Consider the following 72,089-nt stretch of genomic DNA (forward strand, 5'->3'; position numbering starts at 1 on the left):
CCCATGCACAAAATAACCCAGGACAAAACTGGGTTTGCAAAGGAAATTCATTCTATTTGTTGAAGTAGCAAATAATACATGCCAAGCCCTGGAGTCCTAAAAATCCGCTGAGCAGAAGGAGATGGATAGTGGTGCTCAGCAGCAGGGGCAGGTAGGCAGTGCACTTTCAGGACATCCTCTGGATCAAAACGCTGTGCATCTCATCCTTCTCACCCTTCTAGCTCAGAACCAGGCCTTGTATCTCCTGCTTAGGAGTGGAATTTCCCAGTTACAGCACCGGCTCACACATGGCTGACATGTGAGATGAGGCAAAGAATCAAGGATTTAAAAGAACTGGAAGAGTTAAAATTTTAGTAAGATTTAGTTAGGGGGAAAGAGTATAGCAAGAAGAGTAGAAATAATAAGGAATAGTTAATTTTTAGCAGATAAGGTAGTGAAGGCTAGGGTAATATATCACTTGCCTGTCTTTACTAGGTTTAAAGAAGCGGGATGGGATGCAGATTTCTTTGTGACAAAGAAGAGGACCGTAGCCCGCACCTGGGCCCCGAAACTTCAGCTATAGCCAAGGGGTGCGAAAGCCTGCCAACAGGTCATAAGGAAAGAGGTCAAATTGAGGAAGACGTCTTGGCCTTCATCTGAAGGAGACCATTCCCCACTTTAAAACCCACCCACCCACGTGATGTGAAAAAATCTGCAAATGTGAAGGAACTTTGGACTCAATTATAACACATTTTAATACAGAGGGGGTAGGTGGGGTACCTAATGAATATGAATTACTCGTTTTGGGAATTATATGAATATGTAAGACTTTTTTAGATAAGTAGAGCAGCAGTGATTCTTCACACATGTCTTTAGGAGACAACTCCTCGTGTGCCTGGCGCTGTAATAAACATACCACCTTCTACATTTAACTGTGGTGAGTTCTATTCCACACCTCATTTGGTGACCGTGGCAGGAAGGCTTCTCTGCTCCAGCGAGAACAACCGGGCTCTGGACGTCTCTGGATGCTGCCAGGACATTCCTTTCCTGGAGGCACCTCCGCTCTCGGCTCTTCCTCATGGGGGGCAGTCAAGACTGCTGGGACTGTGGAGAAAGGGAATGTTTAACTCTGTATAAAGTAACCCGTAAGGCGTACGCAGGGGAAGGGCTGTTCATAAGTCCCACAGAGATGTCCTGTGCACAACGTACACCTGTACAGTTTGGGTCTGGGTCTGGCTGCTGGCAGAAAGGATTTGCTGTGTCAATAAGGACCTGCTAGCAATTCTGGGGGTGAATTGAGCAAATCCTGTTTTATTGCTGCTATTTTTCCTGTGTGTTGTATTTGTGGCTGTGTTTTCAGTGTGTGAATGTTTGAGGAAGATGATGTGGGTGGATGCTGATGTGGTGGATGGTGTGTGTTGTGTTGAGCAAAGCTAGCACTCTGTCCCCTCATAAAGAGATACTCCTTTCCTGGAGAGCCTGTGTGTGTGGACTTTCTAATTGCAGGGGTTGGTGTTCCCTGTGACATCTGGTTCTTGGGTATACAGGGGGGTTGAGTGGTTTTTCTCCCACATTGTGGTCATTTGGGACTGCACAGTTGTGTTTGGGGAGATTTTATGATTTTGCTTTCAGCAACTGCAGCAATTAGGCAGAAAACTAAAGTGTGGTGATGTATTATGTTGAACTATGGTAGTTTCTTTTTTACCACCCCTCCACCCTGAGGGTTTAAAATCTCCTGTCACAAGGTGGACGCTCTCTTTCTTCCCCTGGACATCCTCTGTCCTCTCCTGGACATTCCCATTCTCTCCTGGAGTTGTTCTCCATTAAAGCTGTGGGACTTTGGTCCCAGGAAGAGAGAGCACCTCTCATCTTTTGCTTTTGTCCTTGTCAGTGTCACTGGCCCAGAGCTCGCCAAACTGATCCCCCATGAGGTGAAAACTGACAAATGGCCCCACATACACAGCTCAAAAATTGGCCACATTTTTGATGGACTGGAGCGTTTGCCACACTTTTGGAATTCCCTATTCTCACAGGGAATTGTTGAAAGGACGCACCACACTCTAAAACCCATTCGAGATCAACAAAAGGGGGAGTGGCCCAAGCAACACCTCAGATGAGGTTGAGCAACGCTTTATATGTCTTTATGTTTTGAATAGCTCATTTGCAGAACCTAATCCTCCAATTTTTAGGCACTTTTCAAACAGCACACAGGCAAAATTGAAAGAAAATCCTTCCACTTTGATTAGAAACCTTGAGTTAGGACAAGTTGAAGGACTATTTGCACTAATCATTTGGGGCAAAGAGTATGCTTGCATTTGCACAGGTGCTAGAGCTAAGTGGGTCCCCGCGAAGGACGTGAAACCGTCTCATACACAAGAGCGCACCCACAATTCCACCAGCAGGGAAATGAGCACGCAGACATGAGCCGCACAGAGAAGCTACGATGCATGCCAGACATTCCCTGTTCAACCTGTGAAAGCTACAAATCTTGAGTTTGATGTTGATTTTTGGACTGTGAAAATGGTTTGGATCATAGAGCTCTTTCAGCAAAAGCGTGATGTCCATTGTCAGCAGTTTCACCCTTAGGGGGTACTGGGGTAGTACAATTGCACCACAAACTGGAGTATCTGTCCTCAGGATATGGGGAGTAACATTTAACTGAGGATCTCCCTGGTACTGAAACTCAGCACAAAATTCCATCGCCAATGAACCAAGAATTCCAATTCTTGAGGTTCAGAAGGTGCTTTAAGAAGATCAGGGGCCCAGTGATGCCAGCTGGTTATGGGATTGGTCTCGTTGGCAGCCTCACACCAATATTTGTCACGATTGGGTATTGGTTACTCCTTGGCTGGCACAGGCACACTGACCAAATGGGTTGCAAAGGGTTTGTCTGGGCTCAAATTGGTCAAACATATGGTGTCTGAGCCTATAGCCAAGTCTAAAGGCTAAAGCAAGGCAAACATTCATTACTGGTTGATCTACAGGCATATATGCATGCCAAAGCAAGCAAGCAAAACCAACAAGCGCCAGTATATCATTTGATCAAGCTCCATGTTCCTGTTCAGCTGCTTTTTGGCAAAAGCTTCCCCATCTATTTCAGTTCTCAAGCAAATCTTTTTAGCACTTGTTCAGGGCATTGAAACCATTATACCGATTGGGGTGTTGGCTGAAGAAAGAAGACAGTGCTACTTCCATTGCAATTAGTGACATGATGACTGATGTTAGTGCTGTCAGACATGCAACCTTACAGAACAGAGCAGCAATTGATTTTCCTTTACAGGCACATGGACATGGTTGTGAGCAATTTGAAGGACTGTGTTGCATGAACCTGTCTGATCACTCTGAATCCATCCACAAAAGCATACAAAAGCTGAAAGCTTTGACAGCTCAAATTAAAGAAAATAATGGGTCATGGTTAGATTATTTGTTCCAAGGATGGAGCTTTGCACCTTGGCTAAGAGAACTTTGTAGAATAGGTCTCTATGTATTGGGTGTTTTGGTAGTGATAGTAATAGTAATACCTTGCATACGTCGGTGTGTGCAACAAATAATGGACAAAACTATCAAAGAAGTTTTTATCACACAAGAGCGAGAGAGGTAGGAAATGGATTCACAGAGAGTTCTTGAAATCTCACAGAGATGGTTGATGAAGGTATAGACATGGAGGAATGTTTTGAATTAAGACCTTGGGACAGACAAGACTTTTGTGGAACAATGACTTGTGATTGCTATCAGACATGACTCATGCCCTTTGAACTGACTGGACTTCCACAGCATTAAAATTGCTGTGTTGGAATATAGCTAAGCTTAATGCGAGCAAAAAGGACGCTTTAAGCAAGTAATAAGCAGGTATAGTATAGTAAAGCTATGAAATGCAAAGTAGTTAATAAACAACATGGTTACAAAGGTTTCTTTTTAGTTGTACCGAGAGAGGGAATTGTGGGAATCCTTCAAATCAAAGGGTTTTGGGAAAGCTGCAAAAGGCAGGCCTCAGAGACAGCAGAACTGCAATTAGAGCTAAGCAGCAGCCATGAGATAGGTCAGCAGAAAAGTTACATAAGAAGTAGAAAAGTAAGGGCAAATAGAACAATGGTCTGTGTATTAATGCTTGGCTAGAATAACTCCCTAAGCTTCAACAAAGTATCTCTACCAAGATATTAGAACTTCTAAGCTTAATAATGGAGCTCTGTGCATTGCCTTTTAAGGCTTACAAGTAGGTATTGTATTCAAAATAAGCAAGCATTGTTTTAACCAAAGGTACGTGTGCTTATAGTAGTTGGATAGAACTACTATCAATATACTTCTGCTTTGTGTGATTGGTCAAAAACTTTTCAAGTAAGTTGTACCATTAAGTTCTTTGCCTGCTGCCAGAGATGTGAGCTGCTGGCATCTTCCCATAGTCATAACCATGTAATGAGACTGATGCTAGAAAACAAACAGCTCGAGGCAGTTCCTCAGCAGTCCCATCCTGTTTGTGATTTGTACATAGACCCCCTGCTGGCAATAGTATATAGATCTTAAATTGCATCTATGATAAATTAATATGTATTATTTCATTCATTTTGGTATCTTTTCATTTCATATAGATTTATATAGATTTGTTTTCTTCCTCCAGCTTGGGAGTATGAAGATTTACAACAGTGCAAAACCATCTGCTCACACAGCAGTCAGCTCCCGGGTGTGTGCATGCACCCACCCACTGTGCTTGCTTTTCTCAGCATCTCGGGGCTGCTGTTTGCACAGAATTGGGATGAATTTACCTCAACAGAGCCACGAGTGGGGTGTCCAGCTTGTCATGAACACTCATGTGGCAACGAACAACACAGAGCTCTCAAATCGCATTATCACAGATCATTTCATTCCTGCTGGGCACTGCAGAACCCTAAAAAAGACACAGAAGAGGAGTGGAAAACATTGGCATCATGCTACTGCTGGTATCCTCCTGGAGGAAAATCTGTTTTGTTTCTTAAGGTGGTAGCTTTACAAAACCTAGGAAAACAGCTCAGTAGTGGTAGCCCAATTGTGAATGGTTTCCTTGACTTGGCAAAGGCTGGCGTATTAACAATGGACTCCGTCCTTGGTTCAAATCACCTGCCCTCACCTGCAGACAAAAGCACCACCACCAGCAGCAGCTACATCAGTCAGTTTTCTCAAAAAGCTGTATTAAATTTGGGGGAAGAAAGAAAAACACATCAGACACTGTGGATTATTGACAAGACTCTGAGGAACAGTTCCAAAGCAAAGGGCAGCAGCTTCTCTCTGGGCCACTCCTTGTGCTCCAAGGCAGCTGGGCTGCCCTGGCTGCCCAGGACCCTGCACCCCGCAGGCTCTGCAGAGCTGCACAGTGGGGAGGCAGCTTTGGGCACCTCAGCCCCTGGGCAGGAGGGGCTGCTTGCTCTGCAGGGCTGCCTGTGGGCAAAAGCAGGGTGCTGGCCTTCTGCTCTTGGCCCCAGCCTGGCCTTGCAGGGATAATGCTGTTCCCTGTCTGAAATGTGCTAAAGACAGACTTGTTTGTTTCCAGCTCTGCACAGGTGTGATTTGCAGCACAAAATACTGAAGGACTAAGGCCTGAACAACAGACCCTGACTGAAGCCTCAACAACAGCACCTGAGCCAAAGCTGCCCTCTAGATCACCTTCCCAACCCAATGTTCTATGTACCTGCTCCTTAACCAAGTGTTATTATCAAAAGGATTGTTGCATCCATTCACTGGTGAAACACGTCTTCACCTTTCTGCATGAGGAAAATGGACCAGGCCACACCTGGCCTTGGTTCCTCCTTGAGCCCTGGCCAGGCTGGGGGAGAAAACCAAGAGGAGAATGACACCAGCTGTGCCCCCAGCAGAAGCTCCGGAACATTGCTCGTCCAGCACCATCAGACCCGGGCTACTCTCACAGCGCACTCAGAAGCCTCGTGGCCGCCAAAGGTGGAGGCACCGCAGGATTTCCCAGTTCCTGGCCGTGGCTCTGCAGGGCTGGGCTGGGACAGCTTCCCCCAGCTGATGTGCAGCTCTGGATGAAGGGGAAACCATTGGGCTACCTGGTGACGGATCTTCCTTAATCACCAGAGGCACCCTTTTGTGATAATGCTGAGGTGCATTGCTTAGCTTATCCTTTCCTGACTCTTTTTTGCACTTTTGCATTACAGTAAATGACACTATTCCTTCAGCTGGTTGTCTGTGTCTGCATCTCCGACTCTCCCCACCATCAAAACAAACACATAGCCAGTTTAGCACGAGACCTGCCTCTCTGCCAGCCCATCTCTTGGCAAACACTCCTGATGGCCATCTGCACAAATGAAATTCCCACTTTGTAACTTCCTTTTCTGCAGGCAGGTGAGAAAAGGAGCCACTCCCAGTTCTGGACACCTCCAGAAACCAGCTGCTTTCAGCAGTCACAACCCTGAAATATCAACCTCCTTCCTTAACCTGCCACGGGGAGCTCCCACCTTTTGTCCAAGGATACCCACAGAAGTGTTGGAGAAGGGAGCAGTTTGAAACACAACTGCTTCAGAGTTTAAACCTGCCTTTATCAAATGAGCACACACCAACCTGTCCCAAAGGGAAAGCAGGCAGGAATGGGAAGTTCCTCTCCCACAACAGCAAACTCTGTGCTTCCTTCTGGTCCAGCTGGAGAGTGGAGGCCATGGGCTGCACCTCACTTTGGGAAGGAGCCCTGGGAATGGGCCTGATCTGGGAGGGCAGCAAAAGGAATTCCCCAAAAAATAGGAAAAGATTCTCTGGAAGGAATAGATGATGACAACATTTCTGCAGAAAAGCAAAAAAGAATAATTGAAGCATTTCAAGAAGTGTCCGGACTGAAATTTGTTTGCCAATACACCAACCCCAAAGTCCCTCTGGTGTGTCAAGAAGCTCAGGAATGAACCTGCAAGGCTTGGATAAACATCACTGGTGGCCATCCCCCAGAGCACAAGCAGCTCCCCAACAAGATTTCAAGACTAAGGGACAAAGCTTCCCCCTTCAGCTCTCCACAGCAGCTCTAGGGAGTCTCTTCCCACTGCAAGAACTTCTTTGTCAGTCTACAGTGACAAGAGTTGGCTGCAGGAGGCATTTGCAATGGAGCTCTCCCCAGATGGGGGGAAGAAAAAGAAGAGGTGATTCCTGAGGACAGAAAAAGGCAATGCCCTTTGGGAAGACATCAGCATGAATTCACTACAACTCTAGGCCAGAAATCTCTTGAAGAAAGCAACATCCATCCATGGGGCAGCACTTTGGCTTTGATATCAATGCTGACAAAACTGCTGCCCCTTCCTGCTGCTGTAGCTGACTCCAATTCACGAGAAATGTGCCAACTCTGCCAAAGACAGGCAGACATGGTGAGATAAAAACAGCTAGTCTGCTGAAAAGGAGTCCAAATTAATGTTTTCTAACTCCCCCTTTTCATCCTTTCCGCAGCCAAGAGAGAGCAATGTCCTTCGTCTCTGTCCCTGATGGTGACCCATGCATGGGATGCAGCATGGGGACAGAGCCTGTCACTGCTCCCAGTGCCCTGACCTGCCCTTCCCTGCCTGCCTTGCCCTTCCCTGTCCTGGTGGATCCTGCTGTACTGTGCTGTGCTGTGCCGAGTCGAGCCAAGCCAGCGGTCACGCATTTTGGGAATGACCCTCCCCTGTGCCGCCCGCCAGCGTAATGAACATACCACTTTCTAACTTTGACTAGTTAGAGAGTCTTTGTTGGTGATTTTCAGTTTTAACAATTCAGGGAGCTTTTGTTTTCCCTGACAGAAGTACAGTTGCTGCCAAGGGAAACACACCCAAAGACCAGTAGTGACCCAGCCTTCCCTTTGCTTCCCTTTTCCTTCCCTCACTGCTACACAGCGCTCTCATACCAGGACTTCAGTGCTGCCTCACCTGAGGATTTAGAGCTGCCTCCAGGCCCTTCCAGGCTAAGTGAATGTGCTCAGGACTCCAAAGTTTTCCTAGGTTCTTGGGAGAAGGTGTTTGCATCATTTGGACTTCTTGGAGTTTCATCAGAGAAGCCAGGCACAGGCAAATTTCATCTCCACTGTGAGCTCTTCATTCTGCTTCTTCCCAGGAAGCTTAAATGCCAGCCTGAGCTCATCGTTCCTCTGGTTCCCGTAGATCATCACAACTCTTCCATGGCCTCTCCAGAGAAGAGCAGCTGCACATCTTCAGAGCAGCAGTTGCCAGCCCACAACCCATCAAGGAGGGAAAGTTTCTACCCTTGCTTTCCAAGCAGATTCTGGTTAATGACCCTTTAAAATGTTTTCCTGCAGTGCTCTATCATGGGTAGATCTCAAGTGAGAATCAGGTAGAAAGGGTCAAGTCGCCTAGGAAGGGGGACCTTGAAAACAGAAAGATTCTCTGCCTGCTTTTCCTGTCCTTGCTGCAGATTTGGATGGTGTTCTGGGCATTTTGCAGACAGCCTCTCTGTAGGGGTACATGGGCAAGGTCGAAGATATTGCCTAACAAGTGGTCAGTGTTAGGTGCACTGTCCTCTTTCTTTGAATGAAGCCAAACTAGGACTCTGATAGGATATTGCAGATGTTTAAGACTGTCTGCCCTGCAAATCAAGCTGTGCCATTTGACGCTGGCAGGGGGCTATGTAGAAATCACAAATGGGCCGGGTCTGCTGTGGAATACGCCTTGAGCTGTTTTATTTTCCAGCATCAGTCTCATTACATGGTTATGACAATGGGAAGATGCCAGCAGCTCACATCCCAGGCAGCAGACAAGGAACTTGATGTTACAACTTACTTTATAAGTTTCTTGACCAATCACACAACACAAAAGCATATTGACAGTAGTTCTATCCAATCACTACAAACACACGCATCTTTGGTTAAAACAATGCTTGCTTATTTTGAATACAATACCTACTTGTAAGCCTTAAAACACCATGCACAGAGCTCCATTATTAAGCTTCAAGCTTCCTAATATCTTCCTAGATAAACTTTTCTATACCTTAGAGAGTCATTCTAGACAAGCATTAATACACAGACCATTGTTCTATTTGTCCTTGTCTATTTTCTGCAGTTTAAATAATTTTTCTGCTGACCTATCTCATGGCTGCTGCTTAGCTTTAATCACAGTTCTACTGCCTCTGGGGCCTTCCTTTTGCAGCTTTCCCCAAAACCCTCTGTCCTGGTTTAGGGCAAATTTGTTAAAGAATCTGCAAAGGAGGGCCCCTCCAGAAAGCAAAACCATACGGCCCCTCCCCCCTCAACTGGTTCGGGAAGAATTCCTCGGAGAGAAGTGGAAAGAACCTGTTTATTTGACAGACACAGCACCCCTAGCACACAAAATGAACAATACCAGATGACACCGCTCTGAGAAAGATGAAAAAATCAGAAAGTCTCTTTCAGGGGTGGTTGCTCTGTTCTCAGTCCCTCCGGCACTGGGGCAGCTGCTGCAGCCAAACGGTGCAAACCCTCGGTGTCCCCAGGTCCCAGTCTGGAGCAGGTTCGAGATGGTCACAGAAACAGGAGAGGAGAAACAGTCCAGGAAGGAATTTGGATTGTTTAGCTAAACTAGCTAATAAGCAGAAGCAAAAGCGAGAGCAGAAGCAAGAGCAGAAAGAGAGCAAGCAAAGCAGCAAGCTGAAAGCAAGAAGCCAAAACAGCCCTATGTACTGCCCGTCCCTGTGTCCCTGATAAGAGAAACCCAAACAAAACTTCCATTCTTCAGAGCCGGTCTTAAAGGCACAGAACATATGAATGGGGATACAAGCATCATAACGTCACCCCAGGACTCCCTCTAATTTTGTAGATTCCCACAATTCCCCCTCTCTGTTCACCTAAAAAGAAACCTTCATAATCGTGTCATTTATTACTTGCGTTTCGTAGCCTTACTATAATATTTCTGCTTATTACCTATTTGAAGCATTTTCTCGCTTGCACTAAACATTGCTATATTACAACATAGCAATTTTAATGCTGTGGAAGTCCTATCAGTTGAAAGAGCATAAATTATGCCTGACAATATAGTTACAAGTCATTGTTCGAAAAAGTCTTGTCGATTCCAAGGTCTTAATTCTAAACCTTCCTCCATGTCTATACCTTCATCGACCATCTCTGTGAGATTTTGAGAACTCTCTGTGAATCTATTTCCTACCTCTCTCGCTCTTGTGTGATAAAAACTTCTTTGATAGTTTTGTCCATCATTTGTCGCACACACCGACATATGCAAGGTATTACTATTACTATCACTACCAAAACACCCAATACATAGAGACCTATTCTACAAAGTTCCCTTAGCCAAGGTGCAAAGCTCCATTCTTGGAACAGATCATGTAACCATGACCCTCCATCTTCTTTAATTGGAGCTGTCAAAGCTTTCAGCTTTTGTATGCTTTTGTGGATGGATTCAGAATGATCTGACAGGTTCATACAACACAATCCTTCAAATTGCTCACAACCATGTCCTTGGGCCAGTAAAAGAAAATCAATTGCTGCTCTATTTTGAATAGAGTAGCAGGTCTAATACTATTAGCATCAGTCAACATAGCACTGATTGCAGTGGATGTGGCATTAGTTTGTTTACTCAGCAACATCCAACCTGATCTTATTGTTTTAATGCCATTGCTGACGCCAATTGGGGTAAAAACAAACCTGCTGAAATTCTTTTTGCAGTCTTCCAAGGCATGAAATCTTTTCAGTTTTCATAATAATGATGAGCAAATCTTGTTCCCCTTTGTTTCTTCCTAATGACTGCCTCAGTAGTAGGTGCTATCACAGTGAGCATTCCAATGCTACATGGGCCACCTTCAAGGTGTTCTGGAATGCCCTGCCAAGCCCTATCTCCACAAATGAACCAATATCCCTTGGGCAATTGTCATGGATATTGGTCAGCCTCAGAAAGCACATCCTAACTGTTTGAATAATTACACCAAAAACTTAAGTTTCTGTATGCAAAATAATGGGGAGTAACATTGTATTTGGGGGATCCCCTTCTTGCTAATCATTAGCTGTAAATGTAAGGCAAAAATCCATTGCTAAAGAACCAAGGATTTACAATTCTTGGGGCTCAGATACTGCTTTGGGAAGTTCTTTGGCCCAAACGTTCCAATTCAGTGCAGGATTGTTCCCATTGTCAATTTCACCTGGCTCACCATTGGATTGCTTTTTGATCAAAGGCAAATCTTTTACTGGCACACCGACCAGACAGGTTGAGTAAGGCTTTTCTGGTTCCAAATTAGACAAACATATGGTATCCGAGCCGGCTGCCTTGGCAAAGGTCACCCAAACATTTGGTTTTGGTTGTTCAACAGGCAAATCTGCACGACAAGAAGCAATTAAAACCAACCAACACCAGCATATAATTTGATTTTGCTCCATCCTTTTCATGAGCTAAGTTTTAGTAAAATTTTCACATATATATCAATTTAAAAACTTGGCTTTTACCTTAAGATAAGATTTTGACTTAAAGATCCAATAGAGGGGATCTATAACTTAACAAAAACCATGCTTTTGCCCAAAATAAGCTCTATAAAACAAACAATTGATACACTTATAAATAACATAAAATCAGAGTTTGCAGGTTCCACCAATGCACAAGGAACGTCAGGCGTGACCCGGGATCCCTCTGCTTGGCTCACATCTGCGTACTTGCTTCCTCCGTTCTGGGCTCGTCAACACATTCTGGGGTGCGATATGGTTTGACATTTTTGGCTGGGACCCACTTAATTCCAGCACCTTTAGAAACAGAATCATACCCTTTGCCCCAGGTGATTAATCAGAAAGGACCTTCCATTTGTCCAGTGTCAGGCTATCTAATTAAAACAGGGGGATTTTCTTTCAGTTTTGCCTGTGTGTTATTTGAAAAATGCCCAAAACCGGTGGATCGGGTTCTGCAACTGAGCTGTTTAAAAAATTAAAAACATACAAAGCTTTGTTTAACCCTACTTCAACAGGGAGTACTGTGACCTCCACTCCCTCCCTTTGTTGGTCTAGAATGTGTTTTAATGTCTGATGTGCACTCTCAATAATTGCTTGACTTTTGGGAGAGTGTGGAATACTAAAGATGTGACGAACACCCTTTTTTTTAGAAATGTGGCTAATTTCTGAGATATATATACGGGACTATTGTCGGTTTTTACTTCTTGGGGCACACCCAATGAAGCAAAAGCTAGCAAAAAATGATGGCTGCTTGTATTTGGAGGCTGGGGAACTAAAAATGGTGAAAACTTTGGGAGAGGCTTGGGGGAGGAATTTACACGAAAAGAATTCTCAGAACTGCAAAGCAATTTGCTCGCTTGAGTGAGATCTGAGAGGGAGTCCTCTTGAGGAGGGGAAGCAGTGGCAGGAGTGATTTTCACAGCTTTTTTACTAGGCAGAGTAGATATAGAGCTAATTTCAGCAGTTTTTGCTTGCACAATTTCAGAACAAGCAGCTTTTGTATTGCAAAGCTTCTTTTAACTCTCATCTTTCAGACTTGTGTGACTCTCATCTTCTCTAGAACACAACTTCTGACTCTTCACATTCTTGGAATGCAACGAAAATCCCAAGCATTTTCTTGGGAATTGCAGGGGTGAATGGTTTTGTGGAGGAATGGGAGGACGGCCTGTCTCAGCATCAGTGATGCAGGGAATCCCGGAAGAAACAGAGAACACAACTGAAGCTGAAAGTGGATCTGATTTTTCTTTTTTGGGGATTGGGGTGCTGTCTACACTGCTTGGAGAAACTTTGGATACACTAGAAGGGAAGGAAACTTGAACAGAACTTGAGATTTCTTCAGAAGAGGACGACGGCTCAGCACTACCCGGAATTAAAGTCTCAGGACTAGAAGTTCTGTTTTGGCGTTTGAGAAAGTTTCTATTATGATTATTTTGTTTAAAGCTATTTATTAAAGCTTTGGAGACAGGCATTAGTTTGTTTACAGTCTTTTCTTTTTGGAGAGAGAATAGATTACAAATTTTCTAGTTTATCTGGTCTTAAAAATTAAAGGTAAAAGCAGACTGAAATCTATATTTTGAGTATTTGCTTTTACTCAGATTAATAAATCTTTCAGTTTATGTTTTGAGATGTTTGAACGTCTTTCATCTTGTAAAATTTTCTTAAGCTGGTAAAAAACATTCTCTTCTGTTTAGATAAATGATTTCCCATTGTGTAGCCCAGGAGCCCCTAGAATGCTACTTACTACATACAAGGACATCAGGTGTAGACGACGAAGGGGATGATTTATTCTTCTTTTTAACAGCTTGGGCTTCTGGCGACTGAACTGTTTCGGCTTTTTTTTTATTATTCTTTTAGTCTAACAAAGTTTTTCACAAATTGTAGATTCCCACACCTTGTTCCTGTGCTAAAAGTGCATAGGCACAATAAAAGTTATTTAACCCTTTTGATAATAAGCCCAAGGCATTGTGTGGGCAGGCAGAGGCAGGCAGGAGGCAGAGCTGTCAGCAAAGGAAGGGCCCAGCCAGGTGGGGCAGCTGGGGATGCCAACAGCCTGCAGGGACAGAGGCGCAGGGCAGGGACACTGTGGGACAGCCTGGGCTGCACAGGGCACAGGGATGGGCAGCAGCTGCAAGACAGCCCTGCCAGAGCCAACTTGGGCAGCACTTTGGCCATAGCTGCTGCCCCTGGGGCCAGGAGGGGACAAGTGACCCTTGCAGGCCTGGGGCCTCATGGCCTCCTTGTCCCTGCTCAGCAGCCTGGCAGATGCCGCCCCATGCTCCTGCCCCTGGCATTGCACATCCCCACATGCCAGTGCCCATCCTGGGAAGAGCCCTGAGCAAGGAGGGAGGGACAGGATCTGCCTGGCCAGGGGCTGGGGCTCAGGCCTTGGCCCTTTGCATTCCTCAAACACATCCAGGTTTGCTCAGCACCAGAGACACCTTTGCCTTACTTGTCCCCACCTGTCATCACTGCCTGCAGGGCTCAGCTGTAGCTGGAACCTGGGGACACTTTCTCACTTGTGTCCCTGACATGGGTCTCTTCAAAGTACAAGAAAATTCAGTGTTTCAACAGAACTGAGTTCTTGATGGTTCTGTGACATCACTCAGGGGCTGGTGGCATCTCAGAGCTGGCTGTAACATCACAGGGCTGGTTGTGACATCACAGAGTAGGGTGTAAGGGCATAGAGCAGAGTCTGCCATCATAGAGGGTGGCTCTGTGGCATCAGAGAGTGGGTTGTGACATCACCAGGTGACTGTGTAACATCATGGAGCAGGCTGTGACATCACAGAACAGATTGTGACCTCACAGGGTGACATTCTGACATCAGTCTTCTGTGACATCACAGCACTGCTGTATGACATCATAAGGGGACAGAGTTTGCTCTGTGACATCAAAGGGGCAGTGTGACATCACAGAGATGGCTGTGTGACATCAGAGGGACTGTGTGACATCACAGATGGCTGTGTGACATCACAGGGTCTGTGTGACATCACAGGGGCAGTATGAGGTCTCTGGGGAGGTCACTCTGCCCCGGTCCCCCTCACAGCTCCCCCCAGAGCAGTCCAACCCTGCTCGTGTGCAGCAGGGTCCCCTGTCCCCCCAGGTCCCCCCGCCCCTGGCCCCGCAGCCTTCCCCAGAGGATGTTCCATGAGATCGACCCCAGAGCCTGACACGGGGACGGGGGGCCGGGGCCCTGGGGGTGGGACAGGGGGACAGGGACCCCCGGCAGTGTCCCCATGTCCCCCAGGGCCAGAGCCTGGGCCAGGGCTCCTTCACCCTGCTATAGATAAATATCATAATATTGGCTTTTTGCAAATATTAAAATGAATTTAATATGTGTTATGTTACAATAGCTTTGTTGTAAAGATATAATTTTTATCTCTGTTTTTAATTAAGCTTAGACATAGTAGTGAAATATCTGATAGAAGTGTGCTTGTGTTAAACTGCCTGCTTGGATGGGATCACATCCAATGCACACAGGATGAGGACGCCTGTACAGATCTGCCAACTATCAGCACTCACTGTCTGAAGGCAGAGTGGACCAAGGCCCAGAAACTGGAGGTGATAAAGAGGAGCCAAAACCACAGCCAAGAAACACACATGCTCTGAAAAGGCAGACCCAAGGAGCGGTCATGTAAAATTGTTCCTGGAATATGTAAAGTAGTTTATGGATATGCATGAGGGTCTATGAATATGCAACAGGCTGATGTAAGGGGAAAGGTATTTCAGGGGGATCCCCGAAGGTAACAGGGTGCTCCTGGCTGAGAGCCGTAATAACCTTTGCTCCATGGCCCTGGTCTCCCATTGTCCTTTATTAAACTTTTTACATTTTCACAGGAGGGTGAACGTGCTTTTCACCAATGGAATCTCAAGGAAACAAGGGTCAGTTGTTAAGCCAAGGCTCTCCTGTGACCAAGTGGGGCCTCATGGGACACAGGTACAACTGGGACATTGCCAGGTCTGGTAGGAACAAGGCTCCATTATTGCACAGCAAGGCCTCAGGGCGCCCAGGAGAGTGGCGTGACAATGACATCTTGGGGAACCAAGTGTCACCTGCAAACACAACGGGGCCTCATGGAAGCCAGGTGCCATTTGGATATTGCCAGGACAGGTGGAACTCACTGTCCACTGTGACACAGCACAGCCTCATGGAACTCAGCAGAGCACTGGGACAGCCTGGAATCTCATGGAGCCAAGGCTCTGCTTTGGCAAAGTGGGGCCCACAGGACACAGGTGCCACCGGGACAATGCCAGCTCTTGTGGAACCCAGTGTCCACTGTGACACAGCAGAACCTCATGGAAACATGGGGACCACTGTGACACAATGGAATCTCATGGAAGCAAGTGTCAGTTGTGAACGCAGCATGGCCTCACAGAAACCAGGGGCAATGGGGACCGTGCTGTGGCTCATGGGAGCAAGGGGCCATTGTGACACAGCGGGGCCTCTTGGAACCCAGGAGAACATTGTGGGTCCATGGATCCTCATAGAAGCACAGCCCCATTGTGACAAAGGGCAGTGTCACAATGGTCTCCTGGGTTCCATGAGTCCTCGCTGTGTTTAGAATTGACACTTGCTTCCCCAAGATTCCATGGCATCCCTCTGCTCTCCTGTGATTTGAGGCTGTGCTGTGTCACAATGGACACTTGTTTACACTAAGGCTGGAGATGTCCCAGTGGCACTGGGCTTCCATGAGGCCATGCTTTGTCACAATGGGGCCTTGGTTCCATGAGATTCCAATGTCCCACAATGGTCTCCTGGGTTCCACGAGCCCTGCCTTTGTCACAGTGCAACCTTGCTTGCACGAGCCTTGGCAATGTCCCAGTGGCACAGGGGTTCCATGAGACCCTGCTGTGTCACAATGGGCTCTTGGTTCCATCAGGTTCCATTGTGTCACAGTGCTCTCCCAGGTCCCATGAGGCCTTGGTCTGACACAGTGGTGTCTTGTTCCTACTAGGCCTGACAATGTCCCTGTGGCACCTGTGTCCCATGAGGTCCCACTTGATCAAAGCAGAGCCTTGCTCCCATGAGATTCCACTGTGTCACAATGTTCTACTTGGTTTCATGAGAACCTGATGTGTTGACAATTGATCCTTGGATCCTAGAGATTCCACTGCATCATGGCAGTGTCCTTGATTCCATAAGGCCCAGCTTTGTCACAGCTGGACCTTGGTTCCATGAGATTCCATTGTATCACAGTGGCGTCCTTGGTTCCATGAGGCCCTGCAGGGTAACAGTGGAGCCTTTGTGCCATTTGTTTCCACAGTGCCACAATGGTCTCCAGAACTCCATGAGGCCATGCAGCAAAAGAGTGGACCCTTGAATCCATGAGTTTCCATTCCATCACAATGGTCTCTTGCATTCCATGAGTCCATGCCGCAAAAGAGTGGATCCTTGAATCCATGAGTTTCCATTCCATCACGATGATCTCTTGCATTCCATGAGGCCTTGCTGTGTCACTAAGGAGCCTTTGTTCCATGTGTTCCCATTGGGACACAATGGTCTCCAGCGCTCCATGAGGCTGAGCCGTGAAACTCTGGGCACTTGGTTCCATGAGATTCCACCATGGTGTCACCATGGTCTCCTGGGTCCTGTAACAGTTCACACTTGGTTCCATGAGATTCCACGGTGTCACCCACTCGATCTCCTTTATCCTTCAGTTCCATTTTAAAAGTCATAATTACGACACTTCATTAGCATACTCACATTTGCATAAAGCTGTGTCCTGGTTTTACAACCCTGTGTGGCCTCAGGGCCTGCATCAGTTCCTCCTGTGGTGCTTGTCAGTCTTCTGGTGGTCTTTTGATGAAGGCTTCTATTGTCCTTCTCACATTGGAACTTTTTACCTGAATCATCAGCCCATGCTTGGTGCTCCTTGTTCTGCAGTCTAACCTGGTTTGAGCTGATTTTGCCCTTTGCAAGTTCTGTTCAAACTTGCTCTCTTGCTCTTGGTGCGTTTGTTGTGTCGCTTGCTCTGCTCTCTCGCTTTCTCTGCTGTCTCGCTGGCTTTGCCTGCATGTGAAAAATGCATGTATTTTATGATTGGCTTTTCGCAAATATTCAAATGAATATTATATGTGTTGTGTTAGAAAGTAATGCTGTATTAATTCTCTTAAGTACTGTGTTAAATATAGTTTTAGGTTATAAAAACTGTTAAAATAGAAACTATGCTATGTAAGATACTTTTTTTAAAGAAAGGACTCACAGTGAGATAGCAGCCACAGGACACCTAAATCGTTCAGAGAAAAAGAATTTGTTGCTCTCTTATGAAAAGAAATGAACTTCTTCCCGCCTCGAAGGCGCTGTTAGGATTCAGAGGAAGAAGGTGGCACTGACCAGACAGAATCCTGTGTTTGAATGGAATTTATGCGTCATGGATGAGGTGTATGAATATGCAACAGGCTGTTGTTTTTAATGGTTAATCCTCTGCTACTGGGTGTCCTTTTTCGGGCTCTTACTACCCAGAGAAATGTACCCGGAGGTCCGTAACTCTTTGTCTCTATTCTCTCATATTGTCCTAATTCAAATTGTCAAAATTGTTATTACTCTAATTGTATTGCTATTTTTTATAGCCATTTTATTGCTATTAAACTTCTAAAATTTTAAAGACAAGTGATTGGTATTTTTCACACTTATTAACACCCCCTTCCATAAAAGAGGGACCTTCCTCCTCTGCCTGGGACCCTGAGCTCGGCTTTCCCTGCCCTGCAGCCACTGTTATAGATACATATTGTAATAGTGGCTTTTCACAAATGTAAAAATGGATTTTATATCTGTGGTGTTGAAATAACTTTGCTATATCTTTTCTATTTCTGTTGTTAATTAAGGTTAGACATAGTAGTGAAATCGCTGATATAATTATGCTTGTGCTAAAAGGCCTGCTTTGGTTGGGATAACATCCAATTGAGTGGAACAGCAGATTTGTCTTTACAAACCAGCTGTGGGCCTGCTGGTAGATAAAACTAGCTCTGGGAGATGAAAGAAACAATGGGAAAGATTCCACTAATTAATGGGAAAAGATATTTGCCTTTATATGTAAACTTCAGGATTGGTGATAAATGAAATTAGACATTGAAAGATGAAAGAAACAATGGGAAAACCACTAAATTCCATAAGAATTAAAAATTAATAGGGACGGTTATACATTAGAGGGAAATCTTTGGTATCAGGTGTTTCAGGAAGTCTGTGCTTCTCAAGTACCTCAGCCAATGGGGAAAGAGAGAAGGGAAATACAGCTGGGAAACTGGGATAAAAGGAGGCTGCATCCTCCAAAATTTTGAGAGACCCCAGGGGAATGCCCCATGGCCTCTCCCTTTATTTGAAGAAGTAAAAGGACTCCTCTGTCTCCTTTCTGGACATAAATCTCTGATGTTTGTGGATTAATTTTCCTAACACAATGAACACAGGATGAGGACACCTGTACAGATCTGCCAACTGTCAGCAACCACTGTCTGAGAGCAGTGTGGTCTGGACCCAAAACTGAAGATGATGATAAAAAATGGACTAAAACCATAAGCCAGGAATACTCATGCTCTAAAAAGGCAGATCCAAGGGCAAGATAGGCTTAGGAGTTCTCGGAACATGTAAACTGGTTAGGGGAAATGTTTACTATGCATGAGGGTCTATGAATATGCAAAAGGTTGGTGTAAGAGAAAAGGTATTTAAGGGGTATTCCCAGCTGAGTGCCAAGATGCACCTGGCTGTAATAACCTTTGCTCTATGTTCCTTGTTTCCTATTGTCCTTTTTTAAATTTTTTATATTTTCACAGGAGACTGAATGTATTTTTCACACCCCACACCCCCTGCCTGCTGACATATCTTGCCAGCCCAGCCTGGTGCTGCCCAAGCCCTGCTGGGGCACCTGGATCATCCAACCCACCCCTGTGGGTTTGTGCAGCAAAGCCTCTGTCAGTGCTGTAGTTGTTGTTTGTTTGCTTTATTATACACACCAGTAAATAACTGTTATTCCTATTCCCATCTCTTTGCCTGAGAGCCCCTTAATTTCATGATTCTAATAATTCAGAGGGACAGGGTTTACATTTTCCATTCCAAGGAGGGCTCCTGCCTTCCTTAGCAGACACCTGTCTTTCAAACCACGACAAGGTAAAAAATCAGCTCTTCCCAAGGGGTTTCCCATATGGAGCTGAGACCCAATGGATGTTCCTGCCCCAGCGTTGAGTCAGGTGCCTACTGGGATCCAGGATGACGTGGAGACCACCAGCCACGCCTTTTCCAACTTGGATTTTTGGGAATGTGGATCAGCAGGGCTTTTCCAACTTGGATAATTGGGAATGTGGGTCACCAGGGCTCTCTGCAATGAGGGTTCTCTGATGGGGGAGGAAGTTGGAGCAGTGCACGAAGCTCCTCCTGCAGCTGGGGCAATTGCAGGGCTTCCCTTAGCGGTGCCTCCGCTGGTGTTGATTCAAGACTGAGCTGAACCTCTTCCCACACTCCGGGCACTCATGGGGCCTCTCCCCGCTGTGGATGCGCCAGTGCCTGGTGAGGTAGAAACTGTGCTTTAAGCCCTTCTTGCAGTCGGGGCAGCAGAAGGACCTCTCCTCAGTGTGATTCCGCTGGTGGGTGAGGAGAAGGGAGCTGGTTGGAAATGATTTCCCCCACTCGGAACACTCGTAGGGCCTCTCCCCTGAGCGGATCTTCTGGTGGGAAGTCAGGTGGGAGCTCTGGAGGAAGTTCTGGCCAAATTCCCAACACTCGTAGGGCTGCTCCCCGGTGTGGATGCGATGTTGGATGGTGAGCTGGGGGCTGTCTCTGAAGCCCTTCCCCCACTCGGGACACTCGTAGGGCTTCTCCCCAGTGTGGATCATCTGGTGGCGGAGCAGGCAGGACCTCCAGCTGAATCCCTTCCCACACTCCAAGCACTTGTGGGGCTTCTCCCCATCATCGAGCTGCTCATGGAGCACAAGCCCTGAGCTCTGGCTGAAGCTCTGTCCACCTTCCTGGCTCAGGCTGGCTCTTTCCTCCTCAGAGCACCCTGGGCTGGGTTTGCAGCCCCTCCTCCTGGGAGATATGTGGGGATTTTCCTCCCCATCAGATTCCTGCACTGTGGAGTCACTCAAAACGGTCTCTGCCACCAGGTTCTGCCACGGGGATTTGTCCTCCCTGCTCTCCATGCTCAGCTCATGCTCTGGGGAAGGAAGGACAAGGAGAGGATGGGATTTGCCTCCATGCCAGAGGGAAGGACATCCTCCCAATGTGTCCCCGGCAGGACGACATCAGCAGCAGGATTGTCCTGCAGCCAGGGGCCGTGGTGGGCTAGGAGATGGAGCAGGAGAGAGTGGGAAAGGGGCACTGACTTCCTCCTCAGCTGCCTGGGGGTTCCGGGGCATCTTCATCTTCCTCACATCCCCCTCCATCCGGCCAAGATTTGGGAAAGGGAAATCCTGCTTAGCAAGGAAAAGAAGGGATGAGCATATTGGGTTTGAAGGTCCCCCTGCCCAAGTCCATGTCTAGATGTCAGCATCATGTGTCCATAAAAATCTGCTCTAAAAAAGCCTCCCAGGAGTTCCCCATCTCTGGTCTCTCAGTTTTGGGGTTCTGGGATTCCTCCCTGTCCAGGATGCTGGGTGTCCCAGCAATCCCAAAAGCTCCTCTCTATTCTGTCTCCCCATTAAGGCGTGCTGGGGGTTTTGGGGATCCCTTCTCCCCTCATTCTCTGCTCTGGCCTGCAGCGGCTCCAAGGAGTCCCCCCTGCCCCTCTCCAGGCTCTTGAGGCTCCCGCCAATGGTGGCACTCCCCCCGCTCTGGGCTCCCCACTTTGGGCTCCTGGGGGACACAGGGCTCTGCTGTCCCCACAAGAGGCCTTTTCTGCTCAGCTTCTTCATTCTCCAAACATCCCCCCAGAAAAATCCAGGGGACCCCCCAGGATATCTGCGCCAAGCTCCCCCTCCCCAGTCACGATCCCATGGGTGGGGGCTGCGAATTCAGGGAGGGTTGGGTGGTGCTGAGGCACCTGAACCGGCACTATATCCCAAAGGAGTGGGCAAGGGAGCAGCAGGGCTGGGGACAAGCCATGAGGAAGGACTACCACAGTCACATTCCTGGATTCACTCCTCCACCAAGGTGCTTCCAGCCTGGAGGAAATATCCCACAGGAGAGCAGCTCCATGACACACCCCCAACACCTGCCCTGCTCCAGGGCTGAATCCAGAGCCTCTTCTGCCTGGCTGAGAGCACAGAGGGAGCTGCAGGACCTCTCAGCTCTCCCTGGATCCTTGTCTTCTTCAGGTGAGCAACCTCAGCTCTCCCAGCCTGGCTCCAAATCAGAGGGGCACCAGCTCTTGGAGCATCTCTGGTGCCTCCTCTGGACTGGATCCAGCAGCTCCAGCTCCTTCCTGTGCTGGGCCCCAGGGCTGGGGCAGCTCTGCAGGTGGGGACTCACCTGAGTGGGGCAGAGGAGCAGAATCCCCCCCTTCTCTGCTGCCCACATGGGGGCTCAGTCCAGGCTCAGGGAGGCTTTCAGGGCTGGGGCTTCCTTCTGCTTTCCTCGATCTGCCTTAGTCCCTCCTCTTCCTCCCACTCCTCCTCTTCCATCCCTCCTTCTCCTCCTCCTCCTCCTCCTCCCTCAGCCCACCTCCTTCTCGTCTTTCATCCCTTCCTGCTCTCCCCCTTCATCCCCGCCCTTCCCTCCCTTCTTCTCCTCCCCCAGCAGCAGCCACACCCTCGGTGCCCCGTTCCCCGCAGCCCTTGCAGCCCGCGGCAGGAGCGGGGATGGAGCTGGGAGAGGTCAGGATTGGCACCCTCGGGCCTCATACTGGAGGCTCCTGGGGTCAGCTGAGGAGGAAGTCAGTGCCCATTTCCCACTCTCTCCTGCTCCATCTCCCAGCCCACCACGGCCCCTTGCTGCAGGACAATCCTGCTGCTGATGCCATCCTGCCAGGGACAAATTGGGAGGATGTCCTTCCCTCTGGCATGGAGGCAAATCCCATCCTCTCCTTGTCCTTCCTCCCCTAGACCAGGAGATGAGGATGGAGAGCAAGGAGGACAAATCCCCATGGCAGCAGAACCTTGTGGAAGACAAGTTAGGAAGACGCCTGGCTGGTGGTCTCCACGTCATCCTGGATCCCAGTAGGCACCTGACTCAACGCTGGGGCAGGAACATCCATTGGGTCTCAGCTCCATATTGGAAACCCCTTGGGAAGAGCTGATTTTTTACCTTGTCATGGTTTGAAAGACAGGTGTCTGCTAAGGAAGGCAGGAGCCCTCCTTGGAATGGAAAATGTAAACCCTGTCCCTCTGAATTATTAGAATCATGAAATTAAGGGGCTCTCAGGCAAAGAGATGGGAATAGGAATAACAGTTATTTACTGGTGTGTATAATAAAGCAAACAAACAACAACTACAGCACTGACAGAGGCTTTGCTGCACAAACCCACAGGGGTGGGTTGGATGATCCAGGTGCCCCAGCAGGGCTTGGGCAGCACCAGGCTGGGCTGGCAAGATATGTCAGCAGGCAGGGGGTGTGGGGTGTGAAAAATACATTCAATCTCCTGTGAAAATATAAAAAATTTTAAAAAGGACAATAGGAAACAAGGAACATAGAGCAAAGGTTATTACAGCCAGGTGCATCTTGGCACTCAGCTGGGAATACCCCTTAAATACCTTTTCTCTTACACCAACCTTTTGCATATTCATAGACCCTCATGCATAGTAAACATTTCCCCTAACCAGTTTACATGTTCTGAGAACTCCTAAGCCTATCTTGCCCTTGGATCTGCCTTTTTAGAGCATGAGTATTCCTGGCTTATGGTTTTAGTCCATTTTTTATCATCATCTTCAGTTTTGGGTCCAGACCACACTGCTCTCAGACAGTGGTTGCTGACAGTTGGCAGATCTGTACAGGTGTCCTCATCCTGTGTTCATTGTGTTAGGAAAATTAATCCACAAACATCAGAGATTTATGTCCAGAAAGGAGACAGAGGAGTCCTTTTACTTCTTCAAATAAAGGGAGAGGCCATGGGGCATTCCCCTGGGGTCTCTCAAAATTTTGGAGGATGCAGCCTCCTTTTTATCCCAGTTTCCCAGCTGTATTTCCCTTCTCTCTTTCCCCATTGGCTGAGGTACTTGAGAAGCACAGACTTCCTGAAACACCTGATACCAAAGATTTCCCTCTAATGTATAACCGTCCCTATTAATTTTTAATTCTTATGGAATTTAGTGGTTTTCCCATTGTTTCTTTCATCTTTCAATGTCTAATTTCATTTATCAGCAAACCTAATTTTTTTTGTTATTTATAAAGGCAAATATCTTTTCCCATTAATTAGTGGAATCTTTCCCATTGTTTCTTTCATCTCCCAGAGCTAGTTTTATCTACCAGCAGGCCCACAGCTGGTTTGTAAAGACAAATCTGCTGTTCCACTCAATTGGATGTTATCCCAACCAAAGCAGGCCTTTTAGCACAAGCATAATTATATCAGCGATTTCACTACTATGTCTAACCTTAATTAACAACAGAAATAGAAACGATATAGCAAAGTTATTTCAACACCACAGATATAAAATCCATTTTTACATTTGTGAAAAGCCACTATTATAATATGTATCTATAACAGTGGCTGCAGGGCAGGGAGAGCCGAGCTCAGGGTCCCAGGCAGAGGGGAAAGGGTGCCTCTCTCAGTGAGGTGGGTGTTAATAAGTGTGAAAAATGCCAATCACTTGCTTTTATATTTTTAAAAAATTAATAGTAATAAAATGGTTATAAAAATAGTAACACAATTAGAGAAATAACAATTTGGACAATTTGAATTAGGACAATATGAGAGAATAGAGACAAAGAGTTACGGATGTCCGGGTAAATTTTCTGGTAGCACAAACCCAAAAAAGACACCCGTTAACAAAGGATTAGCCATTAAAAACAACCGCCTCTTACATATTCATACACTTCATACATGATGCATAAATTCCATTCAAACACAGGATTCTGTCTGGTAATTGTCAGCTTCTTCCTCTGAATCCTAAAAGCATCTTCGAGGCAGGAAGAAGGTAGTTTTTTCTGATAAGCTGGCAATAAATCAATAAATTCTTTTTCTCTGAAAGATTTAGGTGTCCTTTGGCTGCTATCTCATTTCAAGTCCTTTCTTTAAAAAAGGAATCCTACATAGCATAGTTTCTATTTTAACATTTTTTATAACCTAAAACTATATTTAACAAGTACTTAAGAGAATTAATACAGCATTACTCTCTAACACAACACATATAATATTCATTTGAATATTTGCAAAAAGCCAATCATAAAATACATGCATTTTACACAAAAACATCCCAGTGCAGTCTCACAAGCAGAGGCTCACCCTGATTTGCAGAAAAAACCCACAATTTGTAGAGGCTGTAAAGCCAGTATGATTGATTTCAGTACTGCCCTAAGGACATGGGCACCCCCGAAAATTACCAAGGCTATTTTACCTCTTAACTTGTTGCATATGCATATGAGAGGAATGTGGGATTTGTCTTTACAAACCAGCTGTGGGTCTGCTGCTAGATAAAACCAGCACTGAGAGATAAAAGAAACAATGGGAAGGATTCCAATCATTGATGAATGGAAAAAGATATTTGCTTTTACAAATAAACTCTAGGTTTTCTGATAAATGAAATTGGACATTGAAAGATGAAAGAAACAATCGGGGAAACCCCTAAATTCCATAAGATTTAAAAATTAAAAGGGGGGGTGATACTTTAGAGGGAAATCTTTGGTATCAGGCATTTTGGGAAGTCTGTACCTCTCAAGTACCTCAGAAATGGTGAAAGAGAGAAGGGAAATTGGGATAAAAAGGAGGCTGCATCCTCCAAAATTTTGAGAGACCCCAGGGGAATGCCCCATGGCCTCTCCCTTTATTCAAATAAAGTCAAAGGACTCCTCTGTCTCCTTTCTGGACATAAACCTCTGATGTTTGTGGATTCATTTTCCTGGTACACATGTATTAAACTGTCTTATAAACTCTATGAGCCTGCCAGTTGTTTAGTCATGTAGTTGTAACCCAGATTCAGTTTTTCCATCTGCTTCAGCCCCAGGGTCGGTGCGGAGGCCCACTCTCCTTATCTCTCTTCAGCTTGGGTGTTTGCATTCCTTTCTAGGTAGCCTTGAATCTCCTTTGTTTCCTCTGCAGGCTTTTTTGGGAGCACACAAGTTAACAGACTACAGGAGATTAAACAGCAGACTTCAGCTAAATCTAAAATTGCTTTCTATCCCGACTTAAATTTCTAACCCACAGCTGGAGAAGCAGCTCTGGGCTGGGCTCAGGAGAAACTCCCAGATAAGAGAAGTGCAGCCAGATGCCCTCCTCCCTAAGCTTGATCACATCTTTTGTTTTCTTAAGTATCCAGTTGTTAGTGTTTCCTAGCAATTCTCTAAGTAAAAAGGAACAAAAGGAACCACCAACATACCTTTGCACCCTAAAAATTCTGCTCTGTCCAATCATTTCTTCTGGTGGCATCGAGGATAGCTGGATGATCCTTGCAGGTCTTTTCCAACTTAAATAATTTCCATCTTTATCCCATCAAAACACCCAGAACTCAGGTTAAAAAAAAAGAAATTAAACAAAGAGATCTAAAGCTGCACCACTTCACTGGGATTTGGAAGTGAATTGGGGGTTCAGAGGAATATCCAGGAGGATGTGGGTGTTGTAGGGCCATGGAGCCAGGCAGATGGGGCCACAATCTCGTAGCTGTGCTGGCAGAGTTTGTCCCCCTGAGCCCGTCTGCTCTCCAGGAATTCTGGTTTTGTCCCAGTCCCTGGCCTGGGTCTCCCCATTTGGGGTGTCCCCCCAAAGTGCCCAAATCTCTGCTGATGTGCCTGGGCTGCCCCTGGCTGGGGATGTTCCTGCCCACCAACCTCTCCTGGTCAGTGCCATGGGGGGGTGGGAGGGGGTTTGGGGGGTCCTGGGGGAATGGAGAGAGGCTTCTGTGGCTCTTGGGGTGTTTGTGGTACTGGGAGGGGGTTTGGGGGTCTTTTGGGGCACACTGTGAGGGGGGTTTGAGGTCCTGGCCGGGCTGTGTGGCTTGGAGAGAATTTGGGTGGATTTTGGGGGAGATGGGAAGGGGCTTTGCTGGCTCTTAGGGCCATTTACATTGCAGGGAGTGTCACGGACATATTTCCTAAAAAATCCTTTCACTAGGATTTTTCTCCTGAGGAGCTGAGAAGCCTCAGAAAAGAAATGTAAACAATAACTATCTGATGGCTGTGGAATGTGATCTGGAGATGGTTTACAAACAGGTGCATCTTTGATTGGTCTCACGTGGTTGTTTATAATTAATGACCAATCATAGGTCCAGCTGTGTCAGGACTCTGAGCAGTCACAAGATTTTATTACTTTCTTTGCTAGCCTTCTGATGTCTCCTTTCTCTTTCTTTAGTGTAGTTTTAATATATCATTTTCTTATCCTATATATCATAAAATAATAAATCAGCCTTCTGAAACATGGAGTCAAGATTCTCATATCTTCCCTCGTCCTGGGGACTCTCAAACACCACCACAGAGGGAGGGCTTTGAGGGAGTCCTGGCCAGGAGCTGTGGGGTGGTTTGAGGGGTCTGGGAGGGGTTTTAGGGTAGATGTGACCCCCCAAAGCAACCACCAGACCCCACCCCCCAAGATGCTGCCAGGGCTCTGTGGCTCCATGTTGGGGTTCATCCTCCTGGTGCTGCAGCAGAAGGTGAGGGGGGTCCCCAGGGGCTGTGTGTGTCCTCCCCATGCCGGTGTCACCCCTTTGTCCCTCCCCACAGGGCTCTTGCCCCAGCTCCTGCTCCCCAGAGGGAATTTGGGGAGGGGGCAGAGGGGGTGCACAGCCCCCATCAGGGGATGACCCCAGCCCAGCCCCTTTGTTCAGCACCAGGCTGGGCTCAGGGCTGATGGGAAGCAGATCCTGCAGCTGGGACAGTATCACTGTGATGTTTTCTGAAAAATCCCTTTGCCAGTGGGAAAAATGCCAATCAATTGTTCTTAAAATTTTACAAGTTGAATAGTAATAAAATGGTTATAAAAATAGTAATATAATTAGAGTGATAACAATTTTGACAATTTGAATTAGGACAGTATGAGACAATAGAGACAAAGAGTTACGGACCTCAGGGTACCTTTTTCTGGGCAGCATGAGCCTGAAAGAGGACCCATGTTAACAAAGGATTGACCCTTAAAAGCAATAGCCTGTTGCATATTCATACACCTCATCCATGACGCATAAATTCCATTCAAACACAGGATTCTGTCTGGTAATTGTCACCATCTTCCTCTGAATCCTAACAGAGCCTTCGAGGTGGGAAGAAGTTCATTTCTTTTCATAAGAGAGCAACAAATTCTTTTTCTCTGAACGATTTAGGTGTCCTGTGGCTGCTATCTCACTGTGAGTCCTTTCTTTAAAAAAAGTATCTTACATAGCATAGTTTCTATTTTAACAGTTTTTATAACCTAAAACTATATTTAACACAGTACTTAAGAGAATTAATACAGCATTACTTTCTAACACAACACATATAATATTCATTTGAATATTTGCGAAAAGCCAATCATAAAATACATGCATTTTTCACATGCAGGCAAAGCCAGCGAGACAGCAGAGAAAGCGAGAGAGCAGAGCAAGCGACACAACAAACGCACCAAGAGCAAGAGAACAAGTTTGAACAGAACTTGCAAAGGGCAAAATCAGCTCAAACCAGGTTAGACTGCAGAACAAGGAGCACCAGGCATGGGCTGATGATCCAGGTAAAAAGTTCCAATGTGAGAAGGACAATAGAAGCCTTCATCAAAAGACCACCAGAAGACTGACAAGCACCACAGGAGGAACTGATGCAGGCCCTGAGGCCACACAGGGTTGTAAAACCAGGACACAGCTTTATGCAAATGTGAGTATGCTAATGAAGTGTTGTAATTGTGACTTTTAAAATGGAACTGAAGGCTAAAGAAGATCAAGGAGGTAACACAGTGGAATCTCATGGAACCAAGTGTGAATTCGGACAGGACCCAGGAGACCATGGTGACACCATGGTGGAATCTCATGGAACCAAGTGTGAATTGTTGCAGGACCCAGGAGACCATGCTGACGCTGTGGTGGAATCTCATGGAACCAAGTGTGAATTGTTGCAGGACCCAGGAGACCATGCTGACGCTGTGGTGGAATCTCATGGAACCAAGTGTGAATTGTTGCAGGACCCAGGAGACCATGCTGACGCTGTGGTGGAATCTCATGGAACCAAGTGCCCAGAGTTTCATGGCTCAGCCTCATGGAGCGCTGGAGACCATTGTGTCCCAATGGGAACACATGGAACAAAGGCTCCTTAGTGACACAGCAAGGCCTCATGGAATGCAAGAGATCATCGTGATGGAATGGAAACTCATGGATTCAAGGGTCCACCATTTTACAGTATGGCCTCATGGAATGCAAGAGACCATTGTGATGGAATGGAAACTCATGGATTCAAGGGTCCACTCTTTTGCTGCATGGCCTCATGGAGCGCTGGAGACCATTGTTGCACCATGGAAACAAATGTCACAAAGGCTCTATTGTAACCCAGCAGGGCCTCATGGAACCAAGGACACCACATGATACAATGGAATCTCATGGAACCAAGGCTGCAGGATAACCCCACTGCCAATCCCGTCCTGCTGGGGAAGCACTGGGGACATCTCCTTCCCCTTCCCTCTGGCACAGAGGCAAACCTCATCCTCTCTTTGTCCTTCCTCCCCCAGACAAGAAGCTGAGGATGGAGACCAGGAAGGACAAATCTCCAGAGCAGAACCTGGTGGAAGAGGCCCCTTTGAGCAGCTCCACTGTGCATGAATCCAATGGGGAGGAGAAGTCCCAGAGGTCCCACAGGACAAGTGGCACCAAACCCAGCCCGGGTTGCTCTGAGGAGGAAAGACCCACCCTGGGCCAGGAAGGTGGACAGAGCTTCAGACAGGGCTCGGAGCTGGTGGTGCATGAGCAGCTTCACGATGGGGAGAAGCCCTACAAGTGCTTGGAGTGTGGGAAGAGCTTCAGGCAGAGCAGGACCCTGATCGCCACCAGATGATCCACACCGGGCAATGGCCCTACGAGTGTGGGGAATGTGGGAAGGGCTTAAGGTGCAGCTCTGAGCTTGTTACCCACCAACGCATCCACATCGGGGAACAGCCCTATGAGTGTTCCGAGTGTCAGAAGAGGTTTCGGATCAGCTCCCATCTCATCCTGCACCAGCGGATTCACACAGAGGAGAGGCCATTCTGCTGCCCTGACTGTGGGAAGGGCTTCAAGCAAAACTCCCACCTCATCATCCATCAACGCATCCACACCGGGGAGAGGCCCTATGAGTGTCCCCAATGTGGGAAGAGCTTCACCCGGAGCTGTGCCTTGACCAAACACCAACAGAGGCACCAGTAAGGGAAGCCCTGCAAATGCCCTAACTGCAGGAAGATCTTGGTGCACAGCTCCAGTTTCATCCCCCATTGGACAACCCACATTGGAAAGAATGCTGGTGCTCCACATTCCCTGTGATCCTTACCGGCAAGACTCCTTTCCCTTTTCCTGCCCCTGCCAACGACATGATGTGGGATCAAAGAACATAAGGGTCTGGCTAATGCCATGTCATTATTTTCACTCCTGCTTCAGGTCAATGCCAGAGGCAGGAAAGGGACTCTCTCCCCTTGAGAGAAGGGTGTCCTTTACAGGCAGGAGTGAATATGTGGCTGGAAAGAGACAGTCAGTGGTGTTGTAGTTTTCCCTCTAAATAGTTTTTCTGATCCCTTCTGTTACCAGTGTTGTTGCTGTTCCTGTTTGTTCCTTATCTGGTTGCTGTTCCAAATAAATTGTTCCTATCCCAGGGTGGGATTTTTGCCTTTTGTGCATTCCATGGGAGGCGGGAGGGCAGCGAGCAGCAGCACGGTTTTAGCAGGAGCAGAAAATTGGGGAATCCCATTTCTGAACCCCGGCCCCTGGAAAACAAGCATCCCAGCCGGTCCCAGCCCTGGTGGCCATGGCAACAGCCTTGGGAGCAGGTCCCTGGCTGGGGCTGTGGGAGCCTCTTCCCTCTGGTGCCCAGGGACAGGAGTGGAGGGAACAGGTGCAGCTGAGTCGGAGCAGGCTCAGGTTGGATGTCAGGAAAAGGTTTTTGCCCAGAGGCTGCTGGGGCCCTGCCCAGGCTCCCCAGGGAAGGGTCCCAGCTCCAGGGCTCTCTGAGCTCCAGCAGCGTTTGGACAGCGCTGCCAGGCCCAGGCTGGCATTGTTGGGGTGTCCTGTGCAGGGCCAGCAGTTGGACTGGAGGATCCTGATGGGTCCCTCCCAGCTCAGCCAATTCTGTGGTTCTGGGATCCCATGAGCCTGGGGATAGGACTGCCAATGGTTGCCATGGCAATGGGCTCTGGCTGTAGGCCTGAGCTGGTGTCCACGGAAACCACTCTTGGCATGGGGTCTCCATGGAGCTGCCAAGGGACTGAGCATAGCAACAGGGGGCTGGTGATGGTTGTCATGGAAACTGACCATAGCAACAGGGGGCTGGTGGTGGTTGCCATGGAAACTGTCCAGAGCAACAGGGGGCTGGTGATGGTTGCCATGGAAACTGACCATAGTAGCAATGACGTTGGTGATGGCTGCCATGGAAACTGACCGTAGCAACAGGGGGCTGGGAAGGGTTGCCATAGAAACTGTCTAGAGCAATGGATTCTGGTGATGGGTACCTGCTAAGGAACTGAGTTGCCACAGGCACTCAGAGGGATTCCATGGGAGGCGCCCTGATTTTTTAAGATTTTCTAAGATATTGACATTCTTGTAGGGAACTTTCTCACACACTTGCTGTAAATAACTCATTGTTTTGCATTCCTTTATGGAGGAGGAGAAAGTTGATGGGCTCTTGGTTTGTCCAGTGTCATTGGAGAGGTGGCAATCCACTGTCACTCTTGGGAAACTGTAAATGTTGGAGTCAGAAAATAAACTTCCTTTTTTTTTTCACCATGAGAAGAGCGGTGTGCACTTGTGTTCTTTCATGTCCTATAGCAACACATGGGGACATTCCAAGAGTCTCCAGGCCGTTCAAGAGCTGCAATGTCACACACAGAGACAGGGGCTCCATGGACACCTCCCAGGGTTTTCTGGGGGTGGTAAAGAGCCCTGTGGTCAGAGGCAGTAACAGCCATTCCATGGTGACATCCCAGGGCACCTTGGGCTGAAAAGGCACCGATCTGTCACAGGCACTCACGGGGGCTCCACGGTGACATCCCAGGAGTCCCCAGGCTGCCAAAGACCTAGGATGTCCCAGACACTCACAGGGGTTCCTGTCATGGGCAGAGTGGGAGCTTCAGGCAAAAGCTTTGTTTCTTCCTTGGAGAAACTCCTGCTGAGTCATGGGATGGAGAAATGGCACACAGCAGCCACCATAGAACCCATAAAACACTCCAGGACCCCTAGACTTCTTTACTTCCATCTCAGAGAGGAGAAGGGGCCCCAGACATTGACAAAGGTGCAAAAGATCGGACAGGGGGAATTGAACTTGTCCCACAGGATTAATGATGGTATACCAGACAGATTTCTAGAAATACAGCTCTGATTGATTCTGATCATGATTAGACAGAAAGATCTTGATCAGAGTTATTTCCTCCACAGCACAGGAGCTCTAACAAGTAGAATATTCTTCCCTGGGAAGAAATTTTGAAGTCAACAGGGCCTTGCTGGAGTTGTTGGAGCACACTGCAGGCAGAGCCTCCTGCTCCAGCAGGAACTGCCTTTCCTGTGCCATGAGCAGGGCAGGTCCCGCTGCAGGGAAAGCCCCAGGCCAGCCCCAGCACAGGGAAGGGCTCGGGCACAAGGGCAGAGTGCCATGCTGGGAGCTGTGCCAGGGAGAGCCTGAGGCACCAAAGGCACCTTGGCAGCAGCCGCTGCTTGCAGGCCATGGCCAGAAGCCTCCCTTGGCAGCCCAGCCTGGTGGCCACCACTGCAGAGCTGCTGCCTCAGGGCTCATTCCTGGCTGGGCTCTGAAAAGCCACTTCTGCTCCAGAAGCCTGACTGGGAAGCCATTGGCCCCAGCACCTCGGGGACAAGATATTAATGACAAAACTCTTCATGCCAGCAGAGCCAAGGCAGGGGCAGAGAAAAGGGGAGAGCCAGGCCCAGGGCACAGGGCTGCCATGGTGATGGCTGTGAGGCCACTGCCCCTGCAGCAGCCTGGCTGCCCTCAGCAGACATTCTGGCCAGAAGCATTGTGAGGGCACTCAGCACAGCAGAGAACACACACTATGGGAATTCTGTTCTTGGGGTGGGGAGGGTTTCACTGGGTCAGGCTGCACAAAGCTCCTGTTCTTGGACAATCCCTGGGATAGGGCATCCAATTCTCTAGAAAAACAGCTGCAGTTTCATGCCACTTTCATAATTGTAGAATATTTCTTCCTTCTAACAAATGTAAATCCACCTTCATTCAGTTTAAAGATATTGACCCTTTTTCTGTCATGGCAAGATTTGGGAGAAAATAACTTTGACCACAATTTTTCCATTTTCACAGACCTTTTTTTTTTTCCAAAAATCTCCCAGGATGGGGTTTTGGAGGCCTCATCACAAAACCAGCAGGGGGAGTCTGCAGGCTCTGGGCTCAGTGGTGTGGAGACTGAGGACAGAACAGGAGTAGCCTGGGAGGGATGGAAAGGTGGTTTCAGAGGGGCAGGAGCTTTTCTTCATAGTGGGAATGAGCCTGAAGAAGACATAATAGCACCAAGAGCAGCTGGGGAGGTGCAGAATGGACACCAGCAGAAAGGAATTTCCCTACCAGGGCAGGGCTGTGGTGCAACACGTCCCTGGTAGTAGCCTGGAGCAGCCCAAGGCTCTGTGTGGGCAGGCAGAGGCAGGCAGGAGGCAGAGCTGTCAGCAAAGGAAGGGCCCAGCCAGGGGGCAGCCAGGGGATGCCGACAGCCTGCAGGGACAGAGGTGCAGGGCAGGGACAGCCTGGGCTGCACAGGGATGGGCAGCAGCTGCAAGACAGCCCTGCCAGAGCCAACGTGGGCAGCACTTTGGCCATGGCTGCTGGCCCTGGGCCTGAGGCCATGTGAGAGTCTGTCCAAAATATCTTTCATTTTTGCCCCACGGTTGCCATGAAGAGAGACCACCGAAAAATTAAAAACTGCTGAACCAGTGGGGGGGAGGAGGGAAAATCATGTGCCTCTTAGCTCACTGTTTCCAGAGGTGTTGTTTGCTATATACGACACTGAACTCGAAGGAACACTCTGCCCTTTTTCCTGAACAATGGTCCTGAAATTTCTCCCCGCCTCCTGGCCTGGCTGGTTTGAGCTTTAGCGTGGTCCCTCCTCCAAGAGAAGACCCCTCTAGCCTGTTCTCAACCATCGTGATAGACAAGTAGAGATGTAGGCCTCTTCATCAAGGACCCAAGACATGAAACCCCTGTGTGAGAAGGCCTCCTCTCACCTTCTTCCAGGGACTGTGACTGAAACCCTCCCAACTCGGGGGAGGTGTGCAGAGGGCAGGGAGGAAAGCTGCCCAGAGCAAGCACAGGTGCAGGCACTGGGCCATGAAAACAATGGTTCTCGCTTGCTGCCTGGCTCGATTTTGTGTACCCCTGAACAAATACTATTCTTTCCCCCTTGTTGCCTTCTCAAGGCATGGCAACCTGGTTCTTAGTCCGGCACGGTGGCCCTAACCCCAGGGTCACTCGGTCCATATGCTCCTGACACCAACGTGGTGGACAGCAAATGGTGTTAATTGAGGGGTCACAAGGGTTTTTATAGCTTGGGCAGTCAGTGTCATTTCCTTCTGCTCACGTCCAGCTGGGTGCAGCCAGGTACGGAGCAAAGGTCTGACTGCAGGGTGGGGGGGATGTCCTGACTGACCGTACAGCCCGATTTCTTCCGCACGCATATCCCTAACTCTCCACGTTTCCCCCCTCCCTCACGATTAGTAAAAATCATTTAAAATTATAAAATGTAGAGGTTACAAAATTTCATGGGTTATTAAAATTAGTATAAAATTGTAAGTGTGTTAGTAACTGGCACGCCTTAGAGTAATTGTCGGCACTCGACAAACAATGCTAAGCGTTTCTAAACACTTTTCAACGAATAGCACCAGTTTGTGTAATATGCAAGGCCCGAAGATTAGGGTTAGTAAGATTATAGCGAGTGGGCCTATTAGGGTAGACATCAGGGTGGTGAGCCATGGGCACTGGTTGAACCATGACTCGAACCAGCCCTGTTGAGCTTCTCTGTCCATTTTTCTTAGGTTTAGTTGGTTCCTCAGTTTTGCCATGGAGTCTCTAACAACTCAGGTGTGGTCCGCATAAAAGCAGCATTCCTCTTTCAAGACGGCACACAGGCCTCCTTGCTGCATGAACAAAAGGTCCAGTCCTCGCCTGTTTTGGAGGACAACCTCTGAGAGCGAGGAAAGGGATTTTTCTAGGGAAGAAATGGATTTCTCAATCCTATGCAAGTCCTCGTCGACAGTCATCTGCAGTTGTGCCAGTCCTTGATGTTGTGTTGCAAGGGCCGAGATGTCTGTGGCAGCGCCGGTAGCTCCTAAACCAAGGAGCATTGCGATGGTGATGCCTGTTATCACTTCTCGTTTGTGGAGCCGGTCGGGTTCCTCGAACAAGCGGTACACCTCTTCTTCCTGGCAATACAGGACTCTGGGGACAATTAAAACTTGGACACAAAAGTCAGTAGAATGATCAAATTTGTCAAGGAGTAGACATGGGCTTACCCTGGATCGTTGACAGACCCACATTCCCGATGCAGCTGGGATCACCCACTGGAACTTCCCTCCCTTAAGTTTGACGAATTCCTGGCAGACGCCCATCTGCTTTGCCAAGGTTCCACTGCCAAAGCATTTGCCTTGGCCCATAACCTGACTTAGGGTAATGCCTCTCCGGGGGGTGTCCCATCTGCATTGGTGTGGATTGTCTGACTTTGAGAAGATGAATAGGAGATCGAGCGCAACACCTTCGGAAAAAGGGGGTTGTGCATCATAGCATAACCAGCATGACTCTGTGAGGTTCGGGTTGGATTGGTTTAACGATAAGAAGGTAGCATTTAACATGCTTAAGAATGGATTGGAGAGGGTTGGTTTGGCTAAGAGATCGGATGGGGAGGAGGTTAGTTTTAGCATCTGTGTTTTGTGGCTAGAACTGCTGTTAGCTGCGATCCCCTTCCTGGGTCTACTCATTGCTAGAATCGGATTGGGTCCGACTGATTGGGATATTGGAGGTGGGAATCTGATAATTTGTATGTTCGCCCAGATGCGGCGAGAGAGATAAATAAACGCTGTCCACACTTTGCCCGTGGCCCAGCCATCATGGGTCAGCTGCAGGATTGTCATTATAAAGCCTGTGCAGGTGTGCTGTTTTCTGCCTTGGGGCAAAATCACGTACCCATCCATATCAAATTTTGGTTCTAGACAGCCGTGGGGAGTATACTTAATTTGCAGGAACTTATCAGGCTGTTGTGGTTTCCATCTATTGCTTGTCACAATAGTTTCACACCCCTAATATCCACAATATCCATACCCTGGGTAATTACAGTAATTTTTTCCTGGGTTGGAAGCAGGGCACCAGTAGGTCTGAAATAATGTCGTCTCCTCAAATTTGGGGTGCCCTGTACGCGAGGGAAAAATGTCTTTTAGCCTGAACTCGAAAGATGGGGTGTTGGCTGTAACAATTTCTTTGATGACCCCCTCACCTGAGAGATGGCATAGAACCCACCTGAATGGCTGGTGAGGGTAATGTTTTGTGTCTGCCTGTCCTCCACCTGCTAACCCTAGAAACAAGATCACACAGAGATACCGTTGCTGCTTTGACTTTGATGGTGCGAGCTTCTCAGGTGATGTCGGGTTGCTCGGTGGTCTCTCTCTCTTTCCTGGTAGTGGGGCATATGGGTTGCGGGGGTGTCCTGACTGGGGGCAGTTTACTGCCACGTGGCCTGCCTGGCCACACTTAAAGCATGCCATCACACTGGTTATTGCAGTGTGAACTGCTGCTAGGAGGGGAGCTAGGTGTTCTTCCTTTGCAACATGTCTGATCATGGCAGCAACATTGGACCCAGGTGGCAGTGATCTTAAAATGTCCTTGGTAGCTGAGTTGCATTGCTGGCCTAGGCAGTCTGCTAGCACAGGACCCTTCGCCTCTGAGGGTAATGCAGAGAGATCTAATGCTGCCTGAAGGCGGTCCACGAAGTGAGTGAAGCTCTCACTCTCACTCTGCTTTAGTTGACCATGGGGATGGTTTGGCTCTTACTTTGGAAGCAACACGGATGGCTTCTCGGGCAGCACGGGTTGTTGTCATAACCTCATGGGCCCGCAGGCCCTCAGCCTTTGTCTGGGGGGTGATCATAGTGGGGTCTGTGCCCATTAGCCTCTGTATGCTGGAGCCGTGCAGTGGATGGTCTGCCCCTGTTACTAAGGCTAGCTGCTTTACACAACTGTCCTCCCATTCCTGTTTAAAAACGATCATCCCCGCCCCATTGAAAATCAGCCTGCAAGTCTGTTTGATATCAAAGGGAAGCATAACATCGCCTCCAAAAACGCTGCCAATGAGTGTGGAAACCATGGCAGAATTAATCCCCCTGTCTGCAACCGCTTTAACAATTGCCTGCACGTCTTTCGGGTTTACCGGGGAGTAGGTTCTTTGATTTCCGCCTGCCCCCCCACACGGACCGGGAGCACCAGTGTGGCAGACGGAGCCCACTACGCACAAGCCATTTTTATTTTCCACCAGTCTGTAAGTGGCGTTCGATCTTTCTCTGATATCCCCTTAACCCACGCAGGACCGCTGCAGCTAGTGATCTTGTATGCCGCTCCCTTTTTGTTAAAGCCCGAGTCGGTGTCGGAATCGTCCTCCGACCACCTTTCGAGCCCGTCCCAGTTCGAGTCAGAGTCCGAGCCGGAAGTCGACTGGCCGGACATTTCCGGGCTGCTCAGCCGTTTTCTCGGGCTCCGACCCCGCCCCTTCTTGCGAGGGTCAGGCCGTTCCCTCCCCCTGGGCTCCCCCCGCCTCCTGCTGGGGGAGGTTCTTGCCCTATAAGGACCTAATTTAAAATGAGTGCTTTGAATGGTCTTAGGCTCCTTCTCGGGGGCCGCCCCTCCTCCCCGCTTACCCACGCTTGTGCTGTTCAGCGAACCTTCTGCATTTTCACCCCCCATGTCATCATTCCAGCCCTGGTCACGTGCTCCAGCGCCATTTCAAACACATATGGCAGGGGTGCCTTTTTATCAACCGCGTCAGGGTCTGATATTATAGCAGCATTCCGCACTTCCTCTGCTAGCCCCTGCCAAAATGCACTCCCCCACCTCCGATGGTGAGTCCGGTCGCTGAGGGGGTTCCAGCGTTCGCGCCTCCGTGCACCTGAATGGGTCAACGTCCTCCGCGGTTTGCATCACTGCCCCTACCCCCAACTGCGGCATGGCTAGTAAACAAGTTCGCGCAGCTTTCCAGGTTTCTTGCTCTTGCCGAGCTTTTTGCAGAGCCTGAATAACTCTGCCCCACGATTTGAAGGTTTTCCCTGAGCCTGAGGACATGGTTTCCTCAGCCAGAGCCTTCGTGCAATTATCCCATATCTCCGGACGGAGAATTTCTACTGGGCTTTCTATAGCCCCTAGCTTTATCAGTCTCGGCACTGTGAGAATAAAATCCTTAAGCTTTAACTCGATACCCCACTGAGTGCGGATCTGACTTACGACCTTCGCAATAGCGTCCATGCTCCTCACTGGTCCGGGGGTGTCCCCCCCGCTGCACTAGGCCAGCTGTGCAGCCGCCGGTTCCTCGTCACGGCTGTTATGAACAAAAATTGTTGATTTTTTCTGTGAAAAAAAAAGTTACCACTACTGCTGGGCTGCTGCCTGTGTTATGGTAATTACGGGTCGTTGTCGTTAATGGTTGTTTTTGTATTAGTAAAAGCCCTGGCTAGGGCGAGGTAATGGCCCTTCTCTGACACAGTGGAGGGTGGGAACCTTCCCAAACCGTGAGGAGAAGACACCTGAGAAGGTGAGGGGGGGGCTATGCAAAGTGACTCCAAGGACCAGACTGCTTTGTGGGACCCCCGACTCCAAACCCACGGAGAAACCCCTAAAACAACAAGCCAAATAAGAGTTGAGAGACTGGAGTGATGTCTGGACGTGAGGAGCCGAGTGCTGAGCCTGCAGACATGCGGAACACCTTCGGACCCTCTCGCCCTGACCATTGGAGTCGACCCCGGCGGTGAGACCAGGCCGACTGAGTGGGAGGGGCACCATCTGACGGGGACATCACGCCCTAAACGCTCCCACGAGGACTGGATTCCCCCAGCTCTGCCCCTTGTGGACAGAGCTGCGCATATCCTCCTCCTCTGAGTCGCCTTGGGAGAGACGACGGATGCTGCAGACCCGTCGAGCCGCCCAATCCTGAGCTGATCACTTTTAATAAAGGCATTAAAAAGGAGAAGAAGTCTCCTGGCCCTGTTTATTTCAACGGCGATCCCCGAACCCCGGGTGGGGATCATGTCCCGGGTTTTCGGCACCAGATGTTGCCTTCTCAAGGCGTGGCCACCTGGTTCTTAGTCCGGCACGGTGGCCCTAACCCCAGGGTCACTCGGTCCATATGCTCCTGACACCAACGTGGTGGACAGCAAATGGCGTTTATTGAGGGGTCACAAGGGTTTTTATAGCTTGGGCAGTCAGTGTCATTTCCTTCTGCTCACGTCCGGCTGGGTGCGGCCAGGTACAGAGGAAAGGTCTGACTGCAGGGTGGGGGGGATGTCCCGACTGACCGTACAGCTCGATTTCTTCCGCACGCATATCCCTAACTCTCCACACACCCTGAAGACCTTTGTTTTGGTTGTGAAATTCATTCCCCCTTCCCCCAATAAAAAATAGTATAACTTGGGGTCCAGATGAATTATGCCTCCAGGATCTCCCCGGACGTGGCCTGGCAGACTCCATCGGCTGGATCCCGAAGGATAACGCAGCACCACGTTTGGTAACTATAACCCATCCCTCCTCTTCCTCCCTCTTTTCCTTATTTTCTCCTTTGTTCCCCCGGTTCCCCTCACCAATGCATTTCTCTTGTGGTTATTTCAAGAAAATTGCACTTGTTGATTGTTACTGCAAATCCCCTGTGCTGTGTTGGTTTTTTTTGCACCCTGCGATCACCCCTACGAACCATCACATCATCCATTCACTAGGACGGATCATGACAAATGGTCTCCATGATTCCATGGGGCCTTGAAATGTCACAATGATCTCCATGGATCCACGGTGCCCCTCAGGATCACAATGGCCCTTTGGCTCCACGAGGCCCTGAAATGCAACAACGGCCTCTTGGTTCCACAAAGCCCTGCTGCTTCACACTGGCCCCTTGGGACCATGCAGCCCAACAGAGCCGCAATGATGTCCTTGCTTCCACGAGGCCCCACAGTGTCACAATGGTCCCTTGGATCCATGGTACTCTGCAGTGTCACAATGGTCCCTGCATGTCACAAGGCTCAAAAAAGTCACAATGGTCTCCATGGTTCCTCAAGACCCCACAGTGTCACAATGGCCCCATGGATCCATGGTACTCACAGTGTCACAATGATCTCCTTGGTTCCACAAGTTCCTACAGTGTAACAGGCTCCACAAGGGCCTACAGTGTCACCATGGCCCATTGGCTCCACAACGCCCCGCAGTGTCACAATGGTCTCCATAGGAAGGAAACAAGTGAGCCCCAGTGGTGCAGGGGCAGATGAGAGGCAGTCACCAGAGGCCAAGGCTAGCCAGACTTGACTGTATTAGCAGATTTTATCTGGGAGCAACCCTTGGATATAGGGAATTTGAGAGGTGGAATCCTAATTTCAGCCATGGGAGGCTAGACAAGAAAGACAGTTCTTTTCCATAGGAATAAAAGCACAGAGCTCCAGTGCGTCGTGGTCAGATGGGAAGTGGCCCTTGGCATGGCTAATTCAGTGGGACCTGTCAGACAGCCCACAGGAGGCCAAACCAGGCAGACCTGTTCCATGTTCCCCTGATTTCATGGAGTCCCATACTGTCACAATGATCCCCTTGATTCCACGAGGTCTTGCAATGTCACAATGGTTTCTTGGTTTCACGAGGCCCACATGGCTCCATGCGGTCCTGCTGTGTCACAATGGCTCCTTGTTCCTATGGGCCCCACAGTTTGATCATTGACCCTTGCTTCTATAGGGCCTCTGAGTTGCACAATGGCCTCCTTGATTCCATGAGGTTCCATAGTGTCACTGTGGTGTCCTTGGACCCGCATTGTCACACCTGACCCATGGTTTCATGAGGTTCCGTAGTGTCACCGTGGTCGCTGTCAGAAGCTGGATGAGATTGACGTGCCGAGACACCTTGGGATGCTCGGAATGCCCGTGTGGGGCCAGGGCCGGGTCAGGCCTTGGTTTGTGGTGGGACAGAGCCCCGCCCCCAGCCCTGGCCTGGCAGAGCTGTCAATCACACAGCAGGGGGTGATGTTAACCCAGCTCTGATTAGCCCAGCTGTTAATCAATCAATCACACACTAGCAGCTGGTGTTACCCTGGCTCTCATTGGACAAGCAACTGGGAGTCCCACCCAGAGGCGGGCTCATGAAGGCCAGGGGGTTAAAAGTGGAGCACAAGGCCAGACCATGGTCTGGGTCTTGCCTTCTCCTGGGGTTCCTTTGTTAGCAATGCTGGAACCTGAGCAGTTAGTACCTATGTGTGTGTCTTTCTATGGATCTTCTGTCTTTCTGTTGTTTGCTATTTCTTCTCCTTCTAATCCTACTTAGCTGGAACATTTTTGGGTAACATAACATCTTAAGGGATAAAGGTTTTTCGATTAAATTTTTAGATTAAGTTATTGAATTTAATGCTATGATAAGGGTTTCATATTGAAGTGGATATTGTACTAAACCTTTTGCAAAAGTTCCTTGATTGTCTATATTTTGCCAGTAAAATTTTGGGTCCTTTTGACCTCTTAGCTCCATTGATCAGAGCATGGTGCTGGTATTAATGGGGCTGTGGGTTCAACCCTGTGTGGGCCATTCACTTAAGAGCTGGACTTGAGGATACTTCTGGGTCCCTTCCTACCAAGAATATTCTTTGCATCTGTCCATGTTGGGAATATCTGGTTGGTGTTTCTCCTGTGCACCAAACTCGAGTCAAGGAACCTTTGGTTACCCCCAGCATTTCAGTGTTCTGGGGTGTTGCAGCCCTGCAGGCTCACAATGGCCTCTTGTTTCCATGAGGCCCCACAGTGTCACACTGGCCCCTTGGTTCCATGGGCCCCAACAGTGCCACCATGATCCTCTTGGTTCCACAACTTCCCACAGTGTCCCACTGGCCCCTCAGTTCCCTGAGGATCTGGAGTGTCACACAGGTTTATGGCATTTGTCCTTGCTGCCCTTCACATGCCCCTGGCCCACAAACAGCCCTGAGCCAGCTGTGAGGGACAGGCCCTGCTGTTCCAGGCTGGGCTCAGGGCTTGGCCTCTCTGCTTCCTGCAGCCAAGCCAGGCCTTGCTCAGCACTGCAGTTCCCTGCTCAGAGCCTTGGGCTCCCTGCAATCCTGGCCTAAAGGATCTGCTCTCAGCAGTCCCTGGGCAGCCTTCGGCACTCCCTGCCCTCACTGGGGCCCAGCCATGCTCCAAGGCACTTGGAGTTTTGCTGCTGACTCCTTGAGCAGCTTCTTCATCCTTCTCTTCGTGCCTGAGGCTCCTGGACCCAGCTCCAAACCCACCATGGGGATCATGAAAATACAGAATGCCCTCATGGGCTCTTTGTCTCTCTTCCATTGTCTTTGAGTCTCCAGGGCTTGTGCAGTGATTAGAGTCAGTTTGGAGTTCTGTTCAGGAGGATAATTTCAAAGTGCACCTCATGATTTATAATTTTTTAATCACGAGTATTTTTTTTTATTTTTCAGTTCAGAGAAAAGGTAACTGAAGCTTTCCCCAAGTGATCTTGATGCTGAATGCCTCCTTAGGAGGTCTGGGCACAGAGAAGAATGACACCCTTGCAGGCTGACTCTGTTTGGTAAACCTGCTCCTCATCCCCAGCCTCACCATGTCTGACATCGTCCACCTGGGACTAACATCCCAAAATATAAAAAAAAAAGTAATTTATTCTTTATTTTTAATATTTTTCAATTAAATGTATTTATTGTATTTATTTCTTATTTGTAATAATAGTTGTTTCATTTTTATTACCTAATTTTATATTTATATCAAAAATCTATCTGTGTTTAACAACCAATAAAATTAATGGTAAGTGGTTCTAAGTATCACAATTCCCTTCATTCACTAATTCACCTCTATTGGTTATTAATTTTTCCTCTATGCTAATTCGCCCTATGTTTAGTCCTTTTGTAATCTTTTTAATCATGTTTTTCTCACACATGGTTCAAGGGGGCACTTGGGCTTACATGGAAATAATTTTGGGGCACATTTGGGGCAGTTTTGGGACTCGGGGAGGAATTCAGAGAGAACTTGAGCATGGGGAGAACACTTGGGGGAGCCGGGTGGGAAATGGGGGGTGGGGGGAAGCATTCAGGGATTCTGAGGGACAATTCGGGGTCCAGGGGGCCCTTGGAGATCAGGGAGGGGAATTTGGGGCCCTTCGGGGTCCGGGCGGGCCCTTGGGGAGCTCTAACGGGGCTTTCTGGGTGCGGGGGTGAAGGCGGAGTGCTAATGGCGCCCTGCAGAGCGCGGGGGTGACGGGAAATGAAGTCCCGGCTGCATTCAAACGCCACGAGCGCCGCGGAGCATGATGGGAGCTGTAGTCCCGGAAGTGGCTCCACTGCAGCACTTGGGGGTCCGGGGAGCCAGTTGTGGGTGCGGGCGGCCACTTCGGGTCCTCAGGGGGCACCTGCGGGGAACTTATGGTGCCGGGAAGCCCTTGGGGGACACCTGGAGAGTCGTTCCCTTTGGGGCACGGAACATGACGGGACTTGTACGGCCGGAACGGGTTATGTCGGGGCTCTGGGGTCGCGGGGCATATTGAAGATGGTGGTCCGGCTGCAAAGATGCTCTACGGTGCGCAGAGCATCACGGGAGATGAAGTCTCGGCTGCACTGGCGCTCAGTTGATTCCGCGGTGCATGATGGGAGCTGTAGTCCCGAAAGGACCCATTGCTCGCTGTCATCCTCACCAGCCCATTCCATTATTCCAGAGGCTGGTCCATCACAGGGGATGTCCTGAATCCACTCGGTGCCTGCTTCTTCCCCAGGTTTCTGTAAGATTGCTTTGGCAATGAGTACCATACTCTGATTAAATTCTTTCACGGGGCACCTGTGCCCATAGCACCCATTTCCAAGCTCCAAGCTCAGGACAGTGTCCCAGGCAGTGACATGGGACACAGGGTCTGTCTGCAGTCATCCAGGGGTTGTTCTCGCCACCACAGGCACACAGCACTTGCCGTCGTGGGTTTGGGGTATAGTCAGTCTGCCAGGACTCCCCACACTTATATTCCAGCCCTCAGGAGCAAAACCCTCCCCAAAAAGGTTTTTTATTTGGGAGGTCAAAAACTCTTTATTTGATATTTCTGAGCCCAAATCCTCCCTAAATGAGTGTTTCTTAGCTCCCCAAACTGGTATTTCAGACACCAAAATATCCTTAAATTGATGTTTCTCAGCCCAAAATCTCTCTAAATTGCTGCTTCGGAGCTAAAAATAGCCCTAAATTGCTTTCGTTGAGACTCAGAGCTCCCTAAATATTTTTTTTCCCCCGAGCCAAAAACCTCCCAAAATCAGTGTTCTGAAGCCCCAAAGCCCCCAGAATTGCTCATTTTCAGCCCCAAAGCTCCTGAGCTCACCGTTCTGGCTCTGAAGCTGCTGACACAGGGGTTTCTAAGCCATGAAGTTCCCAGATCAGTGTTCCAGAGCCTTGATGCCCCTCACTCACGCCCTGTGCCCGGCGTGCCATCAGCCCGTGGGGTTCATCCTGGGGGGCTCCAGGAGCGATGGGTGGGGAGCGCTGGCTGTGCCCATTTCCCACCCCCAGCCAAGGAACCGCTCCCTGACCAGAGCGGGGAAACATCATTTAGGGGAAATTGGTGTAAAACCGGGAAAGGAGCTGCGGGGAGAGAGGGAGGAGCCCGTGGGGGCGGGAACGGGTCAGGCACAGTGAGCAAGTGAGCTGTATCTATCCCAGTTTTTAAGCAGTGCTTGCGCCCCAGCGCAGAGCGGCTTCTTCCCAGACCTGCCCCAGGTAAGCGCCTGCCCCTTGCTCCCGGGTTTCCTCAGGGCTTGCTCCTTCTGCTCCCGAAATTGATGTTTCTCAGCCCAAAAGTTCCCTACATCGCTGTTTTGGAGCTCCAAAGCTCCCTAAATAGGGACTACAGAGCCCAAAATCGGCTTAAATTGGGTTTTTGGAGCCCAAAAGCTCTCTTAATTGTTCTTTTTGCTCTGAAAATATCCCCAAATCACTCTCCCTGATTCCCAAAGCTCCCAACATGATTTTTTCTCAGCCTTGAACTCCCCAAATCAGGGTTTCATAGGCCTGTGTGTCTCTAAATTGGCGTTTAAGAGCCCCAGTGCTCCCTAAATCAGTATTTCTGAACCCAAATGCTGTTTCAGGTCCCAAAAACGTCCCCAGGTGGGTGAGCCCCAATGCTCCTGAGACTCCTATATTCTCAGCTGTGAACGTCCCCAAATACCAATTTTTGAGGCCAAAAGTGCCCTGAAATGGTATTACTGAGCCCCAAAGTATCCTCAATTGCTGCTTTTGAGCCCCAAGTGTCTGGAGACTGAATTTCTGAGCCCTGAAGTTCATTAAATTGGTGTTCCTGAGCCCTGAAGCTCCCCAAGTTGCTTTTCCTAACCCGCAGAGCTTCCTGAGTTCCCTTCACCTGAGCTCCAGGTGAAAAGGCAGCGCTTGGGAGGTGGAGCACACGGGCCAGCAGCCAAGCAAGGCAGCAGCACCCGCGGCTGTGTGAGCAGGAGCCCCGCCAGGGGAAGGGCTGATCCCTGCCCAGCACATTGACACCACACCTGCCCAGCCACAGGGGGCTGTGGCACTCAGGAACCACTGCCCTGGAGGTCCCTGGGGTGGCAATCCTCCTCCAGCTGTCCTTCAGTCCTGGTGGGATTTCCTAAAGAATATCAGTGTCCGCAACAACAGAAGCGTGACCCTGCCCAAACAGAACTGTCTGCAGCAGAGCAATCTGCACAGTCTGCAGCCTCCCCTGTGGGCAAGGCCAGTGCAATCACTGTTGGCCATGCACAGCAGTGATACTCCCTCCTCACAAGGCCTCTCGGGCAGTGACCGTCCCTGGGCTGGGCACTGCTGAGGGCCCTCAAGTGCTGAGATCAGTTCTGCCAGAGGGGATTGAGTGGGAAAAGCTCCCTGGACCATCCTGCGGCCTTCACTGGGTTTTGCTGAGGCCTGAGGGAGCCCTGCTGCCCTCCAGGGCCCCGGGCTTTTAGTGTCTTTGCCTCATCAAGGCCTAGCAGTGCAGCAGAGGGTGGGGGATCAGTCAGGAAGGGTTGGAGGGAGACCACAAAGTAAATATTTCATGGAATTCCCATTCAAAGTCTGTTGTCCCTTCCTGCCCAGAGTCTACAGAGACTAATGCAGTTCCTAATTTATTCCTACAGAGAAAAAAATTGTCAATTCAGGCCTTATTTATTTATTTAACGTTATTTTTGATCAATAGCAAAAATTGTTGCCATGACTCTTGCTACACATTAAATGGGAGAGAAGTAAAAAGTAAGTACCATGTTGATTCGGCCCAGCCTGGATGCCATGAATACATTATGGCCAAATGTTTGTTTCTTTGATCTTGGGTGATCAGGAAAAATTTTTAGTCTGAATATGTAATAAATAATTATTTCATGGAGTGAGTAGAACTTAAAAATAGAAAATATAAATATTAAAACAATAGCTCACCTTAGCACCCCAGACAAAGCATAATGAGATTTCACCACCACTCATACAATGCTCCTGGATTTAACTCACATGCTGGTATTAATGTTGTATTAGACTCAATGCATAACTCAAAATGTCTAATGTATTTGGCCTCTGCTGGCGGACCAGACTCTGTTGGTCTCTGGACAAGAGACATCACTGACAATGCAGAAGAGAGAGTTTTTTGTGATTTTTTTTTTGTTTTCTTTTGGCTTGGTTTTTTTGTTGTTGTTGTTGGTTCTGTTTGTTTACCTTTCTCCTCTCTCCCTGCAGCACCTCATTTTCTTTTCCTTTCTCCTCTCCTCTTCTGTCTTTCCTCCTTCATTTTCTTTTTCCACCTCAAAGCTTCCACTTTGGCTCAGGATTGCAGCTCTGGCCCTGCCAAAAATAATTCTCCTGTCTAAAGCAGTTGTCAGGGCTCCTTCAAAATAGGAGAGACAGAGAGGACAATGTGTCTCTGACTGTGAGAAGTGGGGTGACCCATCCCTGGAAGCACAACCATCTTTCCATGAGCAGTGATCTGAGCTAATGTCTGTGCTCATCAGTGATCAATGGCAGAGGCACATCCAGGACAGCTCCACGTGCACATCATCTACTCATTGTTACTGTTTGAGAAGTCATCACGCTATTCCTCTGCTTTCAGGAGAAAACCCCTCAAACTCTGAGCATTTTTTGCCATTTATATGCTTTCCCTCCTTTCAGACCAGAGCAAAACAGCAAAATGTAGTGGGAGGAGATGGAGCAGGGTTCATTCCTGGGAAATCACCCCTGGCATTTCCTGTCTGATGCCTTCAGTTAGACCTGTGGGACAGCCATGGGCCCTGGGGCTGTGACTTCTCTTGGGTCCCTGCCAGCATTTCTCTATTTCTAATCCTCCCCTCTTTTCCTCACCTGGGTCTATCCTCTCCTTGAGCACCAGGAAAGCTTTCTTACATGCAGCAGATTTTGGCAAGGGGTCCCTTAATTCAGTCCAGGTCCTCCTCCTTCTCTGGAACGTGGCCAAAGAAAACAGAAGGTCCCAAGGAGCAGAAAGCCCAAGGAAATGGAGTGCAAGAAAGAGGGAGAGCAGAGCACAGCAGTGAGCTGTGCCCTGAGCAGACCTTTCCTCACTCCTGAGCAGTCCCTGTTTCTGCCTTCACCTTGTCCCTGCTGCTCTGATGGATGTGCTCAGAAGGGACAGGTGGCTTTGTTGGAAGGGTCAGCAGGGCCCTGCTTTCTGCAGCCAGCTGTGCAGAAGAGGATATTTGGGAAACTTCCCAGTCTGACCCTTCCCAAGGCTCTCTGGCCATCACACTCCAGCCACCAGAGGTGTTCAGTGTTGGGAGGAGCCCCTCCACAGCAGTGGCTGCAGTGCCCCAATGGGCCCTGCTGGACTCCCCACACCCAGTCCCTGTGTCCTCCCTAGTTCCAGCCCAGGTTTCCCAGAGCAGTCTCAGCTGTCTGATTCCATAAAGCCATTTATTCCCAGTGCAGTGACACAGGAACAGCCTGAGCTGTTCCCCCAGCAAGAGAGCCCCTCAGTTTTATCCCCTCAGTCTGCATGCCCGAGGCTTGAGTCTGGCTCTTCCTCCCGGGCCCTCAGCTCCTGCTGGGTCTCTCGGTGCCCCTTCCCCAGCGGTGCCACCACTCTTGGTGCCCTTTGTTGGGCTCTGTTGGCCATTCATGAGCTCTTGTCTCGGGCTCCCACCTGGAGCTCAGCTTGCATCAGGCACTGCAGCTGCCCCAGCCACCTGCACCAGGTATGTTCACAGCCAGGAGAGGGAAGAGTGGGAGTGAGGTGATTTCAGTTTTGTCTTTGTTACCCAGCTTGCTGCTCTATTGGGAATTGCTGAAAAAGCAAAGCAATTGTCCCCAAGTGGAGTCTGGTTTGCCCATGGTGGCAGCTGGAGAGGGATGTCCCAGGCTTTATGTGAGCTCTTCAGTTGTATTTTTTCCTCCTGTCCAGTTGAGGAGGGGGAGTGAGAGAAGTTTGATGGGCATTTGGCAGCCAGCCTGTAAATATTCTCAGTTCAGTCAAAGAATGAACAGAGACAATTTCTCACAAACTGAACCTAACAATCCTATAAAAAAAATTCAAACCATTATTATCGCTCTTTCTATAACCATTGTTTATAAAAATGGTTTGCTAGAGTGTACTATTCATAGTGCATCAATAGTGTGAGAGGTTTTCACCTTAAGACCAATCAGGTCTTACGTCCACTACTGTTCCTATAGGAACTGTATATTTCTTAATACTATACACGAGTAATAAAGTGTCTTTCATGCCTTCTGCATCATGGAATGAGTGGTAATTACTCTCTGGTCGGGACACCTCCTGCGTCGACTCCAGCCAAGGTCACTTGTCCTTTCACCATAGATTTCTTCATAGCTGGCCAAGATAACCTCCAGGATTTGAGTCTGAAGGAATGGAAAATGGTCCCTTGCCTCTGAGGAAAATATGACTGGGGTTGAACACCAGGTTCTGCACTCTGCAAAAGCAGGTCTTAATTTTTACCAAGGAAGATGAAGTGTGTGTCTGTGAGAATTCTCAGAGCTCCAGGGCAGACAAGATGGGTTAGGGACCAGCTGGGAGTGCAACAGAACATCTTATCAACTGCCTTATCTTCTCTAGTGCTGAGATGTTGCTCACCACAGAGATTTTGCCCCTCTTTTCCCTTGCATTGCAGAGTGAACCTAGAGAAAATGATACGGGAGACCAGAAGAAAAGACTGAATATCTTGGAAAGAGCTGTATTCTGTTTGGACAGTGATGGAAAGGAAAATCAGTAAATTAAAAAACCCTGACTAGATCAGAGGTTTGAGTAGTATATTTTGAGGGATCTATGTGTCACAAAAAAGCTCTTAAATGCATTTTTTAAAACCTAAGGGGAAATATCATAGTGAAGCTTCCTCTTGTTCATTTTTCTTTTTCTTTTCAGGTGAACCTAATGGCCCCAAAAGAGGGAGTTCATGGCAGCATGACCAAGGAGGTCAATTTGAGTCCATAAGTAAGTGTGGACTCATGGCTCCCATTGCTCTTGCCTGTGCCCATCCTTGGGAACCTTGGATGGGATGTGTTATCCCTGAGAGAAGTGAGGCCAGTGGAGATCTCTCCCCTGAGCACATTGCCTCCAGAACCCCTTCCAGAGCACAGCAGAAGGCCTGGCCTTTGGGCTGGGATCAGTTTGGTCAGAGGGGTGACCTCCTTTGACCAGGGACATGTTCTACTCTAGCAGGGGTGTTCCTCACAGTTGGTAATGGTTTCAAAGACAGAGCACATCCCTTCTGGGATTTCCTTTCCTTTCTTTGAGCACTAAAAGAGGAATCTCACCCTGGGTTTAGCTACAGGGACAAAAGGCAGAAGCCTTTCCATGCAGGTGAGTGCCAGTCCTTGCCCACACTCCCTGGAAATGGAACCCTGCCAAGCAGGAAGGAGATCCAGAGGTAAGGGCGTGGTGCAGTCAGATTGAGCAGTCCCACCTGTCCATAAATTCCCATTTCCAAAGGCCTCCAGACAGTCCTTTGTTATGTTGCCCATCCCCATGCAGATGCCCAGGACCCTGGGATCACAGGGTGCACAGATGTCCCTGCACTGGGCTTTTCCCAGCACAGGCCAGGACAGCCTGGAGGAGAGGAAACAAAAAACCAACCTGTAGAAGACCCAAGAAGAGACCCTCAAAAAGAGACTTTAAAACAGAGGAGTTCATCATCCTCAGGCAGGATGGGTGGGCTCCCCTTCAAACAAGCAATGTCAGTTTCCCACTGACACCAATCCTTTTCTACAGGATGGACAAATAGGGAGTAAATAAAAACCCACGGAATGTGACATAGATGAAGACTTCCAGGAGCCCAGTTGTGGGGTGTGGAGGTTCAGGGACATCACACCACGACCAGTATGATCCAGTGAAGCCAAATTTATTATCCCTAAAAAGACTAGATTTATAATAATTTTCTACTGCCCACGCATCTCTAGCTAATACATGATTGGTTAATCCTAGCTGTTTACACATCTAAATTAAAATGCTGATTAGATCATCTAATTTTTTGTGCATCTTGCTGTGGTTGTCTGGCCCACCCATTGCTTTCTCTTTTTTCTCACTTTCCCAAGCTTGCTGACAAATTTGCTGATTCCTGATGACTCTTCTTCTTGTATCTTTCTCAAGGATATACTGACCCCATTTCTTAATATGTCCATTATCCATTGTTTGTGAACGTGTTCATTGTCCACTAGTACAAGCAGGCTGGATTGTGCATCGGCTGAATATGGCCATTGTCTAGCAAGAGCTCCTCAACCTGCAAAAAATCCTCAACACCCCAGAGCCTGACCATGCCCCACAGCCCACCTCAGAAATGAACCACGCAGATTGGGTGGGGGGTCTGGTGAAGGAGATGTGTGAGATGGGCCAGATGCTGAAGGAATACACTTCCCCAGCTGGTGAGAAAACCTCCTCCTGCCTCAGAGAGGGAGAGTCTAATAGTGCAGTAGTGGAACCCACAGATGTTACAACTGTCCTGGTTCCAGCTGAACTGCAAAGGCAGTCACAGCCAGAAGCAGTTGCCCTTGTGGAAATGAGGAGGTCTAAGATGAAATCAGAGCACCCAGACAAGGATAAGAATGGAGGACCCTCACAACTCACAGGGGAGCCAATGGTTGAGATCATCACTGAGTCCCTGATATACAAAAGTCTCTGTAATCTGCACACAGACATTGTACGACAGGGATGTGAGGCTTATACAACCTGGTTACTCTGGGTCTGGGATCTTATGGGTACAGGTGTCCAGCTGGATGGTGGTGAGGCAAGGAATTTGGGAGGCTTGACCCAGCACTCAGGTATCAATCAGATTTTTGTAAGGGAGCCAGGGTCCTTTTCCCTCTGGGGGCGGCTTTTAGTAAGTGTCAGAGAGAGGTTTGTTCACAGGGAGAGAATGCAGGAGCAGCACCATAGAATGCACTGGAAGACTCTTAAGGATGGGATCCAACAGCTGAGAGAAGTGGCAGTATTGGAGGTACTCTTTGGGAGGGATGGACAGCATGATAATGACCCCAACAAGGTCAGGTGCACAGAGCAAATGTTGTGGAGCCTGGCAAATCTGGGGCCATACCAATGCATCACCTTTATTGCAACAATTGATGCCGATACCGGCTGAGAGACAGTGGGTCATGGGGAGCTGTTCAAAGGGGAGACAGTGACAAGTCAGGGCAGACTTTGCTGAGCTCTGTCCAAGCCCTTTCCCCCAGCCCTGCCCCTGTTGCTCTGTGCCCCCCAGTTTTCCTTTTCTCAGAGCTCTTCCTTCAGCCCCGTGCCTGGAGTTTTGCTGGGATCTGGCCCCATTGCTGTGATGAGCAGGGGCTCTGCCCATGGACACCAAGGGGTAAGCTCTGCTCTGCAGCAGTGGGGTCATGGAATAGGGACAGGGGCAAGTCCTGGGGTAGGATTCCATCAACCCAAACAGCTCCTGAGGCTGAGGAGCTCAGCAGCATCTCCTGTCCCAGGACTAAGGGAGGATGATGGCCAAAGGCATTTTGAGAGGGTTTCCTGCTGTGCCCAGGGAAAGCAGAGAGAGCTGTGCAAGGCAAGAACAGTGGCTGAAACTCAGTGAAGGGCTAGGGGAGCTGCTCTGTCACTCTATCTGTCCCCAGCTGCCCTTTTCTGTGATCCAGAGCAGTCCCTGTGTTCCCCTGGAAATCAGCCTGACACAACTGAGAGCAGAAGGACCCACAGCAGAGCAAACTGGTTTAGCCTTTCTCAGAGTCCCAGCCCCACTCTGGCCAAGGACACTCCTGTCCCCCAGTGTCCCCTGGAGGCAGCTGAAAGCTTGGATGGCATCCTGAGGACACACCAAGGGTCCTGTCCATGGCACTGCTTGAGGAGAGTGGGCTCATTGCCAGGGTCCCAGGCTGCCCTGCCCAGAGCTCCCCGGGCACAGGGAGCTGGGACACCCCATTGCTGTGCTCAGCCTGCACAGGAGGAGCCCAAGGGCTGGGCCTGGCCCTGCAGCTGGAACTGCCACTGCAGAGAGCCCCTCAGCAATGCCAGCAGCACCTGGGCAAGGCAAGGAAAGAGAAAGAGCTGGGCCTGAGGAAAAGCCTTTCGCTGGCCAGCCCTGCCCAGCCCCTACCAGGCAGCAGCAGGGCAGGACAGTGGCCCTCAGGCCCTGGTCAACAGGGAATGGGCACATGGCCACAGAGATGCCCTTCATCTCTGGGGCTCCTCTGCCAGCCCAGGAGGGACTGAGGGCCCTGAGCCCCTGGGCTGAGGGCTGTGCTGGCTGCGAGGGGACACAAGAGCTGTGCTGCTCAGGGCAGTGTCTGGCCTGCAGGGCAGGCCCAGCAGGTGCCACATCTGCCCTGCAGCAGCGCTGCCCTCAGAACTGCCTCACTCCCTCCCTGCCCACAGCTCTGCTGCTGGAGCTGCCCCAGCCCCAGCTGCTCCTGTGGCCCCGGGCTCCTTCCCTGCCAGAGCTGCCAGAGCCCAGCCCAGCCCTTGGGCCAGCCCTGCCCTGCAGCTGCTCGGCCCTGCAGGGATTAAAGAACAGCTCCCCCAGCCTGGGCACCAGGGAAGGGGATGCTGCATGGATCTGGAGGCTGGGCAGGTGTGGGCTCTTGCTGAGGTTCCCAGGAAAACTCAGTGTGATGGCTGAAGAGCCTCAGCCCCTGCTCTGCCCTGCACAGCTGAGTTTCCATTGCCACCAAGCTGAGCCAGGGAAAAGTGGGAGCACAGATTCAGGAAAGCAGAGACCCAAGCAGGAAACCCCTGCCCTGAATGACCCAATGAAAAGTCCCCTCAGGAATGAGCTGGGCATGAGCTGGAGCTCTGAGCAGCCCTGGCCCGCACAGCACCCTTTCCACAGCAGCAGGACCTGCCATGGCAGGAGTCACTCCGTGCACCCACAGCTCACCTGCAGCATCCATGGGGAGCTGCCAGGCAGGCTGAGAGCTGCCCCTGGCAGGTGGCACATGCCCTGGGCTGGCCAAGAGCCCTGAGGGCTGCAGGAGCTGCTCTGCAGGACAGCCCTGGGCAGCCCTGGCTGCAGCCCCAGCTTCACCCCCTGCAGCCGTCCCTGGCAGCAGGAGCCGTCCTGCCCTGTTCCTCTGACGGTGCCCAGGGCAACCCCGCTCTGCAGCACATCCTCCCCCAAAGCAGAAAGGGCAGCAGAGCCATCCTTGCAGTCACATCAGTCCTGCCATCTCCAGCTTTAGGAGATCCCTGCAGCCAGAAACTGACTGTGTCAAAAACTGGGAAGATTTCTCCATGAATGAGCTCAAAATTGTCCTTCCAGTTCCTTTAAGTCTCAGTCTGCTTCACTGCTCTCAGGTACCTGCAAGCAGTGCCCTCAGCCCTGCTGGACTGAGAGAAAAGCTGCTCATCAGGAGAAATGACTTTTTGTGTTCTTCTTGGTTTCCAAGAGCTCCTGTGGCAGAAGCCCAGCCCAGCTCAGCAGCACAGACACAGCACAAGGACTTTAATGACCCTCTCAGGGCTTTGCTGCTGTTTACATAAGACTCAGTCCCAGAGAGTGTTCAAAGAACTTCTCAGGAACTAAAAATTAAATTTAAACTCCAAAGTTTCTACAAGTTTTAATGGGTCCCACTGAGGGACAAAACTGAGAAAGTTCTCCAGGCAGAGCAGAACACTGGAGGCAGTGATATCTGGTGGGAACAAGCAAGGGAAAGGTGTCTCTGGTGCTGAGAAAACCTGGATGTGTTTGAGGAATGCAAAGGGCCAAGGCCTGAGCCCCAGCCCCTGGCCAGGCAGATCCTGTCCCTCCCTCCTTGCTCAGGGCTCTTCCCGAGATGGGCACTGGCATGTCGGGATGTTCAATGCCTGGGGCAGGAGCATGGGGCGGCCCCTGCCAGGCTGCTGAGCAGGGACAAGGAGGCCATGAGGCCCCAGGCCTGCAAGGGTCACTTGTCCCCTCCTGGCCCCAGGACCAGCAGCCATGGCCAAAGTGCTGCCCAAGGTGGCTCTGGCAGGGCTGTCTTGCAGCTGCTGCCCATCCCTGTGCCCTGTGCAGCCCAGGCTGTCCCACGGAGTCCCTGCCCTGTGCCTCTGTCCCTGCAGGCTGTCGGCATCCCCTGGCTGCCCCACCTGCCTGGGCCCTTCCTTTGCTGACAGCTCTGCCTCCTGCCTCCCTCTGCCTGCCCACACAAAGCCTTTGGCTCACTATCAAAAGGGTTAATTAATTTTTGCTGTGCCTGTGAGCTTTTAGCACAGGAACAAGGCATGCAGGGGCTGCCTTCCCAGCAGGAATGGTTGGAAGACAAGAAGACATCTGGCTCAAGAATGCAGTGATAGAAAAAAGGACTAAATCTGGGAACGTGGGGTGGGTTTTACGGTAATGGATAAATTGTAATACACATTTGGTGACATTGGTAGAATTACATGTTCACATAATGTTAGGAGTTATCCCTTGCTAGACCTCAGGCCTGAATAAATGATGCCCTCTTAAACTGCAAATGTGGGAGATTAGGGACCGATCGGAAGATCTCGCGATGTTATGGGTAGACAGAACCCCTCCCCTTTACTGTTAAATTTTCCTAGACCCCCGTTTTGTTTGCTGTTAACCCCCGTTATATATAACCCCGTGTAACTGTTAATAAATGCCATATGCTGTCCACCACATTGGTGTCTGCGAGTACGTGGCCCGAGCGGCAGGGGGATTGTCGCTGTGCCATTCCCGAATCAGGTCACACCTCAAGCAGAGGCAACAAAGTGGTGCCAAAACCTGGAACACTGCCCGGGGGACGAGGATCACCTGGTTGGGTGAACGGCGGCTGCAGCAGCTGGCCCAGCGCAGCGGGGAGGATACTCCCGGACCAGCGAGAGGAAGGGAGGCCCTCGCGAAGGTCATTTTTCAGGTTCACAGGCAGTGGGGTATTGACTGCAAGCCAGGGGATTTTGCCCTCGTAGTATTGAGGCTGCTGCAGATTGAGGTTATTGGGCAGCCGGTGGATATTCTCCACACAGAAATGTGGTATAGGTGTACCAAGGCCCTAGCCGAGGAGGCCATATCCTCAGGCTCAGGGCGGAATCTCAAATTATGGGGGAGAGTTGTGTGGGCTCTACGGAAAACATGGCAGGAGCAAGAAACATGGAAAGTCGCGCAGGACTGTTGGCTGGTGGTGCCCTGGCTGGGTGCTGGGGCGGCTACGCAGACTGTGGGTGATTGCAATTTTGCTGAGTGCAGGGATTCACAGCCGCGGGGACGCTCTTCGCAGCTCCCAAGCCCAGGCGCGCCGGCTGATGGAAAAGAGCAGGCGCAGTCATTTTGGGAAGGGCTGTTAGAGGAAGCGCGAGGCACCACCGTTAACTCGGAGGCGCGAGGCACCGCCATTAACTCGGAGCCTGAGGGAGCCTGGGCAGAGCCTCCGCCTTCCGCGCCACAGGGTGGCGAACTCCAGGGTGGAGGGATGTGGACGTGGTCAGCGGAAACAGAGAAGATTTGCAGGACACCGCAGACACACGCAGGCAGGAAAGAGGGGAGGGTTTTTCCCCAGTTCTCAGACGCAGCATGGACACCGCCAAGCGCGGACAGAGCCAGATCGGGATTGGGACAGCACCGGTGTCGGTCACAGGCAGAGAGGACGTTCCCGAGACCGCGCCTGCGCCGAGACGAGTGCAGGGGAGGCGTGGTCAGGGCGGAAGCGCCTGCACTCCCGTGACGGCACAGGCAGAGACGGGGCATGGTCGAGGTGCAGAGGGTGCCCGAGGTACCGGCCCTGCTCCGGTCCCGCGGCAGCGGGCACGCAGCCAACCCCAACAGCCAGCTTTCATGTGTTTCACTATCTCTTTGTGTGATCATCTACAACACATGTGTCTCCTCAGAATCTTGTCTTTTTGTTTCTTAACTACTCATGTTTTTTAGGTTTCTTTAAATCCAGATTGCCAGTTTCATGGTTTTCTTCAGTTATTATTTCTTCCGTTATTATACAGTACCTCAGCCGAGAATTCAAGAGGTTTGCTGTGTTTGAAGAATTTCTCTCCTGACAGAAGTTTTGGAGAGATTCAATTCTTTAATAGTTTGATTGATCTTTAATTGTTAGGTTTCCTATTCATAACTGCTGTTTTTAAGAGTCTTGTTTTAAAATATATTAAGTAATGTCCATCAATTAGAGTTTGAACTCTGGCCAAGTTCTAGCTCTACTTGAATAGAATGATTGACAATCAGTCCAGATGTTTTCTGCATCAAAAAGTATTCAAGTTCTTTTGGCTTGGCAATTTGACCATATATGATAGCTGAGCCTGATTTCAAAGGGAGTTTGGAGAAACATGAATCTAGACATGAGTTCTCCAGTTCTCTTTTGTTTTAAGGTTCATCAGCTGTTGCAGACTCTGGGATGACAGTTCAGTGTTGTAGTGACTGATAATTGTATGATTTCAGATGTGTTATTAGTTATGTGTATTATCGGATTGATTTCTAATTGTTGTTATCTTACATTTCCCTATGCAATATTGCATAGAGACTGAAACAGAACAGACCAATGTTTTATTTTCACATCAGGACCCATTCTTTACCTCCAAGATTTTGAGATAATCCTCCAGTCCCTGTGGGGACGTGGATTTGTTTGTTTTTTAGAAGGTACAAAAGTCCAGGTAGACCTCAGTAAATAATGTGAAACTTGATCAAGCGCATGAGAATGCTGACAAGAAGCATGGGCAAGAAAATGCTGATCATTCATTCCACAAGCAGATAAAAAAAAAAAAATAAGCACAGATGTGGACTGCACAGAGATTCCAACCCTTGTGCTTCACCCACAGAAGATTGTAGACTTTACATTGCTTCATAGATGACAGCCACGCAGTGATACTTACTAATGTCGCTAGAACTTCGCCCAAGAGACAAGACTTTTTAATAATTAGTAAAGACAGAAGCAACATCCTTAGACTTATCATTTGTCCTTCGATTGTTTCAGCAAATCAGAATGAAGAGCTGACAGACTTAGCCAAAGCTCTTCAACCACTACTGACTGTTCCAGAGAACACCCCAGTAGCCAAAGCTATCGCTTTGCCACCACATGCAGCAGAACAAGTCATGCTAGTGTTTGATCAGCAAGACTTTCCCTCTAGAGACCACGTCCATAGAATTCTCCAGTGTTCGTCATTCAGGAGAAAACTTCAGGCTCATAGAGACTGCTGCACAACCTCAAGAAGATCAATGAAGTCATTGAGGACATAGAACTGCTTCAGCAAAGACTTCCTTCACTCTCAATGATTAGCCACTTGTGATCATTGATCTCAAAAACTGTTTCTTCAGCTTCCTCCTCCATCCAGATGATGCTCCTCCAGTTGCATTCTACATCCCAAACATCAACAAAGAAAAGCCTCTACAAAAGTACCAACACAACAAGAGCTGCAAAAACTTGTGACCGTCCTGCAGAAGAGACAAGAATTGAACCTCCTGTTCATGCAACAAAGAAGCCTGTGTGCTGCCTTGAAAGAACAATGTTGTTTATAAGCAGACCATACTGAAGTCGCAAGAGACTCCATAGGCAAATTGAAAGAAAGGCTAGCACAGAGAAAGACTGAGAGAAAAGCCCAGCAAAGATAGTTTGAGTCATAGTTTGACTAGTCCCCATAGCTGACCACCCTTGTTTCCTCCTTATTAGGCCCAGTTGCTACGATACTCCTCACATTGATTTTTAGACCTTGCATTTTAAACAAGTTAGTATTGTTTGTTAAAAACCAGTTAGAAAAAGTTAGCATTTTATTTGTTGACCACCAACAGTTGCTTTGAAGCACATTAGTTGCAGACATGTTGTATTTTATTTTACCAGTTGTCACTTTTGCCATGTATCAGTTTGATAGCCTTTGCATTTTTATAACCTTTACACTTTCTGTGGTTTTAATTAATCATAAAGGGGGGGAGGCAAATCTGGGAGATTAGGGACCGATGGGAAGATCTCGCGAAGTTATGGGTAGACAGAACCCCTCCCCTTTACTGTTAAAGTTACGTAGCCCCCCGTTTTGTTGACCGTTAACCGCCGTTATATAACCCCGTGTCACTGTTAATAAACGCCATTTGCCATCTACCACTGTCCTGGGTTGACTATACCATGCTTTTATCCCCAGTCATCTCATTCTTTTTATGTTGAATAATAATAAGTTTTGTACTTTTAAGAGTGTTCCAGAGAGTGAAGGGGGGGAGAGAAAGAAGTGTGCAGTTTGTTTTCAGACACTGCACTCACTCCTCCACATTCCTGCCCCTGACTGTGTTGTCTGCGGACAGACAGCAGGGCAGAGAGCTCTTCTTTTGATTTTTAGTTAGTTTTTAGATAGCTGAGGCAAAGAAGTTCCCTGGACTGGTTTTTTTCCCTTTTTCTTTGGACCTCTTGAAACTGCTCTGGACTGAACACCCAGGAGAGCACCGGCAGCTGCAGCTGTGGCCCACCAGGCCAGGCCTGGCCTGTGACAATTCCAGCACTGGAGGGACTGATCAGAGACTGAGTGAGCTGAGCTTCAACCCGGGGTTTTCTCAGTTTGTCATCTCTTTTAGAGTGGCAAGGGATCTCATTGTTTGATATTGTTTTGGTTTTATTGTTTAATAAACAGGTTTTTTCCACTTTTCTCCAAGGAGGTATTTTTTTCCCTCCCGGACCAGTTGGGGGGAGGGGCCGATTGGATCTGCTTTTTTTTCCACTGGAGCTCCTTTGGGGAATTCTTCCCCAAAGCTGCTCTAAACCTGGACAAATACATGAATTGGCGCCCAATGCGGGGCCGGAAAAGGTGGAAAAAAGCCCTATTAATTGTGTGTTTGTTGTTGTTAAAGCAGTTAGTAGCCATGATGCTTGGACCCCTGACGTCTCTGGTTGTGAAAGCCTCCGTGTGACTCTGGGCTCTAGACCTTTTTGAGGTTTCAATACCTTTCTGATCATTAGGATTATTGTCCTTAACAAGTAATTTTTACGGTAGAGGGCTACGGATTGGAATAGCTGTTGTGCTAGCCTTGGTGATAATGATTTATAAAGCATTTACAAAGATACTGGCCTCTGTTTACGATATGTATGGTTTATGGTTTCTTCATCCTATCCTGCATCCCAATTCCAGTAGTACGTTTTGGGAATTTATTAGTAATTACACTCAGTCTGCTAGAGGAGGAGCCAAGAATGAGACTTTCCAGCCTTCCCTTTCCCTCTTCTCCTTTGGATCGGTTATGTCACTTTTTGAGAATGTTCAGTTTCCGCTGAATGCTAAAGAGACCATCTTTCTGGTATTTAATCTGCTAAGCTTCCTCTATATGGTCTGCAGGTTCTCTAGAATGAGGGCTGAGATATCCAGAGGAGCTGGTGAGACCCCTGACCCAGAAGCAGATGCAGGCGTGAAAAATCCTGAGTGGTGTGGAGAATGGGAAAATATAGGCCAAACCCTGAAGGAATTTTCTGATCCTGTAGACTGGGATTTTCCACGGGAACAAATTCAGAACGCAGCAGAAGTGGGGAAATACCTAAAAGAGAAGTGCCATGATGATTCTAAGGAGAAAAGGCTAATTGCAATAAGCTGGGCCCTGGCCTATGCTTATCACACTTTGTTAGATAGTGTAGGGCAGCAGACAGAGGGAGGGGGGCAGGGAGATAAATCAGCTATCCCAGTCACTCAAGCTGTAGCGAACAGCCCAGGCTCGAAGCCAGCAGCCAGACCAGACAGTGAGCCTAAGCCAGCATCTAAACCCATGGCTGTTGCTACCAGTACTAGAAGTGGGAAATGCACGGAAAAAACTGAATCGCCCTGGGATTCTGGAAGTAATTACAAACTGGCCGGAAGGTGAAAACTTTGGTCTCTCTGATGAAGGGGAACAAGAAGTGACACGGGCTGAAGAAGCTCCACCATACAACCAACTGCCAGCAGAAGATACACGATACACTCTTTTTACTGATGGTTCGTGCCGCATTGTGGGAATGAACCGGAAGTGGAAAGCAGCCATATGGAGCCCCACACGACAGGTGGCAGAGGCCACTGAAGGAGAAGGTGGATCAAGCCAACTTGCGGAACTCAAAGCTGTTCAATTGGCCCTGGACATTGCTGAGAGAGAGAAGTGGCCAAAGCTCTACCTTTATACTGATTCATGGATGGTAGCCAATGCTCTGTGGGGCTGGCTGGAGAGGTGGAAAGAGGCCAACTGGCAGCGTAGGGGAAAACCGATCTGGGCTGCTGATGAGTGGAAAGACATTGCTACCAGGGTAGGGAAACTGCCTGTGAAGGTCCGCCATGTAAATGCCCATGTACCCAAGAGTAGAGCTAATGAGGAGCACCAAATCAATGAGCAAGTAGACCAGGCTGCAAAGATAGAGGTGTCCAAAATAGACCTAGATTGGGAACATAAGGGAGAGTTATTCCTAGCTCAATGGGCCCATGATGCCTCAGGCCATCAGGGCAGAGATGCCACCTATAAGTGGGCACAAGACCGAGGGGTGGATCTAACCATGCGCAGTATTTCTCAGGTTATCCATGACTGAGATATACGAGACGTGTGCTGCCATCAAGCAGGCCAAGCGAGTGAAGCCCCTTTGGTACGGTGGGCGGTGGTCCAAGTACAAGTATGGGGAGGCCTGGCAGATTGACTACATCACACTGCCCCAGACACGCCAGAGCAAATGCTACGTGCTGACCATGGTGGAAGCCACCACTGGATGGTTGGAAACCTACCCTGTGTCTCATGCTACAGCCCGGAACACCATCCTGGGCCTTGAAAAGCAAGTTCTGTGGAGACATGGTACTCCTGAGAGGATTGAGTCAGACAATGGGACTCTTTTCAAGAACAACCTTATCAACACCTGGGCTAGGGAACATGGCATTGAGTGGGTGTACCACATCCCCTACCATGCACAAGCTGCAGGCAAAGTGGAGAGGTACAATGGACTGTTAAAAACCACATTGAAAGCATTAGGTGGGGGATCTTTCAAGAACTGGGAGCAGCATCTGGCAAAAGCCACCTGGTTAGTTAACACCAGAGGCTCTACTAACCGAGTGCGCTCTGCCCAATCTGAGCCTTTGCAGAGAGGAGACAAAGTCCCAGTGGAACATGTCAGAGGTTTATTAGGGAAGACAGTTTGGATCAATCCTGCCTCGAATACAGACAAATCCATTTGTGGGGTTGTTTTGCTCAGGCACATGGTGGTAATGCAAAAAGATGGAAGAACACGATGTGTACCTCAGGGAGATCTGATTGTTGGATAAAAACTGTATAAATATCACTGTTTGCTGAATGTTATTACCATTGTCTGTGTATACTTGTATAATGGATGTATCATGTTTGTACTTGTAGAGTTAGAATTTATATTAGTGTTAGCAGTAAGTAGACAATATGGGGATAAGGCGTGGAATGTCCTGCGTTGACTATATGATGCTTTTATCCCCAATCGTCTCGTATTTTTTTCCCTCCCAGACCAGTTGGGGGGAGGGGCCGATTGGATCTGCTTTTTTCCCACTGGAGCTCCTTTGGGGAATTCTTCCCCAAAGTTGCTCTAAACCTGGACAACCACATTGGTGTCTGCATGGCCTGAGCGGAAGGGAGATTGTCGCCGTGCCATTCCCGAATCAGGTCGTCACGCCTCAAGTGGAGGCAATATGCAAATTAGTGTTAATGAGTCTTATTCTGATATTTTTGAGATTTGGTGTTGGCGAGGCCTCACAGAACCAAGGACTCAGCTGTGACACGGTGCAAACTCATGGAACAAAGGGTCCATGGTGACACAGCAGAACTCCATGGAACCAAAATCCATTCTGGCACATTGGGGCCACATTGAACCAATGGCCCATTGGGATACTGCGGCTCCAAGGAGACCATTGTGACCCTGAGAAACCTCTTGGAAAAAAGGGTCCATTCTGACACAGCAAGGCCTGGTGGAACCATGCATCCATTGTGACACTGTGGAACCTCATGGAACCAAGGTGACCGTGTTCTACTATGGAACCTCCTGGAACAAAGGGGCCATAGTGACACTGCAGAACCAAGGAGAGTGCTGCTGGCAGTGTGAGAGCTCATGGAACCAGAAGTCCATTGTGACACAGCAAGGCCTCGAGAAACTAAGGGTCTGTTGTTAAACTGTGTGGCCTCATGGAACCATGAGCCATTGTGACATAGCGTGGCCACACGGAGCCAAGGGGCCACTGTGACACTGCGGATCCAAGAAGACCATTATGACTCAGGAGCTTCATGGAACCAAGAGTCCATTGTTCCACTGTGGGGCCCTATGGGATCAAGGGGATGACAGTGACATTGTGGGGCCTTATGGAACAATGGAGACTGTTCTGACACTTTGGGACCCACTGGAACCAAGGGGCCATTATAGCATGGCAGGGCCTCATGGAATCAAGGGGACTCCAGTGAACACCATGGGTCTCCATGGGATGAAGGGTCCAACAGAACCAAGGAGGCCGGTGTGACACACCGGGGCATCATGGAACCAAAGGTCCATTGTGACACAGCAAGGCCTTATGAAATCATGGAGGCCATTTTTACACTTTGAGGCCTTGTGAAACCAAAGGGCCATTGTGACACTCCAGAGGCTTGTGGAGCCAAGGGGACCACGGTGACACTGTGGGGCTCAGTGAAACCAATGGCCTGTTGTGACACTGCAAGGCCTTAGGGAAGCACAGAGACCATTGTGACACCGAAGGCATCACTGAACCAAGGGGCCATTGTGACACTACAAGACCTCATGGAAGCAAGGAACCATTGTGACACTATGGAGTGTTGGCAGGCCAAGGGGCAGTTGTCACACTGTGTGGCACCATGGAACCAAGGAGTCCATTGTGACACTACAGGGCCCCATGGAACTAAGGATTCATGGAACAGTATGGGACCCTATGGGACCAAAGTCCATTGTGACATTGTGGGGCCTCATGGAATCCTGGAGGCCATGATGACACTTGGAGGCCTCACTGAATCAAGGGGCTTTGCAGGGCCTCATGGAACCAAGGACACCCTTCTGACACTGTGAATCTCCGTGGAACCAAGGGTCCATTGTGACACCATGGAACCAAGGAGACCCCAGTGACACTGCAAGGCCTCATGGAAGCAAGAGACCATTGTGACACTGCAGGGCCCCATGGAAACAAGAGACCATTGTGACACTGCAGGGCCCCATGGATCCAAGGGAACGGGTAACAGCTCTGGTTGGCTTGGCCTGACTGGTCGAACTGCCCTTGGTATGTTGAGGGTCTCTTCTCCTGTACCCCTGAGACACTGGGGCTCTGGACTTTCCTTCAGATAGAAAAGAACTGTCCATCTCATTCAAACATCCATGGCCAAAATGGGATTTCCCCTTCAAAATTCTCAATATCCAGGGATTGCTCCCAGATAAAGCTGCCATTACCAAAAAGTCTGTCTGACCTTTACTTCCTGAGAGCTGTCTCTCACCTGCCTTCAAACACTGTAAGGCTCAGTGCTTTCCTTCCTATGGAAAAGAGCCCTTCCTCCTGCACAGGCACCCCTGGCCAAAATGAGTACTTTTCCTCCAAAATTCCCTATATGCAAGGGTTTCACTCAGACAAAAGCTGCCAGGACAGACTGCTGTAGCTGGCCTTGGCCTCTGGTGGTAACCTCTGTTCTGCCCTGAAACACTGTGGCCCTTTCCTTCCCATGGAAAAGAACCATCCTTCTTCTCCAGGTGCCCATGGCCAAAATTGGGATTCCACCTCCAAAAGTCCTATATCCAAAGATTGCTCCTAAACAAAAGGTGCCATTACAGACCGGTCTGTCTGGCCTTGGCCTCCTTAGGGCCAGCTCTCATCTGCCTTCCAAACACAGGGGCTCCATGCTTTCCTTCCTATGGAAAAGAGCTGGCCTTCTCCTCCAGGCAAAAAGGGCTGAAATTGGGATTCAACATTCAAAGCTTCAAATATCCAAGGATTGCTCCAGGAAAAACTTGCCAGGACAGACAGACAGGCCTGGCCTTGGCCTCTGGTGACTGCAGTTCATCAGCCCCTCAAACACAGGGGCTCTGTGCTTTCCTTTCTGTGGAGACATTGGTGACACTGTGGGGCCTCATGGAACCAACAACATCTTTGTGGCTCTGTTGGGCCGTATGGTCCCACAGGGCCAGTGTGAAGCAGCAGGGCTTTGTGGAACCAAGAGGCCATTGCTGCATTTCAGGGCCTCGTGGAACCAAAGGGCCGCTGTGATCCTGAGAGGCACCGTGGATCCATGGAGATCATTGTGGCATTGCAAGGCCCCATGGAATCATGGAGACCATTGTGACACTGCGGGGCCCCATGGAAGCACGGGGCCATTGTGACACTTGAGAAGCAAGGAGAACATTGGGACACTGCAGATCACTGTGAAACCAAGAGAACATGGAACAGATCTTGCTGGCTTGGCCTGCCAGGGGCCACCTGACAGGTCCAGCTGATCTTGGAATGTTGAGGGTTGCCTCTTATCAGCCCCTGGAGAACTGGGGCTCCCTGCTTTCCTTCCTATGAAGAAGAACCGTCCGTCATTCCAGGTGCCCACAGCTAAAATTGATACTCCCTCTGAAAAATTCCCTATATGCAAGGGTTGTCCCAGACAAAACCTGCCAGGACAGAGAGCTCTGGCTGGCCTTGGCCTCTGGTGGTCACCTCTCATCTCATGGAAGCCCTGAGGAAAGTATTTGAACAGGTTTGACTGTTGGAACATCAATGAGTCTCTGTTCCTCTGAAAAACTCAGATGCTCTTCTAATCATATGTGGGGGTTTTTTCTCATTGTGTATTATACATGAAATATTATTTTCAGCTAAAAAATATTATTCTTACCACTCTACCAATGGTATCTGGCACAAAACTCCTCCTCTGTTAATGGATCCAGGTCACCTGTATAAGCAAACACAATAAAAAATCCAGCAGGAATTATTTGTGTCTGCTCCCATCTGTCCCATCTCCTCTCAAGCTGGAGGTGCAGCCCCAGCACTTGGGAAGGCTCAAGGGCTCACAAGCTCAGCTCCCACACAGAGAATGTGCACACCCTGGCTGCTCTTCTTGGCCCCTGCACGCTCAGCCAGGCTGAGATGGATACTGATGGTTTCTGGGCCAGGTTCTCGGAGCCCAGCCCAGCTCCCTGCAAGTTCTGCCAGCTGCCCTGAGCTCTGGGCAGCACCAAGGGCCTCTCCCCAGCTCCCCTCGAGCTGAGGTGCTGAGAGCTCTGCAGCCCCTGCTGCCATCCCATCTGCCCAGGGCAGCACAAGAGCCCTGGCCTTGGGGCCCTCAAGAGCTGCTCCTGCTCCAGGCCCAGGGCCCATGCCAAAGCTGGGGCAGCCACAAAGCTGTGCCCATTTCTGTTCATTGCTGCTGTCATGGGGATGGATCGTCAGCCTCTTGGATGTTGCTGATGAATTTTATTACTCCAGAGGCCTCTTCTTTCTTGAGCTCTACAGTTCAGGAATTCAGTGAAAAAGGCTCATAAGCATTTGTTCAAAAGGCCCTGGAATATCTTAAATTTTCAATTCTTCTGTGGTTAATTAGGAACATTTCAGAAATGTATTAAAAGTGAATATAGTATTTTGAAAACAATGCAGACATTCCACTGTCATATTTTCTGAAAAATCCCTTTGTCAGGATTTCTTCCCCTGGGAAGCTGAGAAGCATCAGAAAAGAATGAAAACAAATAATTATCTGATTGCTTCTCCTGTGTTTGCTGCTTTGGAATGTGGTCTGGAGATTGTTTAACAACAGGTGCATATTTGATTGGTTTCCTGTGAATTGTTTTTACTTAATGAACAATCACCATCAGCTCTGTCGGACTCTGAGGAGTCAGTCACAAGTTTTCACAAGTTTTCATTATAATTCTTTTTAAGCCTTCTCTCTGTATCCTTTCTTATTCTTTAGTATACTTTCAGTATAGCGCAACGCAACGTAACATAACATAACATAACATAACATAACATAGTAGAATAGAATAGAATATAATTTATCAGCCTTCTGAGAACGTAGAGTCAGATTCTCATCTCTCACCTCATCCTGGGAACCCTCAAAAACTCAAAAAAGACAGAATTGTTTTGGCTGCTTTTGTTTCCTGTTTATAGATTGATATCAGCAATGTCTAATTGATACTGACCGCCAGCACCTTCAAATTCAGTCTGAACAGATATGAAAATCAAGGCTGACAAACAATATCACTTTGTCCCCCCTCCCCAGCATTTCCCTCATCCAACCCCTGGCACCCGTATGGATCAGGAATGGTGTGGCCAGCAGGAGCAGGGCAGGGATTCTTCCCCTGTGCTCGGCATTCTTGGGCAGCACCTCGAGCGCTGTTTGTAGTTCTGGGTCCCCCAATTTAGGAAGGACATGGAGGGGCTGGAGCGTGTCCAGAGAAGGGCAACAAGGCTGGGGAGGGGTCTGGAACACAAGTCCTGTGAGGAGTGGCTGAGGGAGCTGGGGCTGTTTATCCTGGAGATGAGGAGGCTCAGGGGAGACAAGGCAGTGTCAGGGCACAGGTTGGACTTGATGATCTCCAAGGTCTTTTCCAACCTTGCTGATTCTGTGATTCTCTGAAAGCACCCTTGGAGCAGTTGCAGGATGAGCCCTGGGCCTCCTCTTCAGAAGCTCCAGCAGCCCAGGTCCCTCAGCTTCTCCTGCCAGCCCCAGAGCCCATCCTGTCAGTCCTGCAGAGCCTCTGCAGCTCCTCCTCACTGCCCAGAACAGGGAGCCCCAGAGCCAGACACAGCAGCCCAGATGTGGCCCCCTGGCCTGGGGTGCCTCTGGCAAGGGAGCAGCACCAGGCACTACAGGAGCCTGCAGACAATTCCTGCAGCACTTGTAGGATGATCCTGCTGCCCAAGGGACATTCCCATGGGGCCAAGTCAGGAACTGCAATGGGGAGTGCGGCCAGAGAGGAAAGGGCAAACAGGGATGGGCTGTTTGCAGGGCAGGGAACAGGGGTGGGCAATGGGAAGGAATTTGTACCATACAGAGCAAAGAAAACAAAGGTGAAACAAAGGAAATGTTGAGGGCAGTTTGGGAGTGGCTCCCAAGCAGCCCTGGCTCTGAGCAACAGCATCTGCAGTGGGACAGGAAAGTCCCAGCTGATGGGAACAAACTTTCTGGCTGACTGCAGAGGCCAGGACAAAGCTGAGTGGTTTACCTGGTGTCCCCCAGCCCTTGCTGGCCCCAGGGGCTGATGGCATTTGTGCTCCCTCAGGTTCATGTCCCCACACCAACAGCATGGGGGTGCTCCCCCTGCTCTGTGCAATGCAAACAGGGGCTTCTGAGCCAGTGCTGTCGTGTCTGTGCCTGCAAGGATGGGGCACTGTGGGAACTCAGCACAACATGCCTGATGTGCAGAGTCACCGAGACAACCCTTGGGGGGCTTGGAAGTCCTGGAACGTTGCCAGAAGTGTTTGGTGGTTAGACTTTGCTCCTGCACAGGAAGCAACACCTGTATGAGGATGGGAGGATCACACGGGGATAAATGATGAAGGGATAGATTAATTATGGAGTGAAAACACAGGCTTTAGAATCTCGGTACAGGGGGGTTCTAGGGGACAAGATGGAGAAATTAGGGTATGTCCTGTCCTTCTTCTTCTTCTTCTTGTCATCCATCTTCGATGGTGATGGTGGCACTTTGAGATTGGTTCTTACTGAATGTGCACTTGTCAATAAGGGTGAAAGGTATTGGGGAGAAAAGGTAAATATCTTACACGTAGTTTTTGGTATAAAGATAAGTGACCGCCCTGAGGGCAGTCAGTGTGCTCATGGCTGACTTGCTGTGCGGACCTCTGTCGGGCCGGGAGAAAATATTGTAGATAAGAATTAATAAACAACACTGAAGAACTGAAAAACATGAAGAATCCTTTTGTCCTTTGGAGCGTGGCCTGCCCCAAGGCTATCCAGAGCCTTTCCAGGCCGTTCGAACAGCCGAGGAACGGGACAGGGCTCCTGTGTGAGCTGCGGGGAGAAGCGAGGGCTGCAGAGGGGGGATGTTGTTGGCAGCTCCATCAGGACGCTCTGGGACGCTGCCCTGGGCTGTGCAGCGCACTGGGAATGGATCAGCCCCTGTTCTGCTGCTCCTTCCTGTGGTAAACAGATATGATTTGTGCTGATAAAAATTGAAACAGTAATCAATATTGATACAATAACTAATATCTGGAAATAATAAAATATGTTAAAAAGTTGTAATGCCAAAAAAGAGAGGGAAAGGAGGGGCTCCACCCACCCCCCGCCCCCTTCTCAGCATATGTTTTCAAGGACCACAGGAAAGAAGCTGAAGATACAGTTGCTAAAAATGACCAAAGAACCTGGTTGGGTCCAAGAAAATGCTAATTATAAGGGATTTATTACCTTGATATGTAGATGCAGTGATATGTTAGTCTTGGCTTACATTGTACTGGCTTGGTGCGCATGTGTAACCCAAAGGTGAATTAAAGAACAAGGAAGAAGACTACAGGGCCTTCATCAATGACGACTCCCAAAGACTTGTGCGACCACCAAACCAAGCGGTGGCGCATGCGTGATAAGGGTGGTAATGAAGGCGGAGACAGAAAAGTGACAAACCAAAAATAGGAGGAGATGGAATTGACACATGGCATATAAGGGGTGACTTTCACTTGGCAAGCTTGTACGTGAAGTGGCAAGGGTCATTGAACCCTGCACTCCGTACCCCGCGGTTGTTTTTGCTTATGCGCTATTATTTGAACCAAATTATCTCTCTTTATATATATTTTCTAAACTATTCAATTAAAATTGCTGCTACCTTAAATATTGTTTGGGTTTTTTATGGGATAATTGGGCAAACATAACAATTTTGGTCCCGAAACCCAGGAACTCTTTTAACTCCGGGGAGGTGGATAGCTTCTGGGAAGGAGCTCCCCACCAGACTTTTAAGTGGTCCCAAGGCTACACCACTCTCCCTTGGGAAAAGAGAGTTCTTTTTACAATAATGCATAAGCAAATTAGTTATTGGAAGTGCGCAGGAGAGGCTCCCATCAGAGTGCTGGCTTATAGGAAAGAGAGTACCCATAGAAAACTGCTTTGTGCACGAAGACCCTCATGAGAAAAGGAGGCTGTGAGTATCACGAGATTTTGGGTCGGGGGGTGGCTGTATGTGTGTGTGAGTGTGTGTGGAGTGTCTGAGACGGGGGCTGGGCAGTCCCGGACCCCCGAAGTGATTGGGACCTCCCAGTACCGCGTTTTCACGTTCTCCGCGAGGAGACCGGCCGGAAAAGGAGGGAAGTGAGTGAAAAGTGAATGAGTGGGGACCCCGGGAGGGTTTGACCCAGGGGGAAGGAGGGGATCCCTGGCTTAGGCACCTGTGGGAAGGTCCTTGGGCAGGAGGGATTGACTCAGTAGGGAGACTGAGAGAGTGAATTAATAGGTTCAAGTTCCTTGGAGGGGTTGGTAGCAGGCAATTTAGTATGTGATTAGATGGTGAGAGGACTGGGCTAATAGATTGAGAAAGAGGGAGAGAGGAGTGGAACAAGTAGATTGCAGAGGGAGACATAGGAGTGGAACAAGTAGATTGAAAAGGCAGTGTGACAGAGTAATAAGTGAGGAGTTTAGCCATGGGGTGAGTGTGGGTAACTAAGACTCTCCTGGTACCGGGGATTTCTTAGTTTGTTGCTGCCAGAAATGGGTCAGGGAAACAGTAAGTTCCTTGACCCAGGGGATGCGGATTGTAGGAAAAATTCGCAGTGGTTTGAGGTATCTGGGAACCGTGAGGGGGGGTTCTCAGGGGGGAAGCATTCCTCAGGACAGCCCACTGGGGATGATAATATGGTTTTGGGATTAATGGGAATCCTGAAGGGAAGAAAATCAAGAAATTCAGAGGGCAGTGCCTAAAGGACATAATATAGGAAAAGTTTTGAGTGAGCATCAAAAAAAAAAAAAAAAAGGAGTCGCTGGCAGAATGGTTAAAAGATTAAAAAGAGACTTGCAATTATATTCAGGTATAGATACTGATACTGCAGTAGGGCAGGCTCTGTTAAAAATTCGGTTTGTGACCAGATCTTGCAGTGACATCAGAAAAAAGCTGGAAAAATTAGAAGACTGGCAGGACAGGGGACTTCAGAAGTTACTGAGAGGAGCACAAAGGTGTATGTGAAAGGAGATGAGGAAAAGCAGAAAGCAGATGCCAGAATTTTGGTGGCAGCAGTTCAAGAAATGCAGGCAGCTTTGAATACAGAAAAATCTGCAGGGAAAAACAAAGAGTGGATGTCAGGATCTATTTTTAGGAACACAAGACCTGTGCATTTTTCCCACCACAAGAAAGGGCACTTATAAATTTCTTGCCCTACCTTGAAAGGTGCAGGACCCACCTGTTTTTACTAATAAAAGGAAATATTGTTGGAACATGAAATTCCAAGAATGTGATGATATGGTGGGATTTAAGTTGATTTATATTAACCCTAATTTATTAAGAAGGAACTAAGCATCCTGGAGTGGCTGCGGACCGCAATTCCTTTGAGCTCGGAGGCAGAAGAACACCGGTGGAAAAAGAATAAAAGACTTTCTGAATCTGTGAGAACGGCCTAAAAGGATCAAAGATCTCCTCCAGGATCACCCACCAGCAACATTATTAGAACTGATTACAAAATTGCAATTCCAGAAACTGAGATTGATAACACCTGTTGTTAAAAGAGCTCAGAAACAAGTAAAATGTTGGGAGTGCGGTAAACATGGTTTAGGATGTCATCCATGGATATGTATTGTTTGCACACTTTTCTTTAACTCATGGTGGAGAGTAATTAGGAGAGTAAGAGGGGAGAAAAGGAGAGACAATTCATTTGCTTGCTTTGTTATGGTTATGTATTTAGTCAGCTAATTATAGAACACATTGCTAGTGATTTTTTGAGATACCTTTGAGACTGGGAGATGGGACCCTTTCAGCAGCAATTAGATTAATACAGAACTTAGATCAATTGGTTTTTGCTATATTGGCTATAGCACAAATAAGAGAAGGAGCAACTCATAATATTATAGACAAGTGTCTCATAATTGATAGTTGTTGTGGAGAAGAAATCTATATACCACATAATAGGCACATTGCAGTGGCATATTGGTGCTGCGAGTTTGCCTATTGGAGACGGCGATTTAATAAACTCCCCGCCCTTGAAGCAGAAAATAATTAGAAAATCTTATTGTGGTTGGCACATCCCTGAAATTTTGAAAAATACAGGTTTATGGTATTCCGGCCTAATCTTTTCCCTGTTCTTTTTGTTTTAATTATTGCTTCTTAACCAGCTAGAACTGGGAAATGGCATTTAAAAGGAGACAAGCCAACTCTGTAGGGCTATGGGTAACAAGGAAACTAAAAGCACCAGTGACTAGATCCCGGGATATTGCCTTTGCTACCGAGAAGACTGGCATCTCGGCCCTTGGTTGCAACCCAAGGGGCCTTGAGAAAGGTAGAAAGGTAGATTTCCTAAGGATTATTTTCACTGTGATCATTCTGGTACCCTGGGCAGTTGGCCACAGCCACAGAGCCACACTGGACAGAGTTTTGGCAATGAAAAAGCAAACAAGGCCAAACCCAAGTCCCAGCAATTTCAACTTTTGTGATTATTGCAATCACTCTGTGTGGATTAAGGACAAGGTAGAATCTGTGTTTGTAACACACCCATATGTTAGTTCTGCCTGCTAAAATCGCAGCAGTGTTATAGATGTTTGTATTAAGGAAGGAAAGATGTATTGGGTAGGGAAAAATTTGGGATATAATGGACAAGCTCCTTATCCCCATGGTAATCAGATTGGCCCTCAACATGAAAGATTTGTTTGTTTTGAAATAAATTATAATGGAGATGATCCAAGTATAGGAATAGGAGGCCAGGCACTAAGAGAAAAATTGAAAGAGAAAATAAAAGAAGAAAAAAAAACCAAAGGAGAATAGAGCAAAGAACAGGAGAAAAGAGTCAACAGAATTGGCTGAATTGTATAAACAGCTAAAGCAGTACTACAAAGATTGGGATTTGCCAGCCTCAAATAGGAATCTGTTTGTGGGGTTGATGCAAAGGATTGCTACAGAATTGGAATTATCCAAATGTTGGATTT

This window comes from Melozone crissalis, unplaced genomic scaffold (genome assembly GCF_028551555.1).
Source record: "Melozone crissalis strain CALT ecotype California unplaced genomic scaffold, PUWL_Pcris_2 ptg000046l_1, whole genome shotgun sequence".
In the NCBI taxonomy this organism is placed as follows: domain Eukaryota; kingdom Metazoa; phylum Chordata; class Aves; order Passeriformes; family Passerellidae; genus Melozone; species Melozone crissalis.